Below are 72,089 nucleotides of genomic sequence, written 5' to 3' on the forward strand. Positions count from 1 at the left end.
CAACAACAGCCCTTCCTATTGAGGCTCAGGGAATAGAAGACACATTAAACTTTTCTACTTGCCAGAAACCAGCCCACACCCTAAAGACATCAGGATAGCAGGGAGGGAGAACTCAGCCCTGTCACAAACCAAGGATGAAGCTCAGAGGATCTCACCTAATCTCAAAATGTACTGAGACCCCTTAAAGGTCCAACTCCATCCAGAAGGTGTCCATAGTCCTCCAAAAAGATCAAGCTGTGATGCCTAGCTTTAAAGCTCAAACTCCGCACCCAGTGTTAGCCCTATTGAATGACATACAAGCCAAGTAGGGCTCTCTGATAAATTTCCTAAAACCATTGGATTTCATGCCAGGATCCAGTCATTTTTCTTCTGGTGACAAATCCTTGAGGACATTCAAGGCAAAAGCAGCCATGACCTCAACTCCACCAACCACGGGCAGTTAAGCAAGCCTTACTCTTTTGCTTGATCAACAGTTGGTTTAATTTTGAGATAATCTCAACAATACAGTCTCCTAATATCACTGCCGCCAAGGGGAGACCCCCCAACCCAATCAAACATTCAAACAAACTGGAGGTGTTCTCTTTGAGCAGGACAGACCAGCCTTTCCATGAGTCCACTTCCAGGGGCATCCCTTTCCCAAGATGCCTTGGAAGGGACATCTGTTTCCCCCAGCAGGAGGCCTGCCACTCCTCCAGACTGGCCCTGACCACATCAGCCTCTAGAAAGCTGGACACTGCATGTCCAATTTGGAAGAACTGCTGCCTCCAAGTTCTACAGTTGAGGAGATCCTAGGCAGGAAATTGTGCTGGCAGGTGGGCCAGGTTGAGGACTCTGCAAAGCCATCCAGCAAAGTTTCACCTACCAACCTGCCCAGTGCCCAGCTGGCAAACCCTGGTGTCTGCTTGGGCTCTGGCTTCCCTGGATCTGCAGTGTTAAGGAACCTTAAGATCCCTCCAGCCAGAGCCAGCATTGAATTGCCCACAGAGAACACCAAGTGCTCCTGGTCCATCTACTGCAGTCTTTAGCAGTTTCCCCCGACCAGCATGGGACTCTCTGGTGCAACCATTATTAGAGGGATATTTCTGTGTAGCAAGCAAGTCTAGCTTTTCATTTGGAAGCCAGCAGACTACTAATATAGGCTCATCATCTGACCCCTGCCAACCTGGACTGCCCTGCCCCTCCCAGCTCCATTGCCCAACCTGTGTTTAGGGGTTCCCTGAACGCATCTTCTGCTCTTGAACCTGCCCATATATTCTTAAAAAAGCCCAGAAAAATCCTTGGCATCTGTTGTACCCCAAATGTGAGGCCAAAGTGAGGCTTCTGCAGCGCCCAGCCGTGCTCCAAACATAGTTTCCAACAGAGGAACACCCCCAGGTTCCACCGTAGACCTCTGATAGGTAAAAAAGAGGCTGTGCTTGTGCCTTCCACAGTCACCAATCTGCAATCCTGGCACACGCACATCTGCTAAGGTCACCCCAGTATCTGCGGGGACTCTGACACCAAGACAGAGGCAGTCAGGTACACCCATGCAGGCTGACTTTGGAGCAGCATCTCTTCCAGGTGCAGACCTGTTGGCCTTTGAAGCAGCACATGACATTGCAAAAGATCACCCCACACACTAGAAGAACCCGATAAGTAATGGTGCTGTGCTCAGAGACCTGACAGAGGCAAGAAATTAGAGAGATATGGAGACGAGGGGCTAGCTGTGCTTTTTATGTGTTTCAATATCTTTGCCAAGAAATGCATATTTTTATCAAGAAATAAAGAGGAAAACTTCTAACTCTTTGATGGAGTAGCTAGGATCAATCTAACCTTCCTACCATAAACAACCACAAAAGTGGAAGCTATGTGAAAATAAATATATTTATATAAAGGCATATATAATACAAATATGGAGGTATATATATGTATATTCACATATACAATTTGAATATGTATGTATAATGTATATATGTATAACGTACAGAGGAAAAAAAGAAATACATAGTATTTGAAGAAGTAATAACCAATAGCTTCCCAGTTTTGATTGAAAGCATGAACCCTTCTATGCAGGGATCTAGCAGGTCAAAAAATTAACATAATTACCTAAAACCACACTAAGACACATTCGAATTAAACAGACAGAAATCCTCCCAAAACGCAGAGATACAATTCATCACACCCAAGTGATCTTCAATGATATTATGACTAATTTCTCATCATAAACTAAATTATCTATTAGACAGCAAGGGCAAGAAATTTAAAGTGCTAAAAGGACATATCGAAATCTACCGTTCTAACAAATATACTGTCTCCAAATGTAAGAGACGAGCTAAATACCTACCAATGCCTCAGAACTAAAATCCTAACTACTCAGGAAGGTGAATTGTGAGGATTGTGGCTCAAAGCCAGCTTGTCCTCTCAAGAGGAAGTTGTAGGACATAACTCTCCTTGAGAAGGAGGGAGGCCTTTGTGCAGTGCCATTGTTGGAACCAGACAATAAGTTGACCATCAACAATGGAGGCTATTAGGTAGAGAAGCAATTTATAAGATGCAGTGGTCCTCTAGAAAAACAGAGGATATTGACCACTGTCCTAGTGGTTTCAAAAATGCCATGATAATGACCAGAGCAACCTCAAGCCCACCTGGAGTCCTTAGTAACAGTCGTTGAGGCCTCTGAGCTAGAATGTCAATGCTGGCAGGCTGTGATTGGTCCACTTTTTCTTTGACTTCACTGGCCCAGACTCTCATTGGTCCATTTCCTCCATGAGATTACTATGCCTGGTTGTGATTGCTCCATTGTGTGAGGCCATGCAGGATATATAGGAAGCCACTGTGCTCCAAACTATATCAGTTAACAGAGCTGGGAGCTCTTGCCTGATGACCCGCTGGACTGATTCAAGGCTAAGTGAATTTTTGGTTGTGGGGACTGGTTGTTGTTTGGATTTTGGTATTTCTTTTCACTATTTCTGGTTTTCCATTATTTTATTAAGTTTATTTTAGGTAAACTTGCTACCTGCCATCATAGTGGAAGAATGGAAGAACACAAAGATTCATCCTCAATCTTCTTGAAGGAGGAGATCATCAAAAAATACCAGGTGAATGAGCTCATCGACAAAGTAACCTATGGACAAGTGAAGGTGGCCCATCCCCATGTCACAGAAAAGGACGTGGCATTTAAAATAGCCTGGAAGTGAGAGTCATCATCATTAGATAAAGAATGAGGTGGACATTTTTAAGATGGTATGGCACAAACACATCATCAGGTTGTACCAGGTGTTGGAGAAGGAAGAGTATGTATGTCTCATTGTGGAACTGGCCACTAGGGGATACCTCCTGGGGTGGATCTGAATATCATGCCGCCTTTATAAGGATGAAGCCAGGAGGCTCATCACACAAATTCTAAGTGCTGCTCACTACCTACACTAAAACAGAATCACACACGACGACCTTAAGTCCAACAACATCCTGTTGGACACCAAAGGCAATTTCAAGGTCAGTGGTTTTGGTCTGAGCATCTGGCTCATCCTGGGGCAGTTGCTAACAAATGTATGTGGTTGCTGTGCTATTCCATCCCCCTGAAATGTTCCTGGAAGAAAGAAATGATGTCCAGGTGCAGGTGGCTCACGCCTGTTATCCCAGCTATTCAGGAGACTTAGTTCTGGGGATCATGGTTCAAAGCCATCCCAGGCTGGCTCTACCCTCTGAGCAGACTCATACTGACACCAAATACTAATTTGATGAGGAGATGGCAGAGAATATATTTGGCTAGCAAAATAGCTACTACTCTTCTCAAAACAAGCTGCTGAATGTGGGCCCTGGAACAGAGCTCTTCTAGACAAAGGTGTGGAGAGCTCTAAGAGATATGAAAGATAACCTCACTTGACAGCCAGAAGGCTGTTACTGGGATGAGAGAGATTTGTAGGGAGTCTACTAAAAAAAGTTGTAAGTGGAATCCAGGAATGGATATCAAAATACTGTTTGCCCAGTAAGGCTCTCAGTCCAGCCCAGAAGACAGGTGCACCAACTATCTTAGGTTTCCTCAGGAGGGATTCCAGCCAAGGAGCACCTAATACTGCACTGATAAACTGGCATTGTAGTTATTAAAGCATGTAATTTTTGTGCATTGTATCAATTCCTAGCACATGCAAAACGACTTGAGCTCTATGATTTCTCTCATTTGAAATTATTAACATTAGCCTGTTACTCCTGAAAGTGGATCATTATAGCTCAGGAGGTATGAATGTATATGTGACCATACAAAATGATGCTAACTGAAATGAAGACAAAGAAACAGCAGGTCTTCTTTTGTTTAGTTGTCAAGCTTGATGTAGCCAATATACTGTAGCTAGTTCTTTCTTCTTACTTTATATCATTTTTCTTTTCCTATTGGTTTTATCCATGGCAATTCCCGTCTTTGATTCTGGACTCTGCATCCTGTATATGCATTTATCTGATTGGGGGAAGGGAAGCGAAATAACAAAATACTGAAAGAAGTACAAAAGGTGACCCATTGCAACAATGATACTCACAGGACACTATGGCAGAAATTAACTTTACATGTAATGTGTGTGGGAGAAATGGAGGGAAGAGTCAGAGGGAGAAAAAAAACTGCAGTACGTAACAATGTTCAATTAGAACTGTAACTTACTCATGTAAATGTAACTGCTCTGTATAGCATCTTTATAATGAAATAGATTTTTAAAAATATAAAAATTGGATGGGTGAGCAAGATGGCAAGGGGCAGTAGGGAAATGCCACAGCTCTCCCCAACCAAAAAGAGAGTCGTGTTCCAACGCTTAATCTCCCCAAGAAACCGACAAGAACAAAAAGATGAACACCGAGAGAAAAACAGGAGGCAGAAAAAAAAAGAGAGAAAAAGAATTTCAGAACAGAGAAGACCCCTTCCCCAATCTCTACTGGCCATGCAGCAATGCGCCAAACCACAGCCAGCCAGCCCGACAGGGGCTGCCAGACTCCCCGAGACACAGGGGGTTGTCTGCAGATCACCCGCGCAGAAGCAGCCTGAGGTACCGGTGTCAGACCAGCTGATCACGACGAACGGAGAAACCTCCAAGCCCAGAGCTTGCCCAAAGATTCCAACCCCACCCCTCACTCTCTATCCTAGAAGAGAGGCTCCATCCTGCCAAAGCGACTCTGCCCCACTGAAAGAATTCCAGAGCTACACAGAGCCACAGAACACCAGAGCAGAATCCTACAAGGAAATGGTGGTGATCCAGAGAACGCAACTGGAGACAAACCGCAGTGCTCAGTACCTGCAGATCACCTGCGCAGGTCTGAGGTACTGGTGTCAGACCCGCCGACCGCAATGAACAGAGAAACCTCTGAGCCAGGAACTCAGCCTCATGGCGGGAGCCCCAGAGCTACATGGGATGCCCACAGAAAACCAGGCAGAAGACCTGCAAAGAACTGATGCTGATCCAGAGAACACAAACAGAGACAAACCCCAGCACTCAGAACCTGCATGGAGGCCCTTCCCCCATCCCTCGGGTTGAGGACGGAGTCCCATCCTGCAGCTTGGACCCTAACAGCATCAATGGAGGCAGAGACAAAAAAGAAACTCACAGAGCCACCACTGCCCAGCCCAGCCCACAACCACCTCAACTGAACTCTTGATTTCAATGGCAACCAATGACGTACATCACACAGAAAGAACAATTAGCACATGGGTGAGTATCCCACAGGAGACAGTGTATGCCTTAAGAGAGAACAGAGCTGGTGGGAATCCTGAGACCCTGACTCAGACACCCTATCCCAACACCTGGACCACAGGACCCACTAAAACTGGGAAATGTTCTAGAGCTCCACCAGACCATGGAGCACACTCAGCTCGCCAGGCTAGAGCAAGAGCACCCCTGGAAGGTAGCTTAAATGCCCAAGCCAGGAACAGCACCCCTGGGTCAAGAAACCCAACAGTGGAAGAAATTTGAGTACCCCAGGCTGCATAAACTAGGCAGGATACACAGCAGCATAGGTCCAACGGGTATGTCCCAGGCCGGGGGCTGGCACCAGGCCTGGGGATCCGGTGCCTGGGCAATACAACCAACTCCTCTCAACTGAAGTAAGAAGCTGCATACGCCTAAGTACAGGGGAGAAATACAGGGAACTGCATCCCCTGGGAAGCACATCTGTGACAGCAAAGACCTGGGGGTTCAGGACAGGAGAAGCCTAAACCCTACCAGAACCCGACCCATATATTCTAGGCTGGAAATTGGACAACACAAGCCACCAGCACCTGATAATAGTCAGGAGCTCTGCTGGTAAGGTGGCTCAGCAGTATAGTAGTTGTCTTGGGTGCATGAGGCCCTGGATCTGATTCTTCAGCACCACATAAGCAGAAAGGGCCAGAAGTGCTTTGGCTCAAATGGTAGGGTATCAGCCTTGAGCTGAAGAGCTGAGAGACAGTGCCCAAGCCCAGAGTTCAAGCCCACAAGCCGCCAAAACAAAATATCAGGAGCCCATACAAACTCCAGCATCTGGGACAGTGCATCCAGCACATCCAAACTCGCCAAGAGCACCTGTAGGAGCAAACGGGAGCAATCTGGGCTGCTCAACTCTTCCAAAGGCAGGAATTGCCAGTGATCTAGAACAGAGAACTGAGAACCCTATATGGGTCAGACCAGCAGCTGGAGGCCGGCCCCCAACAGAACCGAGATCAGGTACAGATCCTCTCCACCAGCAGAGAAACAGCAACCAAGCAAAGACAGACAGCTATTGACCAAAACAAATTTTCAGATTAGTCTCCAATACTCCCTGAATCCCCATGCGAAAATCAGAGAAAAATTACAAGGATTATCAACACCCAGGATAACAAGCTATCCCCAAAAGCCAGCAGCCACCCAGGGGAGAGCCCCAGTGGGAGCAAAGCAGGAATGGAAGACAAAAGCTACATCCAAAATATTCTGGAGGCAATGACTCAGGAAATAAAGTGAGAAATAGACCAGAAAAATAAAGATCACAGGGATGAACTATCAAAAGAGATGCAGGGGGGAAGATGGCGGAGGTGAAGCTGGAATTTGAACAAGCTCTCGCATAGAAAGCAGTTTTAGAGTTCCAGTGAACAGTCCTAAGCCAGAGAATCACACCAAGTGTGCCATCACAGGACAGAGAGTTAGACAAGAGAGGGAAAGCCAAGACAAGGAGACACATCTGAGCGCCTGCCAGCAGCCACAGCGGCGGCGGCAGGGTCGCAGCGGCGACCGCAGCCGTGGCCATACCTGAGCGCTCACACAGAGAGTCCGGGACGAAGGAGCCAGAGCAGCGGGTGAGAGGATTCTACTCAACACCAGCAAGAACCGACAAGGAGCGGACATCTCCATCCTGCAGTTTGCAGACCAGAGACGACCCAGGATCCAAGACTCGGCGTGAGTAGAAGCCCGATATTCTCACTCCTTCTCAGGGAGCAGAGGAGGGAAGGCCACCCCTCCCCCCCCAGCACCGGTGATCTCCATCTTGGATACCGACAAAGCTTGGAGGAGCTGCTAGCTCCAATTCAGGCCTTGGAATAAAACGAGTCATTTAACAGGTCACAAGAACTTAACGGCAAAGTGACCTCACAGACTCAGCTCCATCCAGGGAAAAGTCACCCAGCTCAGGCACCAGCCATTGGAGTGGCTTTCCTCACTGGGTAACCAGAGCCAGAGGCTGCCCCTCACTCTAACAGCCTCCACAATCAATTGAAAAACAGAAACCCTGAGAATGGCTCCAGGGTGGGCTCTGTGAATTTTTCACAAAATAGCCCCAGGGAAAAGCTACTGTGTGTTGAAAGGCCTCAACTCTACCAGAACCTAGCGTCATCACCCCTCTTTTGTGATTCTCAAAGCAGATCACCCTCCCAGTAAACTAACCTGGGAGGGGGATCTCAAAATCTTGGGTAAAGCAGAGCATTTTTCTGCCTGTTCGAACAAACTGACTTAAGAAACCAATCAAGCCACAGGACCTCAAGCTGACCAGAGACTCCAACCAGAGGCTGGTTACAGACAAAAGGGAAATACAGGATTCTTCCCATCCCTCCCAAAAAAATCAAAAAAAAAATTCAAAGAACTTTTTTTTCTTCTTTTCTTTTTTCTTTCTTTTTTTTTTTTTGATACCTTATATATATAAAAATTTTTTTTCCTTTTCTAAAACTTTTATTAATCTTTAATTTTTGCCTTTTTTGAAAAAATAATTGTTTTCCAGTAACTTTTTTTTCCCTCTTATAATTTTTATTTTAGGAATACGTGAATGTAGGTTTTCCTTTCTTTTCTTGTCTTCTCTCTCTTTTTCTTTCTTTCTTAATTATCTTTTTGTTTTTTGTCTAGCTCTACTGAACTTCTGATCTTTTTTTTCTCCCTTTCTTATCCTTTTCACCTTTTCCTTTCTTTTGTTCTTCTGTATGTGACTTAACTCTCGTCCTGCACATCCTCAGATAAACCCATAGTTAACTAGTAGACCCTATCCCCCATTGTGTACACACTTAATCCACAAATTTATTACTCAATCCAAAACCTCTGAGATTTAAATTCCTTAATAGCAGTACTACCTCTTTACACCTATATAATATTTTAAGCATTTTTTAAGTTTTTCACATCTCCTCTATCTCCCTCCTGTTTTCTAATTATATTCACATTCCTCTCTAAATAAATGGTCTTTCAATCTCCATAACTATATTAATTTTTACGTTTCTATTTTTTTTAATGGTCTCTTTTCATTTCCCTTTCCTTTTCTTCTTTTTCTCTCCCTCTCTACTTGCATCCTACCCAACCTATTTCCTGCATTGAGATTAGGACATAGTTGACTCTCCCTGTGCCTCAACACACCAATCTATTCCTAATTTTTACCCACATCTCTCCCTAACCCTAAAAATTTCTGGTTTTCCAAATTCTTCTCTGCGGTTCTAAGCCCATTAACATATAGTTGTTTGATGTTGAATAGATGTACCTATTGAACTAGATTGTATCTGTAGACTATTGACTGTATAAATGCAAACGTTGGTTGATGGTTGCCTTAAGATAGTGTTCTAGCACAAAACTGGTGCTATTTTCATCTCAAATGGGCAGAGTAAGCCGGAAAAACACAAGAAAAATGGCAAATCCGGGTATCTCAATTCCCAATCTTGATAATCAGGGGTCAGATCAGATAATGAACAATCCAGAGGAGAGTTCCCAAATAGCTCTACAAACACTGGTGGCAAACATGATAAATGAGAAGGTTGACAACTTACAAAGGACTCTGTATGAGCGTGATAGGGAGAGAGAGGAGGCATCCCAAAAGTTTGTACAGGAATATCATAAACGTGAGGAAGCTACTCAAAAACTGATACAGGATTTGCGTGAACAACTTGAGAATACTCAAAGAGAAAGGGAGGAATGGCGTGAGCAGGCTGAGAACACTCAAAGAGAACTGCAGGAATCCCACGAACGGGAGGAAAGAGAACTGCAGGAATCCCACAAAAGGGAGGAAGCTAATCAAAGAGTAATACAGGAATTGAGAGACCAGGTAGAGAACACACAAAGATCACTAAAGGCATTCATGGAATCCATTAACAAAGAGCTGAAGGAAGTCAGGGAGACCACAAAGGGAGTGCTGAATGGAACCCAACAGAAGGAATGGGAGTCCAAAGAAACCATAACCAATCAACTAAGTGATTTGAGAACAAACACTGAACACCAAATTAAGGAAGTAAAGAAATTCATACAAGACCTAAAACAGAGTTTCAACAAAGAACTTGAAGCCATCAAAGCTGACCAATTAGAAGGAAAAGAGATAAAAAACAAAGTAGAGCGTCTTGACAGCAGGTTAGACCATGCAGAACATCGAATCTCAGGGATTGAAGACAGCCTAGATATTATAGAGAAAGAACATACAATCATCCAAGACAAGTCCAAGAAGTATGATAGATCTATCCAACACCTGGAAGACACCATCAGAAGGCCTAATCTAAGCATAATGGGTGTAGAGGAGCACCTAGAAACAGAAGTTAATGGTCTAGGAAATTTGTTTAACAGGATCCTAGCAGAGAACTTCCCAAACATGCAAAAAGATAGGCCTATTCAGATACAAGAAGCCTTTAGAACCTCAAATAGACCAGACCAGAATAGGACATCCCACCGTCACATTATAATCCACACAGGATCAACTCAGACCAAGTAAAAGATCCTTAAAGCTGTCAAGGAGAAAAGGTTAATCACCTACAAAGGGAAACCAATTAGAATCACCTCAGATTTCTCAGCATGGACAATCAAAGCAAGAAGAACCTGGAACGATGTATGCCATGCCCTAAAAACAAACAACTATCAACCAAGAATACTGTACCCAGCTAAACTCTCCTTCATAACTGAAGGCCAAATAAAAACCTTCCATAGAAAAGAAAAATTGAAACAATACATCTCCACCAAAAAAGCCCTACAAAAGATTCTTAAAGATGTCCTACACATAGAAAACCAACAAGACCGCAACAAAGGCCAAGAAACTGCACCCAAACTGAGAATTCAAAAACCATAGGAAGAACCCAGTTTTCGCAGCCCCCAAGAAGGTGGATAGCATGGCCGGAACTCTCAAATACCTCTCAGTCCTACCTCTTAACGTTAACGGACTGAACTCTCCAATTAAGTAACATAGACTGTCTAGTTGGATTAAAAAACAAGACCCTTCTATCTGCTGCCTGCAGGAGTCACATCTTGCCCGTAAAAACAAACACATTTTCAATGTTAAAGGCTGGAACAAAATCTACCAAGCAAACGGCCCCCATAAACAGGCGGGAGTTGCAATCCTAATATCAGATAAAATAGACTTCAAATTAAAATTCGTGAGAAGAGATAAAGAAGGTCGCTACATACTAATTAAAGGATCTCTCCTTCAGGAGGATAGTACAATTCTAAATATCTATTCGCCAAACAATGGAGCACCCAAATTTATCAAAGAAACACTACTTTCCCTCAAATCCCATATAGATCCAAAGACATTAATTGTTGGGGATTTTAACACACCACTCTCCCCACTAGATAGATCAACTTGGCAAAAACTCAACAGAGAAACCGCAGATCTAAACAGTTGCATAGATCAACTAGACTTAACAGAATACACGTTTTTCTCAGCAGCACATGGAACGTTTTCTAAAATAGACCACATTTTAGGCCACAAAGCAAACTTGTCTAAATTCAGAAACATTGAAGTTATACCTTCCATTCTCTCTGACCACAAGGGAATAAAATTAGAACTCAAAACCAAAAGCCACCAAAGAAAGTCCGGTATCACATGGAGGCTGAACAACACACTGCTGAATCATGAGTGGTTCATGGAAGAGATTAGAAAGCAAATTCAAATGTTCATGCTATTCAACAAAAATGAACACACAAATTACCAGCTCCTCTGGGACACAGCACAGGCAGTACTCAGAGGCAAGTTTATAGCTCTGAGCTCCTACATCAACAAATTGGAGAGATCAGAAACTAGCAATTTAATGACACATCTAAACCTCTTTGAAAAAGAGCAGCAAGATAAACCCCAATCCAGTAGACGGAAAGAAATAATCAAAATTAAATCAGAATTAAATGAATTATAATCCAAAAAACTATAGAAAGAATCATCAAAACAAAGGGTTGGTTCTTCGAAAAAATTAACAAAATTGACAGACCCTTAGCAAATCTTATCAGAAAAAGAAGAGAACACACCCAAATTAATAAACTCAGAGGTGAGAATGGAAACATCACGACGGAAACAACCAAGATTCAGAACATTATAAGGGAATACTTCTCAAAACTTTATGCTAATAAGTTTGAGAACTTCACAGAAATGGACCTTTTCCTAGCAAATATTGACATGCCAAAACTAAAGAAAGATGAGTTAAACCCGCTTAACAGGCCCATATCCAGCATTGAAATAGAAACAGCAATAAGAGACCTCCCAGCTAAGAAAAGTCCAGGACCAGATGATTTTACAGCGGAATTTTACAAGGCCTTCAAAGCAGAGCTCACACCAGTACTCCTCCAACTCTTCAATGAAATTGAAAGAGAAAGCTCACTACCGAACACATTCTATGAAGCCATCATAACCCTCATCCCAAAACCAGGCAGGGACTCATCAAAGAAAGAGAACTATAGACCCATTTCTTTGATGAACATTGATGCAAAACTTCTCAACAAAATTTTGGCCAACCGACTTCAACAACTCATCCAAAAAATCATACACCACGATCAAACAGGATTCATTTCAGGGATGCAAAGCTGGTTCAATATACGCAAATCAATTAATATTATTCATCACATCAACAGGAGCAAGAATAAGAACCACATGGTTATCTCAATAGATGCAGAAAAAGCATTCGACAAGATCCAACACCATTTTATGATGAAGGTTTTGGAAAATTTAGGAATCCATGGAACATTCCTCAATACAATAAAGGCTGTATATGACAAACCTACAGCCAGCATTATACTCAATGGTGAAAAACTAAAGCCATTTCCTCTTAACTCAGGAACAAGACAAGGATGCCCACTCTCTCCACTTCTCTTCAATCTAGTATTAGAATGCCTAGCTACAGCAATAAGACAAGATGCAGACATAAAGGGGATCCAAATAGGGAAAGAAGGAATAAAACTCTCCCTCTTTGCAGATGACATGATCTTGTATTTAAAGAATCCCATAGACTCCACTCCCAAATTACACAAGCTGATTCAAAACTTTGGCAAAGTAGCAGGTTATAAAATTAACCCCAAAAAATCAATGGCTTTTCTGTATGCCAACAATGAGAAAAGTGTGGCTGAAATTAGGAAAGCAACTCCATTTGTAATAGCCCCACAAAAAATAAAATACTTAGGAATTAACTTACCTAAAGAAGTGAAGGACCTCTATGATGAAAACTTTAAAATCTTGAAAAACTAAATCAACACAGAACTTAAAAAATGACAAAACCTCCCATGCTCCTGGATTGGAAAGATTAACATCGTGAAAATGGCCATACTTCCCAAGGCTATCTACAAATTCAACGCAATACCTATCAAAATTCCACCCTCATTGTTCAAGGAAATAGAAGAGGCAATCCAAAAATTCATATGGAACAATAAAAGACCCCGAATAGCAAAAACGCTCCTCAATGGAAAGAACACTGCTGGAGGAATATCAATACCAAACTTCAAAGTCTAGTATAAAGACATAGTAATCAAAACAGCTTGGTATTGGCATAAGAACAGACCTCAGGACCAATGGAATAGAATTGAAAACCCAGAAATGAACCTACAGACCTATAGCCATCTAATCTTCGATAAGGGAGCTAAAACAATAGAGTGGATGAAAGACAACCTCTTCAGTAAATGGTGCTGGCAAAATTGGTTAACTACATGTAGAAAATTAAGCTAGATCCTTATATATCACCCTACACCAGAATCAACTCCAAATGGATCAAAGACCTTGAACTCAAAGCAGACACTCTGAAAACATTACAGGATGGAATAGGAGAAACCCTAGGTCTCCTTGGCTCAGGCCGAAATTTTCTGAATAGAGACCCGGAAACACAACAAATCAAAGAAAGGTTGGACAAATGGGATTGCATAAAGTTGCAGAGCTTCTGCATGGCAAATGACATAGCTAGCAAGATCAATAGAAAGCCCACGGATTGTGAGAAGATCTTTACTAGCCATACAACGGACAAGGGTCTCATATCGAAAATATACTTGGAACTCAAAAAATTAAACCCCCCAACAACAAATCCTCAAAGAAACAACTGCCCAATAAAAAGTGGGCTAAAGACTTAAAGAGAAACTTCTCTGAAGAAGAAAGAAGGATGGCCAATAGACACATGAAGAAATGTTCAACATCCCTAGCCATAAAAGAAATGCAAATCAAAACAACATTGAGATATCACCTCACTCCAGTTAGAACGGTAAAAATCAAGAACTCTAACAACAACAGATGCTGGAGGGGATGTGGACAGAAGGGAACCTTACTTCATTGTTGGTGGGAATGTAAACTTGTTCAACCACTTTGGAAAGCAGTATGGAGGTTCCTCAAAAGACTTCACATAGAGCTCCCCTATGACCCAGCAATCCCACTTTTGGGCATTTACCCTAATGTTTACAAACAAGACCACACTAAAGCTACCAGCACAACTATGTTTATTGCAGCATTATTTACTATAGCTAAGATATGGAACCAACCCAGATGCCCCTCAGTAGATGAATGGATCAAGAAAATGTGGTATATATATATATATACAATGGAATTCTATGCCTCCATCAGAAAGAATGACATTGCCCCATTTGTTAGGAAATGGAAAAACTTGGAAAAAATTATATTAAGTGAAGTAAGCCAAGCCCAAAGAAACGTAGGTCCCATGGTTTCCCTTATTTGTAGTATGAGTCAAGCGGAAAAGGTCAGATAATGTGATGTCAGGAAAGTGAGCCCTTAGATGTGTATTTTAATGTTTTTTTCTTTCATGCATGTGTTTCTAACACATTTATAAGATTATCTCTTTGTTGCTTTGTATGTCCCTCCCCCACAGTATAACCCCTGCTTTCACTATATTTGATGTCAGTATAACTTGTTTAGCAGTTGGGGAAAAACCAGTTGTTTAAGGATACAGGTGGACCTGTTGCAACAATGAGAAGTACAAGTTGTCATGTCCAAAACGAGCTTTACAACGTTGGTGCCGGGGATGGGGGGGCAAGGGGGGGAAGGGGGGGAAGGAGAAGGATTGGGATTAGGGGGGGAGGGGGGAGGCTGGGAAGGGATGTGAAGGGTAAACAAAGGAGGAGGCTGCAATGCTTGGTAACAAATGTACGCATTATCCTTCCCATGTAACTGTAACTCCTCTGTACAGTATGTTCACAAATAAAATTAAATTAAATTTAAAAAAAAAAAGAGATGCAGGATCTAAAACAGGAGGTACACCCAAAAATAGAGGCAGCACACACCTCACTAAGAAGTGATATAAGTGCAAAAATAGAGGCAGTATACACTTCATTAAAAGGTGAGATCAGTAGTTTGAGAGCGAACATAGAATTCATAAATGGGTCCATTTCTTCCATGCAAACCACAATGGAAGCCACAGTTAACAGAATGAACGAAATGGAATGTAGAGTGTCAGATACAGAAGACAGGATACACCAACTGAACCAAAAAATTACAGATGTGGAAAAATCACTTAAATTATGCCAAAGGGAAATTCAAGAGCAAGCAGATAGTGTCAAGAAATTTAACCTTTGTATAATTGGAATGGACAAAGGTGAGGAATATCAAAGCAAGGGAATGTTACACCTATTCAACAAAATAATCAGTGAAAGTTTTCCCCATCTCAAAAAAGAACATCTTACCTACATAACAGAAGCCTATAGAACACCTAGCAAGCAAGATCCCAGGAGAAACACTTCTAGACACATTATAGTAAAAATGGTAGATCTGAATAATAAGGAAACAATCTTGCATGCAACAAAAATGAAAAAGGAGCTATACTACAATGGGAAAAAAGTTAGAATCACTGCAGATCTCTCCACAGAAACACTGAATGCAAGAAAGGCCTGGGAAAGTAACATACGAGCCCTGACACCCAATAACTGCCAACCCAGACTGATATACCCAGCAAAGCTAGCATTCACATTCGATGGAGAACTGAAAATTTTAATAGCAAAGAAAAACTAAATGAATACATAAACATTAAGCCAGCATTACAAAGAATTCTAAGAGGGGGGACACAACCTGAAGAAAGCAACCAGGAACAGGGACCTGGACCCAGACAGGCATCAATAGAAGTCTAACTGAGGAAGCACAGGAGGAAAGGAAAGAAGAAAACCTTAGGAAAATAGGGAATCACAGGGACCACAATGCATCTCTCTATACTATCTCTTAATAATAACGGGCTTAATTCACCAATCAAAAGAAAAAGAACTGCAGATTGGCTCAGAAAACATGATCCATCCATCTGTTGCCTTCAGGAGACACACCTCTCAGCCAGACATACAAACTGTTACCTTCAGGAGACCCACCTCTCAGCCAAACGTACAAACAAATTCAGAGTGAACGGTTGGAAACTGATCTACCAGTCAAATTCCCCCAGGAAGAAAGCAGGTGTAGCAATCCTGATATCTAACAAAATAAACTTTTCATTATAATCAATACAAAAAGACAAGGACAGACTTTACATATTAATACAATGAACAATCAAAGATGTGGATATTACCACCATCAACTTTCATTAGTGCACCCAGACATGTTAGGCAAATACTCTCAAACTTACAGTATAAAATAGATCCCAATACGATAATGCTAGGACACATTAACACCTCACTCTCTCCAAAGGACAGGTCTGCCAACGAGAGGATTGGCAAAGAAGCTACTGAATTAAATGACGCCATACTTCAAGTGCAACTAACTGACATCTACTGAGTATTTCACCCTAAAAAAACACAGTACACATTCTTCTCAGCAGCTCAAGGAACTTTCTCCAAAATAGACCATATCATAGTTCATGCAAGGAATTTAAGCAAATACAAGTGGATTGACATAATCCACTGTATCCTATCTAACCACAGTGGAATCAAGCTAGTTCTCAATAAGAAAGTATATTGCAAAAATTATTCAAAAACATGGAAATTGAACAATACAGTTCTAAACAATGCCTGGGTAATGGAAGAGTTTAAAGAAGAAATTAAAAAATTCCTACAACTCAATGAAAATGAAAACACTTCTAAAAGAAACTTTTGGGACACAGCAAAAGCAGTCCTGAGGGGCAAACTTATTGCCCTCAGTGCCCACATCAAGAAAATAGAGACAGACCACTTAAATAATCTCATGTTGCAATTAAAACAGCTAGAAAACATGCAAAAATGGAACCTAAAGTTAGTAGATGGAGCCAGATAACCAAACTAAGAGCAGAGATTAATGAATTAGAGAATCAGAGAATCATAGCCAAAATTAACCAAAAAAGCTGGTTCTTTGAAAAAAATAAATAAAATTGATGGACCATTGGCAAGTTTAATTTAAAAAAGAAGACAAGAAACCCATATTAACAGGATTAAGGATGCCATGGGAAAAATCAAAACACGTACCCAACACATCAACAGAGCCAAGGTCAAGAATCACATGATTATCTCCACAGATGCAGAAAAGGCCTTTGATAAAATTCAACATAAATTCATGGTAAAAGTTCCAGAGAAAATAGAAATAGAAGGAACATTTCTTAAAACAATAAAATCCACTTATGACAAGACCAATAGCCAATATTATATTTAATGGGGAAAAGCTACAACCAATTCTCTTAAAATCCGGAAAAAGTCAAGGATTCCCACTGTCTCCACTCCTCTTCAACATAGTTCTGGAATCTTTATCCAGGACAACAAGACAAGAAAAAGACATTAAAGGGATCCGCATAGGGAAAGAAGAAGTTCAACTATCCCTTTTTGCAGATGACAAGATACTATACTTTCAATATCCCAAAAACTCCATTCCCAAACTCTTAGAAATCATATATCACTTCGACAAAGTAGCAGGAGACAAAATCAACCCACAAAAATCAGTTGCCTTCCTGTCCACTTACAATGTACAAGCAGAAAAGGAAATAAAGGAAGCAACCCCATTCACCATAACCTCCCGAAAAATTAAATATTTTGGAATTAACCTAACCAAAGATGTAAAAGAACTATTTAATGAAAAGTATAAAAAGTTAAAGAAAAAAATTACAGAAGACACTAGGAAATGGAAAGACTTCCTATGCTCTTGGATAGACAGACTTAATATAGTGAAAATGGCAATACTGCAAAAATTTATATACAAATTCAATGCAATTCCTATTAAAATCCCAAAGATGTATTCTCTGAAATACAGAAAACAGTCCAAAATTTCATATGGAATAACAAAAGAACTAGAATAGCCAAAACAGTTCTAGGAAATAAAGACAACATGGGAGAGATATCCATGACGAACTTCAAACTCTACTATAGAACTATAATAACAAAGACTGCATGGTACTGGCACAAAAACAGACCTGAAGACAAGTAGAATAGAATACAAGATCCAGAAATAAATCTACATGCGTACAGTCAGCTGATATTTGACAAAGGAACCAAAGACATACAATGGAAGAAACACAGCCTCTTCAACCACTTGTGCTGGGAAAAATGGGCGGCCACATGCAGAAGACTAAAATTGGGCCCCAGCCTATCACCATGCACCAACATCAACTCAAAATGTATTAAAGACCTTACCATCAAACCTGAATCTGTGAAACTACTGCAGGACAGAGTAAGAGGGAGACTTGAACTTATAGGCACAGGAAGGAACTTCCTGCACAGAGTTCCAGGGTCAAAGCAAATTGGAGAGACTCTTCAAATGGGACTACCTTAAAATAAAAAGCTTCTAAACAGCTAAAGCTATCACAACCGTGCTAGAAAGACAACCAACTAATTGGGATAAAATATTTACCAGCAATATATCAGACAAGGGGTTAATATCCAGTATATACAGGGAACTCAAGAAACTGATCTCTCCCAAGACTAACAAACAAATTACTAGATGGGCAAGGGAACTAAAGAGAGACTTCTCAGATGAAGAGATAAAAATGACAAAGAAACCCATGAGGAAATGTTCACCATCCCTGGTTGTGAAGGAAATGCAAATAAAGACAACCCTGAGATACTACCTTACCCCAGTCAGAATGGCCCACAAGTCAGCCAACGACAAATGTTGGAGGAGATACGGAGAAAGAGGAACCCTATTACACTGCTGGTGGGAATGTACACTTATACAACCTCTTTGGAAAGCAGTCTGGAGGGTTCTCAGAAAGCTAATTATTGACCTCCTATAGGACCCAGTCATACCACTTCTAGGCATCTATCCTGAACAACAGGAACCAGTATAAAAGGACACATGCACCTCCATGTTTATTGCAGCATTGTTCACAATAGCCAGGATATGGAAACAACCCAGATGCCCCACCACAGATGAATGGATCCAAAAATTGTGGTATCTATACACAATGGAATATTATGCAGACATTAGAAAGGACAAAATAATAATGGTATTTTCATGGAAATGGATGGAGCTAGAAGAAATCATGTTGAGCGAGGTAAGCCAAGATCAAAGAGACAAATGGTACATGGTCTCCCTGATAAGTGGATGTTAAATCCAAAATGTTAGGTGATACGACAAAATTAACAGGACTTAAGAAACAAAGAGCTTCCACTCATCTGGTTGAATCACAACTAAATAACTCCATGCTGCTGATCATATGTATGGTATATATGTGTACACTGGAGGGGATCCAGGAAGACGACACAGAACTAGAGGGAATCAGGTAAAAACATACAACAACGGGACCAATTAGCTGCACAGGACATTGACCAAAATGAGCTAAGCAACTTAATGGCAGCAATGGGAGGGAGGGAACAAATGAGAAAGAGGGAACAGCTGATGCTATGCAAAACAAAAGAAATGTACATACCACCCAATGTGGAAGAAATAACTGTATCGCAAAGCTCATAGAAATCATAAATGTTATAGACCATGATAGACAATTTGCTCCAGGAATGATAGAATGTGTTTGTGAGTTTAACTGAGCATCACGATCCCACAATAGTGTGAAATTTGGGAAATTATGTAATCACTTAATCACAATAAAAAGAAAAACAACAAAAAACAAAGGCTGAGCATCAGTTGTTCATGCCTATAATCTTAGCTACTCAGAAGCCTGAGATCTGAGGCTCATAGTTTGAAGCCAGCTGGGGCAGGAAAATTCAGGAAACTTATTTCTGATTAACCACCAGAAAGCATAAGTGGAGGTGTAACTCCAGTGTTAGAATTATAGTCTTGAGTGAAGAAGCAAAGGGAGAATGCCCTGGTCCTTGGTTCAAGCCCCATTTTAAAAAGTAAGAAAATAAAAGCATGCTAAACTTCTCAGGCATTTGGAAATATCATTCATTCTGTAATGATGAGGTGGGGGCTGGATGACTTATGTAGAACTTGCCTAGGCCAAGGACAAAAATAGGCTTGGTAATTATAAAAGGCTATTCATAACCTAGTTGTTAGGATTCTTAAAAAGAATTGAATCTGAAAACTCTTGTAACTAAATAAAAAAGAATATTTCTAGTTTAAAAAAGCCTAGGGGAAGACAGGCTTCCTGCAGCCTAAGAGGGTAAATTTTCTGGAACTACTGCCAGACACTTTTCCTTCTGTTTGTTCTAAATGTGTGTTTTCTGAACATAATATACATATGATCATGAAGCCTGAAAAAAATTAACATGGCAAAAACTGCAATACTGACCCCCCCAAAATTGAAAATGCAATACTCATATCCCAACAATATTCTTCAATTCTGTAGAGAAAACAATTCAACTTTAGTATGGAACTACTAAATTACAGATGAAACAGAAGTCTTAGAAATGAACTCATGGGCCTATATTCATCTTACACACACACACACACACACACACACACACACACACACACATAATGGAATTCTATTCATCCATCAGAAAGGATGACTTTTCACTAGTCTTAAGGAAAATGAAAGGTTGGGGAAAATGATACTAAGAGAAAAGAGAAAGGAATGCAGACTCTGAGCAATATAGGTTTCATGGATTCATTCATAGTAGCTAGAAGGTGCCCACAAATCTACAAGTAAACAAGACAGATTATTCCTCATCCCAGTTAGAATGGCCTTTATCAAGAAGCTATCAATAGTAAATGCTGGCATGGATGTAGCCAATTGGGAACTCTATTACACTGTTGGTGTAGAACGCTGTGGAATGCAGTACTGAGTTTCCTGAAAAGACTAAACATAGATCTCCTTTAAGACCCAGTAATTCCCCTCATGGGCAGTAATCCAACAAGCTCACATAAAAGCTACCAGCATAACCGTGTTCAGGGCCCAGGCCCAGAGTTTAAGGACTGGAAAAAATGTTACCACAGTTGTTTTTTTCCCCCCAAATATGAACCATTTGCCATAAGATACCAAAACATGCCGGGTGCTGGTGACTCAGGCCAGTAATCATAGCTACTCAGGGGACTAAGATCTGAGAATCACTGTTCAAAGCCAGAGTTTTCAGGAATGTCTGTGAGCCTCTAATCTCCAATAAACTGCTAGAAAACCGGACGTGGCACTGTGGCCCAAGCGGGAGAATACTCGCCTTGTCTTGTAGATGACAACGACAGAGCCCAAGCCCAGAGTTCAAGTCGCAGGATGGACAAAAAAAGAAACAAACAACAAAAAAAAACGATACCAAATCATTCTATTAGCAGTAGCTAGGATATTAGTGGGTGATAAAATGGCTTCTTTGTTGAATGATAGGAAAAGATGTAGGCAGTCCAAGAAAAGGGAGATTTTTTGTTGTTGTTGGTCGATGGGTTTGAAGTCTGGGCTTGGGCACAGTCCCTGAGCTCTTCAACTCAAGGTGAGTGCTCTACCTCTTGAGGGACAGTGACACTTCTGGTTTTCTGGTGGTTAAATGGACATAAGAGTCTCACAGACTTTCCTGCCCAGGCTGGCTTTGAATAGCAGTCCTCAGATCTCAGCTTCCTGAGTAGCTAGGATTACAGATGTGAGCCACTGGCACCAGGCTAAAAATGGGGAATTTTTAGAAAAGAAAATCCACCTCTTCACCTGTGTCAAAACCTCAGATATCACTATTAGAACATTTCATCCTCAAGTCATTTCTTCAGATATCTGTTAATTTTCTCTTTTCCTTCATGTGGGAATACTGCGGTCAATATCATTTCAGCTGTGGTACTGGATCAATTGTATGGTAATTGCTAGCATCTAAATCAAGAACTGTTACAGGAAAAGAAATGAAACCTTCATTTGGAATAATTGTTTTCTCTTTTTATTACAAATCAGTGATTGATTACTTCCTAGTGTGATATTGGACGTCCTAACAGAGTGATGGCATTTTATTTCTCTTCAGCCTTCTCCCACATGTGGTCAAGTATTTAAGAATACAAATATTTCCATTGATAATTCAATAGCTGATCTCTAAGAAAATGTGCATTTCTGGACTTTGCTCTCTTGTCCTTACATGTGCAGGCTTTCAATGATTTATATGTTGTACAAGGAATTCTATTTTCCAATCTTTGTGTGACCAATTTTAGTCTCTCTGATCAGTCTTTCTGACTCTTTCTCTGGAGTCTCATTTCAGTCTGCCTCATAATATTAGTTAATAGCTAAATAATGTACAGAGGAGTCACATTTGCGTGAGCAAGGTAATGAGTACATTTCCTAAAAATCATTGTTACCTCCTCCTTTATTTTTCCCCTACCATCCTTTCCCTCCCACCTCCACAAGTACACAACCCTCCTCTCTTCCCCCACCTAAGTTGTAAAGTTCATTTTTCAACATAGTGTCTTGTGTATCTCATTGTTACAATGTGTCAACCTGTACCCCTATTTAAGCATTTTGTTTTTTTCTTTCCCCTCCACGAATTAGAGGAGTGTATATACAAGATGTAGGTGTACCAACTTCAAATACAGTGAAAACAGGAGTTATAGCAGGAGGGAGGAACATATAAAGAAACAAAAAAATCACATCGCACATTATATGTACGTTAGAAACAATAGCAAGAAAGAAAAAAACCACTTGTGTCCCTATCTTGGGGTTCATGTCCCTTAACATCATCCTATCTGGTCTTCTTAACCCAGACAAATATTAGTTATTGAAAATTAGGGAAACCATGGGACCAATGTTAATTTGGACGTGGCTTACTTCACGTAATATAATTTTTACCAAGACTTTCCAGTTACTAACAAATTTGGCAACGTTATTCTTTCTGATGGAGGCATAGAATTCCATTGTGTATATATACCACAGTTGTGTTGGTAGCTTTAGTATGGTCTTGTTTGTGATCATTTGGGTAAATGTCCCAAAGTGGGATTGCTGGGTCATAGGGGAGCTCTATGTGGAGTGTTTTGAGGAACCTCCATACTATTTTCCAAAGTGGTTGAACAAGTTTTATACTCCCACCAAGAATGCAGTACGGTTCCCTGGTGGCCACATCCCCTCCAGCATCTGTTGTAAAAGTATGGAATGCTTCAGGAATTTGCCTGTCATCCTTGTGCATGAGCCATGCTAATCTTCTCTGAAATGTTCCAATGTTTCTGCTACGCATTTCATTTTGTGCTCCTGCACTTGGCGAGTGATTTTAGGTGCGTCTACACCAGTAGAATCAGCATAAATCAAGCCAGCATTTCTTCATTTAAAATACAAGGAAAGGATACAGGTTGCCACATTGTAACAATGAAATGTACAAGACACTCTATGGGGGGGGGGGCGTGGAGTGACATGTTGGGGAGGTATGAAGGGGCGGAATGGTAGGGGAAAGACAAAGGAGGGGGTAACAATGCTCAATAAGAAATGGACTCATTACCTTACTTATGTAACTGTAACCCATCTGCACAGGAACTTTAAAATAAAAATATAAATTGAAAAGATACAAGGAAAACTTCTGTACTTATAGGAATTTGTATTTGTCACTCAATATCAGCAAGGTATTGGTTTTAGGACCACAAGCATATTAAAATTTTGGATGCTCAAATTCTCTACGTAAACACAGTATATTATTTCCAATAGAATCTGCCCACATCCTAGTGCACGGTAATTGCTACGAAAATTTTTACTACATTCTATGTTTGTAGTGAAAAATAAAATTATATGCACTATCGACTGATACCATTTTTTTCAGATAATTTATTTATTGTGAAAATATCGTACAGAGGGGATAATGGGCAAGGTAATGAATATATATACATATATATATATATATATGTATATTCATATATATACATATATACATACATATATATACATATACAAATATATAATGTTTTAAAATCAAAATATTTTATATCCTTTTTAAAAATTTTTTTGAAAATACCATACAGAGTTGTTACAATTACAGAGGAAAGGTAATGAGTATATATTTTATCAAGCATTATTACTTCCTCCTTGGTTTCCCCTTCCCTTCATATCTTCCACCACACCCCACCCGCTCCCCGAACTGCCCGAAGTTGTAAAGTTCGAATTTCAGCATAATGACTTGTACATCTCATTGCTGCAATGGGTCCACCTGTATCCCTATTTAAAAGGTTTGCTTTTGCCCTTCCCATCCACAAACTATATCAATATCAAATACAATGAAAGCCGGGGTTATACCGTGGGGAGGGACATAGAACACAAAAAAGCAATCATCTTATGAATATGTTTGAAACAAATGCAAGAAGGAAAAAAATATATGAATATTTATATTGGGGTTCATTTCACGTAAAATCAACTTATCTGACCTTTTCTGCTTGTGTCAGACATACACTAGTTATTGTAAATAAGGGAAACCATGGGACCTATGTTTCTTTGGGCCTGGGTTTCTTCACTTAATATACTTTTATCCAAGTATTTCCAGTTCTTAACAAATGGGTCAATGTCATCCTTTCTGATGGAGGCATAGAATTCCATTGTGTATATATACCACATTTTCTGGATCCATTCATCTGCGGAGGGGCATCTGGATTGGTTCCATATCATAGCTCTCTTAAAGAATGCTGCAATAAACAGTTGTGTTGGTAGCTTTAGTATGGTCTTGTTTGTTACCATTTGGGTAAATGCCAAAAATTGGGATTGCTGGGTCATAGGGGAGCTCTATGTGAAGTCTTTTGAGGAACCTCCATACTTCAACAGATACAATCTATTCAACATTAAACAACTATGTACTAATGGGCTAAGAACAGAAAAGAAGAATTTGGCAAACGAGAAGTTATTAGGTTTAGGGAGAAATGTGGGGAAAAGTAGGATTAGAGGGATGAGGTAGGTAAAAAGAGAGTGTATTTGGCCAAGTCCTAATTTCAGAGAGGGAAATAGCTTGGGAAGAATTATTGGAGAGACTTAAAAAAACAAGAGAAAATGGAAAAAACAAAACTTTACATATAAAAAGTGAAACACAAAAATTATGAAAGGGTAAAGAAGTGATATTGAGAGAAGAAAAGCTAAAAAATAAAAGTTCTTAAAATTATATAGGTAGGAGGAGATAATACTACTATTAAAGAATTTAAGCCTTAGAGGTTTTGAATTGAGTAATAAATTTCTGGGTTAAATATGTACACAAGGGAGATAAGGTCTAATAATCGATGACAGGTATGTATCTGAGGATGAGCAAAACAGCAATTAAGTCACCCAAAAAGAAGAAAGGGAAGAAAAAAATGAAAAAGAAAAAAAAGAGAAAAAGAAAAAAGAAAAAAAGGACCAAAAACTCAGTAGAGATTAAAACACACACAGACACACACACACAGACACACACACACACACACACACACACACCTAAAATAAAAATTATGCGAGGACAAAAAAGACTAATAGAAAACAATTTTAAAATATAATTTAAAAATTTTTTAAAAATTAAAAAAAGGTATAAAAAAGAGTTCTTTGATTGGGAAAGGGGGTGCGTGCGAAAGGGAGATCTTTTATCTCCCTTGTGTCCTAACCAATCTCTTGGTGGAGTCTCAGGTCTGCTTGTGGTTACTGTCTGGTCTGTCTTGATTGGTTACTTAAGTCAGTTTGTTTGAGCAGGCAGAAAAATGCTCTGCTTTACCCAGGATTTTGTGATCCTCCTCCTCGCTAGTTCAGTGGGAGGGAGATCTGCTTTGATTATCACAAAAGAAGGAGATGGCAAAGAAGGAGATGGCTGTTTCCTCTAGTTTGGAGATGGTGTGATGAGGCTAGGTTCTGGGTAGAGTTGAGGCCTTTCACCAAACAGTAGCTTTTCCCCGAGGGGATAGCTTCTGATATACTCACAAAGCCCAGCCTAGAGCCATTCTCAGGGTTTATGTATACTGAATTTCAATTGTTTTTCTAGGCTGCTGTAGGGAGGGGCAGCCTCTGGCTCTGTTTACCCAGAAGAAAGCCACACCTGTGGGGGCCAGGGATCCTCTGCTTGTGCTTGGTGACTTTCCCTTGGGTGGAGCTAAGACTGGAATGTCAGGTCAGCTTCCTGTGACCTGCTAAATGACTCCAGTTTTCATCCAAGGCCTGAGTTGTTGCTAGCTCCTCAGCCGGGCCTTTTTCAGTATCAAAAATGGAGATCTCTGGTGCTGGGGGTGGGGAGAGGTGGACTTCCCCCCTCTGCTTCCTGAGAAGGAGTGAGGATGTCAGGGTTCTACTCACGCTGGATTGTTGGTTCCCTGGCCATCTTTAGTCTGTGATCTGCAGGATGAAGATATTTGCTCCTTGCCAGTTCTTGCTGGTGTTGAATAGAATCCACTAGCCCCTGGGTCTGGCTCCTTTGTCCCGGATTCTCTGTGTTTAGGTAGGGTGGCTATGGCCGCCACCACCAAAGCCTTGCCACAGCTGCAAGCAAGTGCTCAGGTCTGCCTGGATTTTTCCTCTCTGGCCAAACTCTCTGTACAGTGATCGCACACTTGGTGTGATTCTCTAGGCTAGGACTGTTCACTGGAACACTAAACTGCTATCTATGCAAAAAATTGATAGCCTCCAGCTTCATTTCCGCAGTCTTCATTCAACATTCATGAGTATATTTCTTATCAAGCATTGTTGCCTGCTCCTTTGTTTCCCCTTTGAATCCCTTCAAATCACCCCCCCCCCTTCCTAATCCACCTCCCAGCCAAATTGTAAAGTTGATTTTTTGACGTAACATCTTGTACATCTTATTATTGCAATGGGTCCAGCTGTATCCCTATATAAACAGTTTGTTTTTGCCCTACCCCTCCACAAATTATATCAACCTCAAATACAATGAAATCAGGGGTTATACCGTGGGGGAGGGACATACAAAGCAACAAAGAAATCATATCATAAGTATGTTAGAAACAATTGCAAGAAAGAAAAACCATTTGAATCCTTATCTTGGAGTTCATTTCACCTACCATCAACTTATCTGACCTTTTCTGCTTGTGTCAGGCATACTAGTTTATGCAAATAAAGGAAACCATGGTACCTATGTTTGTTTGGGCACTGCTTACTTCACTTAATATAATTTTTCCAAGTCTTTCCATTTCTTAACAAATGGGGCAATGCCATTCTTTCTGATGGAGACATAGAATTCCATTGTGTATATATACCACATTTTCTTGATCCATTCATTTACGGTGGGACATGTGGGTTGGTTCCAAATCTTGGCTATGGTAAACAATGCTGCAATAAACATAGCTTTGCTAGTACCATTAGTGTGCTCTTGTTTGTGATCATTTGGGTAAATGCCCAAAAGTGGGATTGGTGGGTCATAGGGGAGCACTATGTGGAGTCTTTTGAGGACCCTCCATACTACTATCCAAAGTGACTGAACAAGTTTACACTCCCACCAACAATGCAGTAGGGTTCCCTTCTGTGCACATCCCCTCTAGCATCTGTTGTTATTAGAGTTCTTCGTTATAGCCATTCTAATTGGAGTGAGGTGGTATCACAATGTTGTTTGGCATTTCTCTTATGGTTAGGGAAGTTGAGCATTTCTTCATGTGTCTATTGGCCATACTTCTTTCTTCTTTAGCGAAGTTCCTCTGTAAGTCTATAGCCCACTTATTTATTGGGCAGTTGTTTCTTTGAGGATTTGTTGTTGGGGCATTTAATTTTGTGAGTTCCAGTTATATTGTAGATATGAGACCCTTGTCGGTTGTATGTTTAGTGAAGATCTTCTCCCAATCAGTGGGCTTTCTGGTGATCTTGCTAGCTATGTCCTTTGCCATGCAGAAGCTCTGCAATTCCATGCAATCCCATTTGTCCAACCTTTGTTTAATTTGTTGTGTTTCTGGGTCTCTTTTAAGAAAATTTTGGCCTGTGACAAGGAGACCTAGGGTTTCACTTATTTCATCCTTTGAAGTTTTTAGTGTGTCAGATTTGACTCCGAGGTCTTTGATTGTGGAGCACATGGGCAGCAAAGATGGCTCTGAGGGGGAGTTGTGTGGGCAGAGCCCAATTTGCTTTACGTTCCGTGACTAACCATCCCGTGGAAGCTTAGGTGCATGATAAGGTTCTTCTTCCTCCCCTCCCATGCACACCTGGTCTTTTTTCCTTTAAAAAAGAGCTTGCTCTGAGTTAATAAATGAATTTCCTGCTTCACTTGACTCCCTGCTGTGTCTGATTATCTCCCTGGCTAAGGGAGGCCTGGGAACGGGGGAGCAGCCGCACTTACCTTCCCTTGGACCCCATTCATCTTTTGTGGGATGGACGAAGACCCAACATCTGGCGCCCAACGTGGGGCTTGAAAGGAAAAGATACCAGCGGCGGCTAAGCAGTCTCACAGGGTAAGTGAAACCCTTAGTATGGGTAATGCTATTTCACAGAAGTAGGAGGAGGAGGCAGCATTAGGCCTAGAGTGAATAAAGGAGGACTTGAAAAGTGAGAAGGAAAAGGAATGTGTCAAATTCATCCAAGAATGCACTGAAACATGCACAGTGGAAATGAAAATGAGGGTGAAAGTTACCCCCTCTGACTCAGGTGCCCCGGATGGATCCTAGGTCCCCACCCTATTTCCCCGATTGAGGGAGAGGTATGGCGCCCTACGCAACCTGTGAGAGGGACCTGCAAGACCCGGACCCCTACCAACCTTCCATGGAGGGGCCCAGGGGTGGGGAAATAACCTAATTGGAGGCCTACCCTGGAAAGGAAGGGCCACCCAGGACCCCGGACCCTGGGCCACAGGATTTGCTTCCCCAAGTGTATCTGGTAAATCTGGCCCTTGGAATGGTATCCATGGGAAGCTAAAGATCTTAAAGAGCTCCACAAGGCAGTGGAGGAGGATGGTCCAAACTCTCCTTGGGCCCAGACCTTATTACAGGACATTGCTTATCACCCATGTGTCCCTAAGGACTGTCTGGATATGGCCAAAGCCTTCCTCACTTGTTCTCAGTTTATTAAATGGTGCCTTTCTTTAAGGAGGAATGCAGAGTGCGAGTGGAGAATAACTGGCAGGCTCAATCTGTGATACCTATTACTTATGCCATGTTAAAAGGGATGGGGAATGGTACTCCACTAGGGTCCAACATGCCGCAATACCTGGCTCATACCATGACCAGGTGATTCAGGCAGGACTTGCCACGTGGTACAAACTGGATGATGAGCCCACTGAGTCCCTCATAGCAGGAGTTACACAAAAACCTGGTGAGCCTCTAGTTGAGTTTGTAGATGGAGTCCAACAGAGTATTAACCACAAGCTGCCAGCAGAGAACCTCCAAGATCAGTTTGTAAAGTTGCTGCTCTGGGAAGAGATGAATGCAGACCACCACATGGCCTGCATGGGATTGAGAGAGTTTTTTCTGAGAAGATGGGCGATGGCCTCACAGGATGTGGGAATGCAACAGCACCAGTCCCAATCATTAGCTTTAGCTTTACATGTTCAGACATCTGCATTGACTGTGGCTATTACTCAAGCACTGACAGCCCAGGGCCAAGGAACCCCAAGACCATCGGGGAAAGGGACTTGTTTTAAATGTGGGCAGGAGGGGCACTTTAAGAGGGATTGTTCACAAAAATCCCCTGCCAACTGGCCCTAGGGGGCCTAACCTCCCCCTACACCCTGACCCAGGGGCAGAAAGGGATACCATTGGAAAAAGAATTGTGGATCCAAGTTTGATTTAGATAGGAAGCCCTACCTGGGTGGAGTGGTGGCCATTGATAAAACCTGAACTTGTATTTCTCCACCTTCTGGTGGAGATAAACCTTGGGTACATATGCCCTTCTATGAGTCCTTGGAACACACCCATATTTGTTATTCAAAAGGCCTCTGGGGCTAGGTGTAAGCTCCAAGATCTATGAAAGGTAAATGAAAGGATGGAGCTAGTAGGAACATCCCTAAGAGGTATGCCCTGGACTCCTGCTATACTTTCAGAATATACCTTGGTGTGATTGATATTAAAGATTGTTTTTTTCTATCCTCCTGCATCCAGACGACTGTAAAAAGTTTGCTTTCTCCATCCCTTCTCTTAATTTTTCCCTGCCTGATTGGAGGTTTGAATGGACGGTGCTGCCACAGGGAATGGCAAATAACCTGGCCTTTTGCCAACAATACTTGGCCACACTTTTAGGGCCTGTGCTGGGTTCAGATACCTCTCTTGTGTTTGCCTACCCGGATGATATAATTGTGGGGCACCAAGACCTAGGACACCTGGAGGGCCTTCTGGCCCAGGTTCGCATCATATTAAGAAAGGGGGGCTTCACCATAGCACTCAATATAATTCAAAAGTACCTTCTTTTAAGGTGCTCTGGTTCCACCTTACCTTGACTCAGGCCAGTCTCCTTAAGCCTTTGCTGGATATTCCAACCTCTCTGACCTTATCCCAACTTCAGAGCCTTTTAGGGGAAACCAATTGGCTGTTTCCATGGGTTCCTGTCCCTAAAGATAGTGTGTGCCTTATTTGCCGTACTAAAAGGCAGGACGCCCCAAGAAGTTATTACAATTACAGACAGCCATTGGGCAATATTTTTGCAGTTCCAAAAAGCCCTGGATGAAGTTTTCCTGAAGAGGTATTCTATGTTTGACCCCATTTCCCTTTGGTGGTTTGGAGGTGTTACATTGATTTCTGCAGTTTTAATTCAAAGGAGGGAGCCATTAGAGTGGGTTCACACTCCCCTGGGGGCACACCTCAGGTATAATCTCAGGCAGACCAACTTGCAGATGCTATAATCAAGGGAAGGACCCAAGCCCAAAGGCATATGGCTTTGAGCCTCACTCCACTGTTTTTCCTTTTTGGATGGCAGATATTGAGCGGCTCACTTAAGCCAATGCCTCATCTTGCTCTCTCCTTAGAGGGGTTTCTAGACCAAATTGACTGCCACCACAACTGGTTCCTTTGATTTTTTTTTTAATAAGAATTGTAATAGTTATGAAAGAGTATCATATTAATTTTGAATTGCATTTCTCTAATGACTTCTGTTCCCAAAGCTTAAGCCAGCATAGAAGTAGCATTAAACACAACTTTGTAAACCCACTGGCGATTTTCATGGATTTTGGAATACATGTCTATTCAGAATTTATGCCCAGTTTTAACCAAGCTTCTTGTTAATCTCATCTTTAATCTCTCTATACAAAATCAATAATTAATTCAATGTAGTAGAAAGGAAAAAATTAAGTATCGCCTAAAAATTTTCGTTTTTCAATTACATGACATTGCTTAAATCATTTTCTGTTTACACTTGAGATTATATAAATTAATTTATTTAGACCTTTTACAAGGTTATACGTATTTTATTTATTTTACAATGATTGATCTTTCCAAAGCCTGTGTGTTTAATTTTCCTTGGTGTATTTCAGTATCATGTAGCTCATATTTCAGAGTGAAGAATAAATGGAAGGAAGCAAACAAAAAATACAGTTCCTCTCATCTGATGAAGCCTCTACAAGAATGAGGAAAGAGTTCATCCATCCTTCTAAGGACCTACGATAGGATATCAAAAAGATAATTCATTCTAATAGGTCTTCATTATCTTTGCAATGTAACACAAATGATTTAAACACAATATACTGCTCAGATACTTATATGTTTTATCAGGTTTGTATATTTTCATATGATTTCACCTCAGTCTACAACATTCCTTCATTATTCTGTCCCTGATATTTTTTGTTGTTGTTGTTGTTTTTAATTTTTTTTATTGTAAAAATACTGTACAGAGGGGTTACAATTACATAGGCAAGATAATGAGTACATTTCTTATCAAGCATTGTAGCCTCCTCCTTTGTTTACTCTTCCCATCCCATCCTCCCCCCGTCACCCCACTTAACCCTCATCCCCCCTTCCACCAAAGCTGTAAAGTTCGTTTTCGACATAACAAATTGTATGTCTCATTGTTGCAATGGTCCACCTGTATCCCTATTTAAACGATTTGTTTTTTCCCTTCCACTCCACAAATTATAACAACATCAACCCTTGCTTTCACTGTATTTGATGATGTTATAATTTGTGTGTCCCTGATATTTTTACACTATCAAGACATAAGATCAACAGTTTGATTTACAACATGAGAAATTATCCATCTGGCTTCCTTGGAAGCAGTGCATAGTCAATTGATAACATTATTTCTGGTTGCTCATTACATGTAATGGTTTCTGTAATACATATCACATTCTACTTAGTATTTAAAAATCTGCTTTGTTAACGATATTATATGGATAAAATTGGGGGAATAAACTCTTCCATCTCAGAACATTTTTATAGGTTTTTAATTGTAAAAATACTGTACAGAGGGGTCACAGTTACACACACACACACACACACACACACACACACACACACATTTTCTTGATCCATTCATGTACTGAGGGGCATCGGGTTGGTTCCATATCTTACCTATGGTAAATAATGCTGCAATAAACATAGTTGTGATTGTAGTTTTAGTATGGTCTTGTTTCTGATCATTTGGGTGAATGCCCAAAAAAAGGATTGCTGCGTCATAGAGGAGCTCTATGTGGAATCTTTTGAAGAACCTCCATTCTGCTTTTCAAAGGGGTTGAACAAGTTTACACTCTCACCAAGAATTCAGTAGTGTTTACTTCTGGCCACATTCACTCCAGCATCTATCCTTGTAAAAATATTGAACGCTTCAGGAATTTGTGTGTCATCCTTCGAAGGAGCTATGCTCATCTTCTCTGTATCATTCCAGTTTTAGGGTATGTGCTGCCAAATTGAGCACAGAACATTTTTTTATATATAAAGTGTAATTGATTTTCTTAAACTAGACAATTCAACAAAAAGTAAATACAAAAGAATGGTCATGAAATATGTATTTCTTACATAAGCACAGATTTAAGAAGAAACTAAAAATTGATATGTCAAAAACAAAGTAATTCCAAATATTTGTGGTTCCAGAGATGTGTAGAAGGAGGAGTTCAATTATTCTCTACAAAGCACCTGTCATAATGAACATTGCAGCAAGGGTTAAGGTTTGTTAAAGTTTTAATGCTTTAAATGTATTTAATTCTGGGAATTTGCTTAAATATGCCAAAATAGTGACTGTTTCACAGGTCATAAAAATTTTCCATGAAGTAGTTAAGATTTATGGTAGCAGACATATATTACTAAGTATTTACATTTCAGAGTTTATAGAAACTTTACTAATGAGAAGTTGCAAAGCCTTTGTGTAAAGAAGCAGAGTAAAGAGTTAAGAATTTGTTAACTACAATTTAGAGCTTCCTTACTTTATATGTTAGCGAGGAACAAGTGATGATATAAGCCATATACAAATGACGAGATGAGCCATAAATAGTAATCTTACTGGGTAACTTTAAAGACTACTCATAGCCTATAAAACTCTTGTTGAACATCATAATCTTAGCCAGTTTTAAATGTACAGGAATATGAGAATATAGTAAAATCTAATATGTAGTATACTTCAAATACTGGAAACACGTAACTGATTTATTTTTCATTTTATTAATTATGAATATTTAATTGTTGGTTTTATTTATTTGTAGCATTGTTTTCCTTGTAGTAATATAGTACAGTTTTGTAAGTTGTCTTTTGGAGGTACTTTGAGAAGGTTACTGGGATGGTCAACCATTTTTATAGGTGCATGTGAGTTTACAAATAGCAAATTTAAGAACAAAATATTGATTAAAAATTTTATCAAGTAGAATCTGAATCAGGAGTGTTGATAAATTTCCACACCTAAAATCTTAGCCCTAGGGTGAAGCTGACATATTACAGAGTTGAGGCCACAAAAATGAGAGACTGTGTTTTGTTCTCTTTCTGTTTTTGTTGGTCATGAGGCTTGAAATCTGGAGCATGTGTGCTGTCCCTCAGCTATTCATCTCAAGGCTAGCGTTACCACTTTTGTCACAGCACCACTTCCATCTTTTTCTGTTTATGTGGTGCAGAGGAATCAAACTCAGGGCCTCATGCATGCAAGGCAAGCACTATATACCATTGAGCCACTTTCCCAGTTCTTGAGAAACTGTGTTTTAAAAAAATCATCTAAAGAACATTTGTTTTAGCTTTGGGTTATATATTGAAATATATGAATATCTTTTTATATTTTTGTGAATTATCATACTACTTAATTTATATTAACTTCAGCTACTTTATTATTCTCAAAGTCATGAAATATCTCTGAGAGATTGCTTCTGTGAAAATTGTTTTTGCAATTCTAATTTCTTGAGTCATTTTTAGTTTTTTATCAAAAGCACTTTATATTTTATGTTGGTGGGTTATTGTACATTAAATACCTTCAAATGTACATGTAGAATCTAAAAATAGCTGCATGAATATTCTCATATAGCTCTTATTTATCTGTTATGCACTTTCAGTATTATGATATTTCTCTCTATCTTTCACTCTATCTCTTTCACTTGCTTTCTCGTTCATGCTCCATGACTGCTACTTAGCATTTCTGCTGGTGTACTATTATCTTTCAGGATCCACTGGTTTTGTGAGAACATGATAGGGACCATCTGTTACAATGGCATTCTTTAAGAGTTATAGCAGTCATGTGATATTATTCTTTGCAATGCTAAATGGCAAAACAACAGATCTAAAAATTCCTTTTCACTTTTACTATTATTATAAATTTTATCTCATAAGAATCATTGGGATGGATAAGATACTTTATCCTGTTACCTAAAAGATCTTTTTCTTTTATAAATAACCTGTTTCTTTTATTATCAGTAAGTAAATACATGTAATGAAAATAAAGCTATCCTATGGATAGATTTTCATCCCTGTAGCAGGGATGAAAAACAAAGTAGTGGCAGAAGTGAGTACAAAGGATAACCATCATAGAGCAAAGATCCTCAGAGCAGTTTATCATGTATACTTTGTGTGAATGACAATGTGCGGGAACTATAGCTTAAATCACTTAACAGCTGATATATACACACATATATTATGTATGTATAATTTTATATTTGCATATATATGTGTATATGCCCTTATATATGTACACATGTATGCTCCTATACACATGAATACACACATACATACACACATGTATACATGGAGAAAGACACATAGTTACAGCCAACACAAGTTTCACTACTTGTTGAATATGCCTTAGACGGAATGCTTGGAACCAAATATGTTGAAGATGCAATTTTCTCTAGAAGTACTTTTACCACTCCTCTTATCTCTTAAAACTGATAGGTTTTGACAGATTCAACTTGCAAAATGCAGTACAAGTGATAGCAAGCCACTCGGAAATCTCATTAAGTAATGGTCATAGGGTGTCTCCCTGTTTCCAACAGAATGCTTGCTTTTGTAGACATTCTCAACAACCAAAGTAGCTGGAGAATACTCTGGTAAAGAATAACGTTATAAGGCTTTAAATGGCATCCTTCCTTGAGCTCTTTTCCAAGAGCCAGCATCAATTCCTAAGCAGATGAGTGAGTCCTCAGAAGACTGGAGCTCAGGTCAGTATTTAACCAACCCATTTGAAAAGTCCTATGTGAGAAATGCTGACTGAGGTCTTGTGGATTTATTGGCCAAGAAAATAAGAAAGAAAACTGCCACACGTACTCCGGTGGAGTCTGCTTAGCATGGGAAACCTGCTTTCAGATCTGAGAATGGGGCTTCAAAGAGGCCTACCTCCTGGAAAGGCTGGCAAGCCCCTGGGAAAGATGTGTTCCTGTTTTTCTTTTCTTTGCTGTATAGGAGTGCCTACTAATCTTTTACTGTTCCTGCTGCTTGTTCTACTTACTCATGCTCAACGTTCCCTTATTCAAGGCTCTTTCTTAGAAGTGTTGATGACTCCAACATCTGATGAGTGTCCTGAGAACATGACTAACTCACCAGAGTTAAGTACTACCCTAAAAGCCCCTCTTATGGAGGCTATTAGACAAGTCATATGTAAATATAAACGTATTGGGGGTTTCATGACGTCAGTTCAGCAGAAGGAATTGTTTGTAAGAGATTTACAAGAAGCTGTAGGCACGGCTAGAGCAGAAAGAGTGTATGGCTATTGGAGACTTCCCTTTAATCCTAAAGCATATACAATAGACTCATATAGATATCCTGTAGATAAAAAAGATGTAGAGGGATATATAGATCAAAAGCTAAATAAGATTCCTAAAATGTTGGTAGATGGAAGGTGGCAATGACTTATCAGAGGAAAATAGTGGGATCCTCCATTATCTAGAGGACCCCAAAGACTTCCCCCAGATCCATAGCCTTTTACAGGTGTGTATGATAAGGATGGCAAACGTTGGGAAAACTACTTAGGAGAAAGAACTTCCTATTACTCTTTTATTTACTGAGAGACTTGCTAGATCTAGGCCTCCTTGGTGCTTACTATCAAAGAAGGAAGAAGAAAGCTCTTATGAGACAGTTAAGGCCTCTATGGAGAAGAGTAAACGATTATGTGAAAGGGTTACAGAAAAGACACTATGAGCTTGAATTTGATATATGGCCAGATTTAACTAAATATACTGACTATCATGATTTTTGGCCACAAATTGGGGACCCTCTAAAGAATGGCAAAGAAGCAAAATTGCTTAGAAAAGATTTGAAATGCATAAAGTACAAAACTAAGCAAAAGTAACTATGAAGTACTAGAGTTTATGCCTTTCTGTTCAGCACCTTACCCATATGCTCTGGTTAATGGTTAATAGGTGATAAACATCGAAACCAATTGTATTTCTTAAAAATAGAGGTAAAGCCGAAAACAAGTGCCTATCTTCATAGCTCATCATCCAAAAAACAAGATCAGGCAACCAGCTGGTGACCACCCCAGAACAAAGCCTTGCAGCAAGATTGTATAACCTTTTGCCCTTTCTCATGGAGAGTTTTTCTATAAAAGCTTGTTGTCCTCTGCAATAAATCACACTCAGCATTCACTCCTCTTATGTGTGAGTTGTCTGTTTGCCATCTCCCCACCTATTCCAGTTACCTCCATTAGGTGTCCTCCGTCGTCCCGACAGAGCCGTTCCATGGCAGAAAACATTTTAATGCATTAAAGTTTGAAATAATTTGCAACCTGTCAATAAATGTGTAGAACACAATTATACCAACTGACAAAAGATGATATGCATTTCATTTATGTGCTTTTGGGCTTGGTGGGTGACTTTAGGTCTGTCTACACAAGTAGAATCAGCATGAAAGAAGCCAGCATTTCTTCATTGTTACAATGAGTAACAATGAGATGTACAAAACACTCTATCAGAGGAGGGGTGGAGGGAAGAGGTGGGGAGGTGTGAGTGGAAGGGTTGATAAGGGAAAAACAAAGGAGGGGGTAACAGTGCTCAATAAGAAATGTACTCATTAACTTACTTAACTGTAACCCCTCTGTATAGTATCTTCACAGTAAAGACATATATATTAAAAAGATACAAGGAAAACTTCTGTACTTATAAGAAGTTGTATTTGTCACTCAATATCAATAAAGTATTGTTATTAGGACCACAGGCATATTAAAATTTTGGGTGCTCAAAATCTCTGCATAAACACAGTATATTATTTACATTAGAATATGCCCAGCACCTAGTGCAGTGTAATTGCTATGAAAAATTTTACTACATTCTATGTTTGTAATGGAAAATAAAAGTATATGCACTCCCACCAACAATTCTGGAGGGTTCCCTTCTGTCTACATAGAAATGGAAAAACTTGGAAAAAATTATATTAAGTGAAGTAAGCCAGGTCCAAAGAAATATAGGTCCCATGGTTTCCCTTATTTGCAATAACTTGTATGTGTTTGAGATAAGCAGAAACGGTCAGATAAGTTGATGTTAGGCAAAATGAACCACAAGATAAAGATTCAAATGTTTTTTCTTTCTTGCAATCGTTTCTAACATATTTATAAGATGATTTATTTGTTGCTTTGTATGTCCCTCCCCATGGTATAACCCGTTTTCACTGTATTTGATGTTGGTATAATTTGTGGAGGTGAAGGGAAAAACAAATAGTTTAAATAGGGATAGAGGTGAACCCATTGCAGTAATGAAATGTACAAGTCATTATGATGAAAAATGAACTTTACAAATTTGGTGGGGGTAGGAGAGGGCGTGGGGGAGAGATGGATAGGGATGGGAAGGTCAAACAAAGGAGGAGACAACAATACTTGATAAGAAATATACTCAGTACCTTGCCCATATAATTGTAACCCCTCTGTATGGTATTTTCACAATTAAAAATTTAACAAAATAAAATAATACTTTTAAAAATTATATGCACTATCAACAGATACAAATTTTTTCAGATAATTTTTGTCTGCATTTTGTGGATGGAATTGGGAGAGCAATTTTGAAAAGCACAAATTTCATCACCAAGATTTGTCTGCAAAATACAACAGGGATCTAATACAGCATTATTGAAAGGTATGGAACTCTGAGGAGAAATACTTGAATTGAGATATTATCAGAAAGTATAAGCACGCAAGGACTTTTTAGAAATGCTGCTAGATTTCTCATGGAGAGCTTTCATAACACTTTGTGAAACACAAGTCAGAACCTCACTGAAGTGTAGGCAGTTTCCCTCACCTTTATGTCAGGCTCAGTCATTATAAATCAACATATAGCTAATCTGGAATAATCCTCTAATAAGAAAATGATGATGGAGTGTTTATATGCAGAAAAGCTGGGAAGACTATCTTTTTCCAATTAAGACTGAAAGATTGACCCCCATCCTATTTTCCCAGGCCCATACAGACTCCAGGCAAAATCCCCGGTATGTGTGAACTCCATTGAAGTACAGGCAGGACAATCCACCTAAGCCCAGCTGTAAATATCCCATTGAGGGCCCATGTGAAAGTCCCCCACCTTCCTTGACCTAGGAGCTTTTCATTAAACTCTACCTTCTTGTTCAGACCTCCTATAAAAAACCAGATCCTGTCCCAGCTCCTCACACAACCTCAATCCTGCAGGAAGGGCTGTGCCCCTCGATGTCTGTCAATGAACCGTTCTCTCCTGTTGATGATCGAGTCTGGCCTATTCCTTTTCCATTCTACTCCATTTTCCTAACATATGGTTCCTACATCCAGGAATGGAAAAGTGCGAGGAATAAACTGGATGCCCTCTACAGAGGGGCAACCCAACTCTTTGCCACCTCTAATGGAGATTCTCTGCTATTTTCCTCCTCCTTCCAAGGCCTTTCTGAGTTGGGAGTTCACAGCCCTATGAGCTTACTTTTTGCTAAACAGCCTCATGAAAGACCTCTTGGCCTTGGCCTTTGGAAGTGGTGCAAGCAGGGGAGGGCCATTCTGCTGTGGCTTGCAGTATTATTGACCCTTGCATAAACCCCCTATTCTCTCTCCATTACCCTGTCACTGGACTCTGATCTCTAGGCAGGAGGCTTTTTGCCACTTGACCGACTTCACCCACCACCTGAAAGCCTTCAGGACAAGGTAACCAGCCTAGTCTGTGGAAGAGGGGCCCCGACAAGGACTCCAGGACTCCAGGAGTCCCTCCCTTCCTTCCTGTCTGTGGGGATCTCAGTAACTCCAGGAGTCTCCACTTTCCTGACCCCCTGACTGACCACCATTAATTAGGACCTTTGGGCATGCACTCTATTAATTATTGGGTTCTGTCCGTCTGCCTTCTCAAAACACCAAGGATGCCTGGAGAAGTGGGATAGGCTCCAAAATCCTACCAAATTTTCCAAATTGTCTCCCAGAGACACCTCATTAGCATGCCTGCAGTTTAATCTTAAGACTCTGGGCTGACTAATTTACAGTAAAAAAAATGCTTCATATATCCCTCCCCCATGGTATAACCACTGTTTTCACTGCATTTGATGTTGGTATAATTTGGGGAGGGAAGGGAAAAAAATTTAAATAAGAATACATGTGTACCCATTGCACAATGACAGGTACAAAATGCTATGTCAAAAAATGAACTTTACAACTTTGAGGAGGGGGGAGAAACATGGATTTGGGAGGTCAGGGATTGTAGGGGGAACAAAAGGAAGAGGCAACAATGCTAGGTAAGACATATACTCATTACCTTTCTCATTTAATTTTAACGCCTCTGTATGTTAATTTCACAATAAAAATTATTTTGTTTAAAAAAATGACTTGTTTTTCTACCAAAATCTGGTCTTCTTACCATGGCCAACACTGGCCTAAATTTGTAACTTTAGGTTTTAATTTTAATGATTTAAACAATTCTCAAACGAAATGATGAGGAATCCAAGGTACCCTAAACATAAGCCCTCCTCTACCTCTGCTCCAGAAAACTTGCCCTCTGCTTGTTCTGTTCTGTCCACCAAGTCCTTCTCTGACCTCTACTCCAGAGGTCCCCCTCCCTGCTCTCCTGCCTTACTAATCTAGCACTTCTCTGCCATGAGCCTCCCAATAATCTCCTCTAAAAATGTAACTCCTTATCTTATCGCAGCTCAGTCTGTCTCTCACCCACTTCTCTTACACCCTCCTTTTCTATCTCTTTTCTTTGATAACCTCGAGCAACAAAGATCTTTATCTCCTTCCTTGCTCTTCTAACTACACTCTTGCTATTTGCAGTTGGTCCAGATTTTCTAGGCTAAAACTATCTGTTTCAAGCAAGCTCCTTCTGTTAATCCCTGTCCCTGTGCCCGCCTGTCTGCCTGCCTGTGTAGCTGACACAAGGTAGGGGTGGGCTTAGGCCTCCAAAGGTAAAAAAACAAGCTAACAGCCCTGTTAAATATCACTGTAAACAAACTACTCCATACGTATACATTTCTCAACCCTTTTCTATAGCTAATACGCATTTTTCCCTTACAGACCCTAATTAAATGGGTCCTCTACTCTGGACCTTTTGCTAATTGTCACTGACAGTGGCTAGCTGGCAAACACACTGAGGACAGCCTCTCTATTTTACTCCTCTCTCCCTTTACCACTCTAAATCCCATAATCGGAACAAACCAGTCCTTTTACTTTTGGGGACTTAAACAATAATCGAATCCTTTTCTCTTTCCTGAGACAACTCAGTTCAAAATCTAGATTCTTGGTTTCTCCTCAAGGAGACTTCAGAAGAGAAATCCCACCCTCTCACTTCTTCCAATAACTCTCTCTATTCAATTACTCAAACACACATTTCAATATCTTCATGATGATGCCACATATTCCTTTAAATGTCTTCAGGTTAAAAGTTCTACATATTCTCCTTAAAAACCTGTTCAGTCACCCCCTCCCCCAATTCTGTCTACAAGCCCTGGAAGCTGACACCTAGGAAGAGACAAAGGCCAAATGATGGGTGTTTCTACAACCCCCACTCTTCCATCAGCCTTATTGCTCTCTCCTCTTCACTCTTTTAAGGGTTAATATATTCAATTCATATACTAATCTGCCTCATCACCAAAACTGATTTAAAGATTTTCTGCTTTTTTCAATGTTTATTTAAGGGTGGAAATTATTTGTTAAAATTTGCCCTGCATTTTTTGGTATTGTCTACTTTTCTGACATTGACCACGTGGTTTTTTCATATTGGGCAAAACAATATCACTTTGCCTCTGGAATTCCATAAAACTTATGGCCGATTTTTATTTTTTTTAAACGAAAACATTGGTTTAAGTGTGTGTGTGTGTGTGTGTGTGTGTGTGTGTGTGTGTGTGTGAGCATGTTCAGTATAATCTCATAGTACATAAAAACTGTGTAAAAAGTTATCTTCTTCTATTTCTTAGTACTGATATTTCCTATCAAATGTACCATTTGTTAAAAGAAAACATTTTTATCAAGGTAGTAGTAAAAGGAACGAGACCCAGCTCAGCTCCTAGCCAGCTGTGAGGAAAAACACCAGTAAGGAGGTAAGAATTGTCTTAAAATATTTGTTCCACATATTTGTTTCTGTCTTCAGAAAGTTCGAATATGTAGCAGATGATATGAGTATGCCTTAAAAGACAGCTTTTGAGTAAGTCATTATGTAATAGTTTGCTGTGATTTACATTAAAACTAACATGTAATTCTATATGTCCATATAAATTTAAGTGTCTTTAACCAGTCTGTGTATAAACTTGTAAGCAACTAAGCAGGAGATTTGACAATTCATCTGAGGAATGTAGTCTAGCCCTGATCCTGCCTGGGAGCATCCTACCTCCACCATGGTACACTGGACTCCTGTTTGACTCCATCACACACAGCTGATTCTTGGTAAAAGACTTCTTCAGATTTACAAAAACTAAGACTCTTGAGGGACACTCTCTGTCAACCTTACCCAGCTAGACCTGAATAAGTCAGCTATGTTGTTATGCTATTGAAACATGTGTAGGCCAGGAGTGCTCCTGCAAATTTTGGTTATCAGGTTTTCCAGGCAGCCAAGCTGTGCTCAAACTCTCATCCCATCTATTGAGTTTTGTCATAAGTTCTGGAATGTATTTTTGATCAATTCTTGATAGGGTGCATGTAAGCTCTCTTGATCCCATAGATCTCCTTGTTGATTTAATTGGATGTAATAAAGGGTTTTTGTGGCAAAGATTGCAGTTCAAAGCCAGGCAGGGAAGAAAAATTGCTCTGAGACTCTATCTCCCAACTAACCACCACCGAAGAGCCACGCTGGAAGTTGGCTCAAAAATTAACCAGCCAAATGCTAAAAGTGGCCCCGTGATTCAAAGTGGTAGGGCGCTAGCCTCGAGCAGAAGTGCTCAGGGAAAGTGCTCAGGCCTTGAGTTCAAAGCCCATATGCCATGCACAAGCACCTAGACCCCCAGGAAAAGGTGGAAAAGAGTAAGAGGAGATGATGTCACATCAGCCACACTTTGCCTACCCTTTCAAATTTAACCAGAGCCAGGAGGTCAATAGAAATAAGTTGAGAAGCTTGTCCATCTAATATCGATATCTGTCTAACTTCTAACTGGACAGGTATTTATATTCTTGCCTTTGTTACCTGCTATTTATAGGAAATGATCAAGGTCTCTCACCAGGCCCTTAACTATTGCAATCTAGCCCTAGCTTTTGACTAGTTATGGGCTCATGGCATAATTGGAAATTTTCTGGATTGTGCTCAGGTTGCGTTTTCCTGTGTCACTCATATCAACAACTCCTGCCACCTTGCAGCCTTTTGCCTGATCTCAGCATTTACAAGTTTTTCTCTAACAGGATAAAAGCCCTCAATCAGGACCTGTGACCAAGCCAAGGCCATCCTATTCCTACAGGCAACCAGAGGGTTCGCATACACTGCCCTGGACCCAGCACAGACCGGGAACTGAAAACCCAAACCCCATTGACTTCTCCACATCCCAATGCCAGCAGGAAGTAACCAGAAAAGACCACGAGGCCCCTCCTCCTTTATACTCCTTCAAGGTTCCAAATGATGGGAATCTGCTTTGTTCTCTTAACACCATGCTACTTCCGTCTCAGCCCAATTATTTTTATGTACCCAAAGATCCTATAAGAACTTCCCTCTCGCTTCTTGGCCCTCTCATTTTATGTATCTAAGGGTGGAATATGAAGGGTTCACCCCCACTCTGTTGTCCCAGGCCCATACAGACTGCAGGCAAAATCCCAGTTATGTGTAAACTCTTTTGAAGTGCAGGCAAGGCAATCCACCTAAGCCCAGCTGTAAACATCCCATTTGGGGCCCAACTGAAAGGCCCTCACCTTCCTTGACCTAGGGGCTTTTCATTAACCTCTACCTCCTTGTTCAGACTTCCTAAAAAACCCAGATACTGTCCCAGCTCCAAGCTCCAAACCCACTGGAAGGGTTCTGCCCCTCGCTGTTCCTCAATAAACAGTCCTCACCTGTTGATGATCCACTCCAGCCTATTCCTTTTCCATTCTCCTCCATTTTCCTAACAAGGGCAATCTGTATTCCATGATCCAGAAGAGAGAAAATTAGGTAAACATCCATTTACAGCCTTCTGAATAATTCTGATTCTGCTAACATCAGTTATCTAGCCATACCTGTGTCCCATTAAAAGGATTTTAAAATTTAAACTTAAATTTAGAATGAAATTAGTTCCAATGAATTACATTAAGATATTTAGAAACAACTGAGAAACCTAAAGGTTTATAATATTTTTTATTGGAATTGATGTGATTGATAGTGGAATATGGTTCTGTATATTTTAAGCAATTTGCAAAAAGAATTTGCAAAATGAAATTTACACTTGCAGCAGACTTGACACATTAAATTTTGTATATTGAAAGGAACAAAATCCTCAAAAATGTGTCAATGCTGTCCTCTTATTTATCTGTAAAGGTTTGTGCTTCTGGTCTCTTACTATTTAAACTTCAAAAAATGTAGTCTTTAGATAGTTGTGCAAAGGGGTTTCACTTCATCACGTCAGTTTTGAATAGAGTGTATGTAGATTTCAAACTACTATACATCTGGATCATTGTCCAGCACTCCATTTTTCTTCCTTCCTATCCTTTCAAGTTTCCTATTTATACTCTGGCATATGTACTTTGAGTGTTATGACTGTATTAATCCACCATCTCCCTCTCTATTCTTCTGTCCTACTCCCCTTAAGCCCAGATCTCCCTTTTAAGATTTGTTTCAACTTCATGGTATTTTGTTCAATATCTCTGCCTTTGGCACTTGGCTTTGGTATTGCCACATTTTCTCTTCTATGTTTGACCTACATTAATGCGTATATTTTTCCACATTTTTAATCTCTAAGTGGCTGAGATAGGTGTTTTTTACTATTCACCTTCTGTCCTAAATTCAGAATTGGACCTTCAGGACCATCCAATACAGCTTTTCTCTTCTCTACACACTGAAGATGGAAGGAAAATCTTTTCTATGCTCTCAGCATGATGCTATCCTTCATGAATTTCCATCACTTACTATTTCAGCAGTCTGAATTTAAAGTCATGTTTTCTGCATCATATTCACAGAGTTTAAGTGAATATCGAGGGTAATTTATCTAGTATTGGAATTTTAGGAATGGTCTTAATTTCAGATGATAGAAGCAGGATTCAGTTTAATTATGCAGATTCCATTATATAGTAAGCTTTGTAGTCTTCTAAATTTTTAATAAATTTAGTTACTTTTTATTAATAATTTAAAAAGTTTTATTTCAGTATTTGAAATCTTGCCCCAATTATTTTAAAATTTTCATGTTTAGCTAGACTGAATTTTCCCCCTCGTTCCCCCACTAGTTCAGGTTATGTCTCCTTTGGATTTATGGTTTTAGAGTCCAAGGGAAGAGGGTAAACAGAGACATGATCATTACTCAGATATCTCCTTCCTCTTCTGTTTCTCCTATTCTTGTTGAGAGGAAGACTGGAGCAGGGAACAAGAGTGATGCTTGACTTCATCATACAAGGGAGCATTCCTGGCATGTCAATTGTTGTTTCTTAGAATCATTTAAACTGATTACTCTTGTCTTCCCTGTAACAGTAACCTAACTGTGGTGCCCTGGGTGCAGGAGGAAGCACACTAATAGGTTATTACTTGGAAATTGGTATTTTATATCTCAACTTACTACTACAAAAAATATAAAGCTTTGGCTACATAAATGCAAAGGCACTGACTGTCCAACAATACCTTAGTGAGGAATAGGCAATTCCACTCAGCTCACCCCACCTTTCTTCTCCTCCCTTTCCCTTCTCGCATATGTCCTCCCATACCTCCTTCTTTTTTTGTGTCTCTCCTCAATATTTATCTCTAACTTCTCTCTTTTTATCTTTCAGTAGCAAGTGATTTGGATTATCAGACAATACATAAATAATTGAACAATTTTTTCTCTTTTTTTGAGATTATTCTTAAGAAGTGAGTTCTAGAAGAGCACCAGTTACTTACACCTACCTACTAGTTAGGTTCAGATTTGACAACTGCAATTCGAAGCTATTTGAAGCAGATAAACCTAAGAGATTCTTTTCTACACTTGTAGTAAAAAGGAAGAAGTGAAGGTGTGGCTCTGGTGGTATAGTGCAAACATTGAGAATTAAAGCCCAGATAGACCTCAAGGCCTGGAGTTAAAACCTCAGTACTAGCCCAATAAAAAAAATGATTCGTTCATCTTTGAATAGGGAGATTTCTCCAAAAATTCATACCCAGGACAATTTTCAAGGTTCAAGACTATTTCAAAGGCTTTTTTTTTACATATTAATCCATTCCTCTGCTTGATTCACCTTATGAAAAATAGGAGTCACACTTCACATTATAAAGTATGAGCAATGCTAAACAGTTCTTACCATTTTTCAATGTAAAGGAAACATGGGAGAGGAATTCACCTCACTTGGGTGAGCTAGGTTTGACTCACTGACAGACTTTTGCAAGTAAATAAGGGTTTGTTGACATGTAAAGAAGTCTGTTCAGATGGGAGAGAACAAGTTAGCTTGAATCAGAGTAAGTTTATTCCTATGATATGATAAAGAGAAGCTCATCTCAGAGAATACTCTGCAAAAAGTAATTTCAAAAGGATTAAAAACCCATGCCTATGTTGTGAACAACCAAGTTTTCACAAACAAAAACACTTTCCTGAGCCATGAAAAGATAAGTTAGAGCAAAAGGAACTATATTAAATTTATATCTGAGTTAATATCTAAGTTATATCTAAGTTAATATCTGAGTGATAGATGTAAAAGAGTCCTGTAATCAAAACTAAACTATACATGTCCCTTACAAGAATCTCCAAGAGAGGCCTTGCTAAATCTGTCACAGAAGACTGGGTTCCTGCAATTTTCAGTTATGCTTAGGGTTCACTTTCTTCTACAGTTGCTTAGTTTGCAAACCTCTCATACTACATACAGTGTCTTGAAAAAGGTGCTGTCTTGCTAGGCACCTAAGGGATTTTTGTGCCACTGTGAATATTCATCATATGTCTTCTTGTAATAACACCTGCCAATATGAAGTCCTTTCGTGATAAGAATAATAGTTTCTGTACCCTTTGTTCCACTGACAAATCTTAGATATAAATATAGCCAGGTGCTGGTGGCTCACGCCTGTAATCCCAGCAACTCAGAAGGCTGAGATCTGAGGATCACGGTTCAGTGCCAGCCCTGGCTGGAAAGTCCATGAGATTCTTATGTCCAATACACCATCAGAAAACCAGAAGTGGGGCTATGTCTCAAGCGGTAGAGCCCTCACCTTGATCTGAAGAGCACAGGGACAGCACCCAAGCTCAGAGTTTAAGGCCCAAAACTGACAAAAAAAATAACAAAACAAGAAAACAATGTGTGTGTGTGTGTGTGTGTGTGTGTGTGTGTGTGTGTGTGTGTGTGTGTATGACGAGAGGAATTACATTTAAATATAAATAGATATATATGATTCACCTTCAAAATATAACCAAATATAAAATATATTTACATTATGTACATATATTTACATATATAATATGTTCACATTGTATCTGTATGTTTCAAAATATAATTGTAATTTATATCCAAAGAGTACATCTGAAGATTTTGGGGAAAAATGTAGAGTTTCTAAAGACTTACCACTGACCCATCATATTTCAATAATTTTTTACACTTATTACATTGTCTTGAGTACTAAGACTAAATGATTATGAAACAGAGTAGTTGTTTTATTCCTTATAATTTTGGATTAGAAACATCTACTTACTTGGTATGAAACCTACCAAGATGTGATCTTGAAATCACACTCCACGAACAGGACATGTACAAAAATTTAGCAATGTATAGGTCTGAAACTATTATTGGAATCCTGTATCGTACATACACTCAGTTTTCTTAGAGTCAGCTACATATACAAACATGCATACATAGTCATGCTCACATCATTTCCATACTCACATGACATACTAAATGTAACACTGTAATAAAAATATTATAGATACTGAAAAAGAAAACATTTGCAAATATAATTTATATTTTAAATATAATGTATTATTGAAATACTAATGAAAGAGCTACTGAGAAGAAATACTAATGTGCCCTCCTAAAGAGCATGTTTCTCTTTCCAAGCATCATTATTTACATCCTTCTTTCTCCCCATAAAAATTTAAATAACTACAGAATTCACCTACATGTTCCTTAATCATCAACTGAATAAATTGTTATATATATATATATATATATATACATATATATATATATATAAATACATATACACACAATGATGTATTATTTAGCCACACATAATAATGAAATCATACCATATTCAACAAAAGAGAAGGAACTGAAAAACTTCACATTAAAGCAATAAGCCATACCCGGAAAAACAAATACTAGATTTCTCATGTGCAGGCTCTAGACCCAGAAAATAAAATGCCTGAGCCAGGTGTAAAAGATGGAACTATTTAAGTTTGGGAAAAAATGAGTGAGGACATGAAGAGAAATAGTGTGGACTAAATATGTTCAAATACTGTATAAGTTAGTATGATGACATAATAAAACATATAAAAACAGGATAATAAAATTAATAAAAAGAATAAAATTTAGCAAGCTATATTATGTAGACATATGTGTATAATACAATAAAAATACTTTGAGAAATTAATATTTGCTAATAAAAACACAAAAATTCATTCTAGTTGTTATAAGTTCATTTGTTCAAATATTTCCCTGATGAATTAAAAGGAGAAACTGGTTTTGCTAATTTAGAAAGACAATCTTGTCCAAGTAGCATTAAAGTATTCTAGTTAAATACTGTCAATATTTAATTGTTCAATCAAATTAATTATTATATTAGAATATTTCCATTTTAATCTTCAAAATATTATCTCTATAGGCATATACGTTTTGATACTTATTGAATATATTTTCTTTACTTAATTTCTATATACCATTTTCTGAATGTACTTTGGTGTATGCAATTAGGATATATTATACCTGACCAGGAAATCGATTATACAAAATTTTTATCAAAAATGCCTATAACAAAATAAAGAGGTAAATCCAAATTATGTATATTTGAAGACAATGCTTTTTTAGTCCTCTTCTCACATTCCCCATTCCCTTCTTGAGAATAAAACATATAGTAAGGAAATGCTGAAAATGTTTTGGAGAAATAGGTTGACTTTAAACCAATGCATTTTTGTATATATCCAGAAAAGCTAAATTTTTACCTTATCATTTTCCTTAGGCTTTATACTCAGGTTTAATATCTGATGGTGACAGACATATCTATATCTATCTATCTATCTATATATATATGTATATATAGATAAATAGATATAAACATATTTAACAGTGGCTAAATTTAGGCTGAGGAATCTAGGTACAATACTCATGCAGATAGACCTCATCAGTCATGAGACCATGATATCACAAAGTTAACCCATGCTTACTGGTACCATGCTTATGAGAGTTTGTGCATTATAAACATTGGTTATTACCATTTGTTTTGTAATCAACATCATTTCATGGGTTAGGAACTAAAGTGATACATTATATTCAGAACAAAATTTAAGGAGCCATCTAAATTTACCAAGGTACACATCATTTAATACAATGTTTTTAAAATGCAAGCTAATGGAAATAATTTATGAAAAAATCAACATTTAAAATAAATACAGAATCTGTATGACTGATTTTTCTTTTACCCCAGTTGCACTATGGCTTTTATGATGACTTTTCTGGTTATACGTTTAGTTAGGTCTTGATATTTACTTGGAGAAGTTATGTTCTTTCATATATTCATTTGTCAGATCAAAGAGGAAATAAATTCCATGCCAGAGTCAATATCCATAATAATGATTCAGTTGTATCCTGCTACGTTGCCAAAGGTTCAAATCAGCTCATGTAACTTGGGTCTTTTTTGTATCTAACTAAATAGGTATGCAATATTGTCAGTACTAGAAAGATTTTGACCACCATTTTTTCAAATATTATTTTCTAGAAACTACTTCTCTCCTTTCATGAAATTTTAATTTCATTTATATAATGTGCTGATGTTTTCCTTTACATAACCCACATCCAGTCTTCTACAATCATGTAATTTGGAGTAGTTTAAATTATGTACAGTCATATACACTGCTCAGATTCTATTATTTGGACATTTTGTTCTTAAATCAGTAGTATTTAGTTCTCAATATGGATACTATTGGACTTATTCATTGAATTTCTGAATTTTTAAGTATGTCATGATTTTTGTGATTTGATATTGTTACATTTTATTCTTCTAAATATGTGCAGATCATACTTCACATAGTTACATTTGTTTTAAACAATTCGATCCATTCAAGGGATTTGATATATTAGGTTCATCTAGATGAATTTAATTACAAATTAACAGAACCTTATTTCTGAGACAGAGTTATATTTATGGCTCTACTCAAATTAACATGTATTTGAGGTTTTAGTATTTACAAAAAAGGGGGGCACAACATAGGTTTGTTGCTGCTGGAGTTCTACTTTGTTGGTTGTTTTTCAACACATATGTGCATTTTATTTTAATTGTTTTGTGTCTTTATTTTTTTTCATATAACATAAAGCACAAAAAGTATCAGTGATTCAGATCTTTTCCAAATAGAATTCTAAGACATTTGAAGTTTTGTGACAACTGAGAATGAGCAGGTCTTCTTAATGGAGGGAGTAGCAGAATAACAGAGCCAATGTTTGACATGATTTGAATTCTTCTTCCTCTTGCCTCACTGTTTCCAATGGTATTACTTCAAAGTCTTTAGTGGAAAGAAAATAATTTTGTCTGTGTGAACTCAGAATTTTTGGTTCAATTGAGACACACTACACATTCATATTTGATTTTAACTCTAAATTCTTCTTTCCTCAGTTTTAAAAGACAGATGTGAATTTATAATGCTAAAATTAAATAAAATGAAATCTACACATTTATATGAAATGGGCCAAACTATTTTCACTTCACACTATATGTAATATACAGTGTAATAATGATAGGGTGTAAAATAATATGTAATAATTGACTTTTTGGAAAGTCAATTACAGTGTATTTTGTGAGAAAATGAGAAATAGTAAAAATTATATTTGGTTATATTAAAAAAATGAAAGTTACACCTCAAAATAACTCATAGCTATAAACTAATGCTGAAAATAACATTGTTTATTGGAAAAAAGCCTGAAATTTCAATAAGCTTGCTTTTTTAAAATGGACTTGGTTCTGGGCTTGGATCTAGCTACTCAGGAGTCTGAGATCTGAGGCTAATGATTCAAAGCCAGCCTGGGCAGAAAAGGCCATGGGACTTATCTCCCATAAACCATCTGTAAACCAGAATTGGCATTGTGGCTGAGTGATACAGTAGTAGTCTTGAGCAGAAGAACTGAGAGACAGTACCCAGGCCAACAGTTCAAGCCCCACAACTGACAAAAAAAATTTACATGGATTTTTAGTTTATTATTTCATGATTATTTATGAGTGGTTGTTCAGTGAAAAATGTCATTGGTGTTTATATTTTGTGTTAGCATAAAATGAGCCTATTATTATCTTAATTTAATTTTAAAAATTATTCTCTGATTCTAGGACAGCATAAATTTTGTGTGTAGTGGTTAAGACCAGATTGTCTTTCTGAAAAAAAAAATTTTATATCACCTCCAAAAAGGAGGGACAAAAGGAAAATAAATGACAGGAAACTTACTATATAATAATCTTAATGGACTATTAGTCTTTCAGTTTGTTTTAACTTTTAAGAAAAAAATAAAGAAATTCTTGATAATATTTTATTAAACATCTAAATTTCTTCATTCTTTTCATTTAAGATTCACTTTAAAAAGAAATTCAACAGGTCCATCTCATTGTTGCAATGGATACACCTGTATCCCTATTTAAACGATTTGTTTTTCCCTTCCCCTCCACAAATTATATTAACATCAAATACAGTGAAAGCAGGGGTTATACTGTGGGGGAGGGACATACAAAGCAACAAAGATAAATATGTTAGAAACAATTGCATAAAAGCAAAAATATTTGAATACTTATATGTTGAAAAATGAACTTTACAATTTTGGCGGAGGGAGGGGAGAGAGGAAGGGGAGGGGAGAGAGATGAGAAGAGATGGGAATGGGAAGCACAGGAGGAGGCAACAATGCTTGATAAGAAGATATGGAACCAACCCAGATGCCCCTCAGTAGATGAATGGATCAAGAAAATTTGGTATATATACACAATGGAATTCTATGCCTCTATCAGAAAGAATGACATTGCCCCATTTGTTAGGGAATGGAAAGGCTTGGAAAAAAACTATATTAAGTGAAGTAAGCCAGGTCCAAAGAAACATAAGTCCCATGGTTTCCCTTATTTGCAATATCTAGTATATGTCTGAGTCAAGCAAAAAATGTGATTAGTTGATGTTAGGGAAATGAACCCTAAGATATGTATTCAAATGTTTTTTTTTCTTTCATATGATTGTTTCTAACACATTTATGAGTATTTCTTTGTTGCTTTGTATGTCCCTCCCCCACCGTATAACCCCTGCTTTCACTGTATTTGATGTCGCTATAATTTGTGGAGGGGAAGGGGAAAAAGAAATCGTTTAAATAGGGATACAGGTGCATTCATTGCAACAATGAGATGTGCAAGTCTTTATGTCGAAAATGAACTTTGCAACTTTTGTGCGGGGGGAGGTATAAGTTGGGGAGGGCAAGGAGAGGATGGGCAGGGATCGGAAGGGGAAACAAAGGAGGAGTCTACAGTGCTTGATAAGAAATGTACTCATTATCTTGCCCATGTAATTGTAAACCCTCTGTATGGTATTTTCCCAATAAAAACATTAAATTAAATTAAATTAAAAAAAAGAAATTCAACAGGTGACAGTAATTTTTCCTTTCTTTTTTAAAGAAATGTTCATTTCATTATTATAGTGTATCGCTCAATATACCCTGAAAACATTTGATAAGGAAAAATTTATTCCCATTCTTTGCCTTGCTTCAGTCTGTATTTAAAGCTGCATCCCACATCTTAGCCACTCTATTGTCTGTATTCTCATTTCAAACATTTCAATGAGTTTTCTTTCCCAGCAAAGTTTTACAAACGGCATGCTTTCATTCATTGTGCTTTCCAAAATATATCTCACAAATGCCAATAATGAAACCCAACCTGAAACATCTGTGGATTTTTCCACTAATGATGCAATGTATTCCCTTTCCGTACACCTTAGAACCAGCTTTTCACAGGCATTAATTGTTCTGTCAGTTCCATGCTTAAGAACTGCAGCATTTGACAATGGCATACGTGTAAATTTTTTTACCACATTTGGATTGTTTTCAGCAAGGACTGTCTTCATACAAGATGGTAATAGGTGAGTTTTGCAATTATGTAGTTCAAAAGGGCTCTGAGTAGTGCATATAGAATATCAATTTAAGTGACTAAATATTTAAATGAAATCCCATAATATATATTCCTTCAATTTTCTGGCTAAAGTGTTCTAAAATCTAGCTATTTTTAAAAGAAATATTATACGTTGTTTCTTTGTTGACAATGTAATTGGAAGACTTAAAATTTTCATATAGCATGGCTGTTTTAAATGAGGTGGATGTACCAGAACTTTTGGGACAGCATTAATGCTTGAATGTTGGATGGGAATTTTTTGGGAATTATGGCAGGTTTTCATGATATGAGAAGTAAAACAAAAGGCCATACTAATACTTTTATCTCTACGTTGTTATATTAGTTTATTCAAACACAAATTTACACACAAACACACAGATATACAATCATGAAGAAAGAAGACCCAGTCAGTGTGCAAGAAAATATTTTAATAGAAATTCCATAAAATATTTAGTCTGCTGAGATCTGATTAGAATTTATAGAAATATCTATTTGCTTCCACTCCTGGACAAGTCATTATCATTGGTGAAGATGTTGCCATTTGATTTTAGAATGCCCCAGAAAGAGCTATGTGTAAAAGAAAAATGACTTTTGATTTCCTCCCAGACTGAAGAGAATACCTGAATAGTTCTTCTGGAGATTAAGTTTTTCAGAGTGAAACCCATGAGAACATAGACGCTCATCTTCTTACTTCTTTTATCTTTTAATCATTCTAGGTCAAAATCATTTCTCTTTGACATATCCCCCACATTGACATTGTCATGTCGTAGGCCCCCAAAGCAACATAACCAACTGAATGAACATACACTGAAACCTTCAAACTTGTAAATCTGAAAAAGCCTTTCTGCTTAATAAATGGACAATATCACTTAGTATGGTAGGTTATAACTCTAACTCAGAAGTCTAGTCTTTCTAACAATGTAGAGTATATTAAAATGTGCTTCCTTTTAAAATATCTAATTCCATGTTGCTTTTTGTGTTTTTGTTTCTGTTGATCCTAGAGCTTAAACTCAGGGCCTGGTTGGTGTTTTGTGGTCAAGGCCAGTGCTTTACATACAATTTGAAGTGGTCGTTAACTGGAGATAAGAATCTAACGAACTTTCTTACTCAGGCTGGCTTTGAACTGTGATCTTCAGATCTCAATCTCTTTTTTTCCCGTTTCTCTCATTTTTTAAATTGTCAATATACCATTCAGAGGGGTTACAATTACATGGGGAAGGTAATGAGTACATTTCTTATCAAGCATTGTTCCCTCCTCCTTTGTTTCCCCTTCCCAGCCCTTCCCATCCTCCCGCTCTTCCCAGCCCCCACCTCCCAACATAATTGTGAAGCTTGTTTTGCGACATAACCTCTTGTACATCTCATTGTTGCAATGAGTCCACCTGTATCCCTCTTTAAACAATTTGTTTTTTTCCCTTCCCCTCCACAAATTATACCAACATCAAATACAGTGAAAACAGGGCTTATACCATGGGGGAGGGACATACAAAGCAACAAATAAATCATCTTATAAATATGTTAGAAACAATCGCAAGAAAGAAAAACAAATTGAATTCTTATATTGGGGTTCATTTCGCCTAACATCAACTTATCTGACTATTTCTTAACTAGCTAAGATTACATCCTTAAACCAACATGTTGCATATTTCGTGTAATTCCCATTCTCACTATTGTATAGATGCTCCTAGTACAATGTAAAAAAACGTAAAACTATGGATATTTGTAAAGTATAAAATGAAAGAAGAATTTTCATCCTTTACATAATCTATGCAAAATCTATACTAAACAATTGATATTTTACTGTACCTTTCATGCAACTAGTTTGATATAATTTAATACTTGTCAGGCCAAGATTCTCTGTATTCTACCAGATATTTACTTTTTCAAGTATGTATGTATATGTATATGCATATGTATATATATGTGTATGTATATGTACATGTACATGTATATGTATATATATGTTTATCTATATATCTTCCAATGTGGATTATCAGACTTGAACCTTTGCTTGTTTTGCTGTTCAGCAGTTGAACCTGGTTGGCTCATTCTGTGACAATATCTGTGCTCATTCTGATCATTCCATTATTTACCACACCATCAACCTTCTAAAATAAGCTTAATTTCCTGGAGAAGGTTACCAGTCAGTCCAACCATTATCAACCCAGAAGGTTCTAATAAAGCAAGCTTTAAGAAAGGAAGATAACATAAAGTGAAAACTACAGAATTTCTACAGACGCCCAGTAGGTTATCCAAATTATACCTTATATATTTCACATTTCTACCTTCTTTCTCTTCTAATATTTAAGAAAGCATTGACTAACACAATAAATATATTGCATTTATAACTTAAGGATCAGTGTTTTGTTTCCATCTGAAGTCTTCCTTTCCATGAATTTTGACATAGACTTTTGGGAGATTTTTTTATTGTTATAGGATTCCATCCAAAACAAAGCCATGCATACCAAGAAAATGTTTTCAATTCAGAGTACTAAACAAAAATTAAGGTTAACTATATACCTTAAGCACAAATATAGGCAATATCAAGGTTTTTTAAAATGGTATACTTTTCTTTTTTTGGGGTGGGTCCTGTGGTGGGGCCTGAACACTGGGCCTGGACACTATCCCTCAGCTCTTCAGCTCAAGGCTAGTGCTCTACCACTTGAGCCACAGTGCCACTTTTGGCTTTTTTCGTTTTGCTTATGTGGTGCTGAGTTATTGAACCGAGGGCCTCATGCATGCAAGGCAAGGGTTCTACCACTGAGTCACCTTCCCAGCCCTAAATTGTATACTTTTACTGTATAAAGTGGCTCAAACCTGTAATCTTATCTACTTGGGAAACAGAGATTACAGAATTTCAGTTCCAGGCAAGCCCAGACAAAAAAAGAAGTTTCAGAAATTCTAACCATTTGCTGGATGCAATGAATTATGTTTGTGTTAGGAGTACTGCAGTCTAAACAGGCCCGGGCATAGTGATACTACTTGAAAATAAACAATCCAATTACAATATGCAGGTATGGCAGTACTAGAGATGCTGTTTTACAAGTATAGGGTTTTGGGGTCAATCCCCCAGTACCACTAAGAATTTAAGTGTGCCAGGGTAAGAATTTGGCTTTTCTAAGGTAAAGACTTCATACTGGTTTTATAAGCTCTAATAAAACCTTTATCTCTTTTCCTATTTTTTAAAGTATAACCATAACTTCCATGCCGAATCCAAATAATTTCTAACTCTAGATTTTCTTCTATCCATTAAGTAATATGTTATCTGTTCGATACTGTCCCACTGAAATCATACTAAACTTCAATAACCCATTGCCTTAGAAAATGAATGCATTTGGAAACAGAATCTCAAAGGTAGCATTTAAGTTGATGTCTCCTGCAAGAAAAGCAGAAGGCCATGGGTATGCCAAGGAAAGAGGATTCAGAAGAAGCCAACTCTGATCTTGGAGTTCTAGTTCCACAAACTTAGAGGCAATGTATCTACAGTGTTAATGCTACCCAATCTGTGGTAGTTTATTATTACAATTACTAGCAAACGTGGAATCTATAAGACATGAAAAGTCATTGACTCTTGGGGTCCATGACTCATCTATATGATTCTAGTGAATAAGAAGGATGGCACTTGTGAGATAATGGTTCTCAGGCTGGTAGGGAATTTCATGAGGTTCTACCTCCATTTAACTACAAAAATTTCTTTGCTGGAGGCATGGTTCTAATGGTACACTGACTACTGTTACCAAAAACTGAGAGCATGAGGTATATTCAAGCCTCAAATGTAGAGGAAGAAAAAGTCCTTAAAAACAGAATTATAAATAGGAAAACTGAAACAAAAGAAATAAACTTATTGATACAGAGAAAGCTTCCTAATGTGAACTATGGCACAAATTGTAATATTTAACATTTTCCTTCCTATACAGTAGAAATAAATGGTATTTCGACTTGACGAAACTAAAGTGTTAAACTGTATGCAGTAAATAATGACATTACATTATGTTTCCATAATTGAACTTGTTTTCCTACAAATTTATAGAATAATGTAGCTATGGAAAAATGAATAAATATTGCATTTTCAAATAGGATTATATATCCTTGCAAGTGTTGTCTAAACTTGATCTACACTGGAATGATTGCCATTGATATCCTTCTCAAGATTCCAAAAGTTTATGCTTTCAGTTGACCTTCCACAAAACTCAATCCCCAAACATAACTTTTTAGATTGTTCATGCAATCATATGAACAAAAACATATGGCATGAAATGTTAATTACTTTTATCTGCTGTCATTAATGTAGTATACCTAATATAATTAATTGTATACCCTGAGGGAAATAAGATGCTTCCTTCTAAATACAGACTTGCAGGCACACCCATACACACACACACACACACACACACACACACACACACACGTATTTACCACTCTGGCTCAGGTTAAGTTCCAGACATTGTGTACCAGCAATGATCAAACTTTCCTGCCCAGACATAAATACATTCATAATTCCACACATACATAAACACCAGATTATTCAAAATAATGAGAATATTTTACAGAATCACCTAGCTCCTGAACCATCTACTCCCTAATTTCATTCATTCACGACTATGCATTTTTCCTATTATATTCAAAAAACTCTTTGAGTCTCACTGATTAGCAGACAAAAATATGTTATGTTATCATATAATACAAAAGGTAGGCAAAATTACTTCTCCCTAGGTAATCTTTAATATATCTTATCAAAGACTTCTTTTTCCTTCTTCCAGAGTCTCTTTCTGGAATTTTGCCCTAATTTCTAATATTAATTACAATGGACATGCCATATTCCTTAATTCATTTTTCCTAAAGGTAATACTATGGAGTTGAATCTCGTTTGCTTGCTTATTCTAAATTAAATTTTGTCAATAAAATTATTTTTTATGTTACTCCTAAGCCATTTAAATACCAAAAAGAACTAAAAATTTACCTTGGCAATGATTTGTGAATGGCATTAATGGATGGGGGAGATGAAAGACTTTAATCATCTATATTGCCTTAAAAGGGCACTGTTATTTAAAGGGCTAATGCTATAGTAAGCTTTGAAGGTGTGTTCTTCTTATTTCATCTAGGAATATAAAAGTATGCTTTTCATCACATTCTTACCTGTAGAGCACTAGAATTATTTCATTTTAGAGTTTATGCCCAGCTACTACTATAGTGAAACCCACAAATAACTGCACAGCTGTGTTAACTGCTCTAGATTTTGAAATTTTCATCTAGTAGCCCTAGTGATTGGAGCCCAGATTAATGGGATAGTCACATAATAAACAATTACAAACCACCACAATATACAATGACCACGTGCAAAATGACATTCTATTTGTTTCTTTATCATTTCTTTTTTTTCTTATTAATTGTCTTTTAAGGAATTATGGGCTGTGTATTTCTCATTATTGTTGATGTAACTTAAATAAATTTACCATATTTTTCAAATAAAATAAAATAGATATAAAAAAGACATATTTAGCCACAAAATGAAGCTAAACATTTGAGTGATTTTTTTTCTAGTTCTTTTCTCAGTTATCCTCAAATAACATTGAGATGAGCCAAGCATATGTGTAAATTGACATGTATCAAGCACACAGAACTTCTATATCAACTTCACCGATTAAAGAAAATTATCAATTGCTTCATGTCTTAAGTAATCTACTTAAAACAAGTATAGTATTTTGATCAATACACCTCATAATCTATGGAGTTGATGCATTATGTAAGTATATGATTTCTTATTTCCACTGAATTACACTGAATTAATATTATATTTATTTAACTTTTTGCACATGAAATAATGACATTCTTGAGGATAAAACATGCCTGTTTTCCATATTGGTTGCCAAAATGCAATATTTGGGAATTTTGAAAATTTAACTTTAAATCTGTACCTTCAAATTTCACTAGGACTTCAAATGTGTTACTTACAACTTTAATGTTAAAATAAAAGGCATTATTAGGGCATTCCGAAGAAGATGGCAGAGAAGAAACTGCATGCTAAACAACCTCTCGCAGAGAAAGCAGTTTTAGTTTTCTGGTGCACATTCCTAGGCTAGAGAATTGCACCAAGTGTCCCATCACAGTACAGAGAGTTTCTTTAGCCAGAGATGGAAAATCCAGGCAAGGAGACAGATCTGAGCACTTGCAGGTAGCCGCGGCTGTGGCAGGAAGAGCACCAGTGGCCATAGCAGCCATACCTACAACATAGAGATTCAGGGACTAAGGCACCAGACAAGGCTGGCAAGCGTATTCTACTCAACACCAGCAAGAACTGACAAGGAGCAAATATCTTCATCCTGTAGATCGCAGGCCAGTGACGACCCAGGAACGAAGACACTGGCATGAGTAGAACCGTGACATCCTCACTGCTTCTCAAAGAGCAGAGGAGGGAAAGCCCCCCTTTCCTTCCCCCCTCCAGAGATCTCCATCTTTGATACTGACAAGCCTGGCTGAGCAGCTAGCTCTAACTCAGGCCTTGGAAGAAAACAAAAGAGTCATTTAACAGGTCACAGGAACCTGACCTGACCTGCCAGGCTCAGCTTCACCCAGAGGAAAGTCACCCAGCCCAGGCAGTGAAAGCTCTGCCCCCAGAGGAGTGACTTTCTACACTGGGTAAACAGAGCCAGAGCTACCCCTCCCTAAAGCAACCTAGAAAAACAATTGAAATTTAGTAAACATAAACCCTGAGAATGGCTACAGGCTGGGCTCTGTGAGTTTCTCACAAACTAGCCCCTTAGGGCAAAGCTACTGTTTTCTGAAAGGCCTCAACTCTACCAAGAACTTAGCCTCATCACAGCATCTCCAAACTAGAAGAAACAGCCATCTCCCTCTTTTGTAATACTCAAAGCAGATCTCCCTCCCACTGAACTAGCCTGGGAGGAGGATCACAAAATCCTGGGTAAAGCAGCGAATTTTTCTGCTTGATCAAACTGATTTAAGAAACCAATCAAACCACAGGAAAACCAAACAGCACAATCAGACCAGAGACTCTACCAAGAGTCTGGTGATGGACACAAGGGAGATACAGGATCTTCTCATCAACTCCCTCCCCCCCGAAAAAAAATCAAAGAACTATTTTTTGTACCTTTTAAAATTTTTGTTGAAAACTGTTTTCTATTTATCTTTTTTACATCATAATTTTTATTTTAGATGTATATGTGTGTAAGTGGGCGTGTGATTTTTTAAAATCTGTACTGATCTTTTGGGTTTGTTTCTTTTCTTTTTTATCCTTTTCATTCTTTTCATTTTTTTCTCTTTCATTCTTTTTTGTGTGACTTAATTGCTGTTCTGATCCTCCTCAGGTATATACGTGTTGTCAATAATTAGACCTTATCCCCCATTGTGTACACACTTAATACAGAAATGTATTACTCAGTTCAAAAACTCTTAGTTATAAATTCTTTAATAGCATTATTATTTTTATACACATATAAAGCCTATGTACAAACGTGAAAAAGGAAATCAAACAAAACCTAGAAAGTGCCAAAACCTCCCCTGCTCCAGAATTGGAAGGATCAACATCATGAAAATGCCAATATTTCCAAATGCTATCTAAAAACTCAGTCCGATACCTATCAATATTCCAATCCCAAAATTCATAGAGAACAACAAAATACCGCAAATAGCAAAAACGACCTTTAACAGAAAGAACAGTGCTGGAGGAATATCAATACCAAATTTCAAACTATATTACAAAACAATAGTCATCAAATCAGCTTGGGACTGGCACAAGAACAAACCTCAGGATCAATGGATTAGAAGTGAAAAACCAGAAATGAACCTACAGACATATAGCCAACTAATCTTTGATAAGGAAGCTAAAAAAAATATAGGATAGAAAAAAGACAACCTCTTCAGAAAATGGTGCTGGCAAAGTTGGTTAACTACTTGTAGAAAAATAAAGACAGAACCTTATATATCACCCTGCTCCAGAACCAACATCAAATGGATCAAAGACCTCGGAGTCAAAGCAAACACTCTGAAAACATTACAGGACAGAATAGGGGAAACCCTAGTACTACTTAGCACAGGCCAAATTTTCTTAATCGAGACCAAGAAACACAACAAATCAAAGAAAGGTTGGACAAATGGGATTGCATGAAATTGCAGAACTTCTGCATGGCAAAGGACATAATTGGAAGATCAATAGAAAGCCCACGGATTGGGAGAAGATCTTCAGTGGCCATACAATGGACAAGGGTCTCATATTTAAAATATACCCGGAACTCAAAAAAATAAATCCCCCAACAACAAGTCCTCAAAAAAAAAAAAACTGCCCAATAAATATATGGGCTAAAGACTCAAAGAGAAACTTCTCTGAAGGAGAAAGAAGCATGGCCAATAGACACATGAAAAATTGCTCAACCTCCCTAGTCATAAAAGAAATACAAATAAAAACAACATTGAGATACCACCTCACTCACAGAATGGCTATGATTAAGAACTCTAATAACAACACAGGCTGGAAGGGATTTCTACAGTAGGGAACATTACTGCATTGTTGGTGAGAGAAAAACTTGTTCAACCACTGTGGAAAGTAGTATGAAGATTCCACAAAAGACTCCACATAGATCTCTCTTATGACCCAACAATCCCAATTTTGGGCATTTACGCAAATGATCACAAATAAGACATTACTAAAGCTACCAGCACAACTATTTTTATTGCAGCATTATTTGCCTTAGCTAAGATATGGAAGCAACCAGATACCCCTCAGTAGATGAATGGATCAAGAAAATGTATACATTCCCAATGGAATTCTATGGCTAAATCATAAAGAATGACATTGCACCATTTGTTCAGAAATGGAAAGATGGAAAAAATTATATTAAGTGAAGTAAGCCAGGCCCAAAGAAACATAGGTCCCATGGTTTCCTTTATTTGCAATAACTAGTATATGTTTGAAACAAGCAGAAAAGGTCAGATAATTTGATGTTAGGGACACTGAACCACAAGATAAATATTCAAATATACTTTCTTACATGTGATTGTTACTATTTCTTTGTTGCTTTGAATGTCCCTCCCCTATGTTATAACCATGCTTTCACTGTATTTGATGTTGGTATAATTTATGGAGGGGAAGGGAAAAAACAAATCGTTTAAATAGGGATACTGGTGGACCCATTGCAGCAATGAGATGTACAAGTCGTTATGTAGAAAAACGAACTTTACAAATTTTGCCGGAGCAGGGTTGGTGGGGGTGGGAGTTGGAAAGGGATGAAAAGGAGAAAAAAAAGAGGAGATATCAATGCTTGATTAGAAATGTACTGATATCCTTGCCCATGTAATTGTAAACACTATGTACGGTATTTTCACAATAAAAAATATCAATACTAAACACTTTAGAGAAATACAGATGAATGAAATGAAAGGTTTATATTACAGAAAGAGTTACAACTCTCTGGCCATGTCCTTTTCAGAAACATTTCCAGAAGTAATAACTCTGCTACTTGAATCACAGACTACGTTTCCAGAGAATTATATATTTTACTATAATTTTGTGTCAGTTTAAAGAATAATATTCCGTGTAGGAATTGCTCACACTTGTAATCCTTCCTACGTTCAAACAAGCTGACAGTTCAAACAAGCTCAGCCAGAATTGTCTGTGACACTTTTATCTCCACTGAAACACCGAAAGACCAGAAGTAGAGCTGTGGCTCAAGTGTGGTAGAGTTCTTACCTTGACCCAAATAAAGCTCAGGGAGAGAAGGGTTGACATGATCCTAAAAGAAATATACCTATTACCTGACTTGTGAATGATAACCTCTCCTTACATCACCTCTACAATCACATTAAAAATTGAGTGATTATAAAAAATTAAAAATATTACCCAGATCCTGATATCAACCCCAGAACAAGTACATAAAGAAACAAAATGAAGTATAAATCTCATTAATATCTTAATGAGTTTAGCTATGTAGATTTACTCCTTAAAGTTGGTGATTTATCAACAAAACTGTGTACAAAAAGGGAAATATTCCATCTTTTGTAGCTTACTTTTCTCTGTTATAAAATAATCATTTACCTATAGTTCTAGGCAAGATCCTGTACAAGAATTAAATATTGTCTATCCCTCAGAGAAAATGCTATAATGACTTCATCTCTCTCTCTCTCTCTTTCTCTCTCTCTCTCTCTCTCTCTCTCTCTCTCTCTCTCTCTCTCTCTTTCTCTCTTCCTTGAGAGATGGAGGGTAATATTATCAATAAATGTAGTAGCACCACTCAGAATTTAGTTAGACTCTCAAAAACTCACTGTTCTGGAAAATAAATCAATAATCAACAAAATTCATTTTAAACATGAGAAACCTCCTGAGATATCTTTCTTAGAGTATGTGATATCATTAATTGGTTCTAGACATCCATAAGATTCTAAAATTTTATTTGATACGTTTATAGCTTAGACAGAATGTATTTTATATATAGAGTAACACATGTGCCATTATAAACAAATATCCCTTATCAAAATACAATATCTAAATGTCTTACCTACATTATTCCAATTTAGTTCATTAAATCATGTGCTATATATCGGGGCAAAGTTTTTCATGATCCTTCCTATTATATTCTTTCTCCATTCAGGAAGACACATTACAATACTTGAGCTCATGGTCAAAGCTAATATGTGGCTCATTAGGACTTACTGGGATGTCGATTTCCCTCAACCACTGGTATCAAATTTTGAATTCATTGGAAAGGAAAGCTCCACTGCAAACCTCCAAGACCTTGGCCTGAGGTAAACCTGTCCTTGTTGGCTTAGTGCTTCCTCTCTTTTCCCTCTTGCCTTTCTTCTCCCTCTTTTTCTCCTTCTTTCTGCACTTCTTAATGGCTTTGCATCCTCTCTCAGGGGTCTCCATCAGCAAAATACATGTGAGAGAGGAGATGAATTGTCCTGTTAATTGTGGGATCAACTCTCTATATTTCATGTCTGTCAAGAAATAGGTAGGATAATAGTAATCTTTGGAGGATATGATCAGTTAAATTGTGCCTTCATTGTTGATGTCATAAAGAATAATGCATTATTCATGTACAGATTATTTACTAATTGATTACAATATACTAGAAGGAAATCGTGGCTATTCAGAGAAAGGAAATAAAAATAGATTCTGAACACAGATTTTAATTCGATTTGGATAGGGTATCTAGAAAATAAAAATCGGAAGTGTTTTCATAAGGAATACAATATTAAGTAAACACAAGACAAGCATAAACATAGAGTCGAATCTCTACTATTACTCATACATACATACAAAACAATGTAATAGAATTCTTGGAAAACTTCGACGTGTGTCTGATCTTTGGCTTTTGTTTATTGGGAAGATTATTGTTGTCTCAATCTCATTCTATGTTGTTGATATAATTTTTATTTCTTTCTCATTAAATTAAATTTTGTAGTGATATCATAAATTTTCCTAATTGTTCTAGATTATATATGACTGATATGAAAACTTTGTGTGTAGATGTATGTGGGTATACATGTGTGTGTGTGTGTGTGTGTGTGTGTGTGTGTGTGTGTTTATGCCAGTGAAGGAGCTTGAAATTCAGGTAACTTGTTTTCTCACTTGGCTTTTCCACTCAAGTCTCATGCTTCCAACATTTTCTTAGTTAACCAAAAAGTCTCTCAGGTTTGTGTGTGTTGTGACTCTCTTTGAACCAGTTTGTTTATGTTTGTGTGTATGTGGATATATGTGTGATATTAATATTACCTAGGGATCTTCTTCATTATAATGGTATTAAAGAGTTAACAAAGCAGCTTATGAATACAATATATCGGCCTGTGTCACTCCTTTCAACATTCTCACCCATCTCTCTCCTACATACCCCTTCCCTTACTCTACTTAATTTTGCAGAATATACATTGGATTTTAACTGCACTTCCTATCACTTCTCTTCGTCAGTAATTACCATTGTGTCCTAGAACTCACTCAACCCCAAGACTTTCTTCTAAATACTTAAAAGAAAATTTGAATTCTAAGCTGGGCACTGGTATCTGATGTTTGTAACCTTAGGGACTCAGTAGCCCAAGGACTAAGGATTGAGGTTCAAATCCAGCCAGGGCAAGAAATTCCTTCATATTCTCATCTCTAATTAACCACCAAACAAGCCAGAAGTGGAGCTGTGGCTCAAGTGGTAGAGTAGAGTACCATCGTTGAGTAAGAAGAGCTCAAAGACAGAACCCAAGCTTTGAGTTCAAGCCTCATTACTGTAATACACACAAGAGATTCTAATTCTAGTTATATTATCACCTTTTGGATTGAGTTAAAACATTCATTTTTTCCCTTTTGAGTAGTGCTTACTTGTTTTTTAAAAAAAGTTGTAATACGTTCTAGTTGCACTAGCTAAAATAAACTTATATCTCAAAAGTAACTATCAAGAATAGACCAGCTTGGTGAAGGAGTCTTGGTGCTCTGAGGTCTGTGGGAAAAGGTAAATTGGGCCAGGGGTGGTGATCCCGAGGGGGCTGAAGATCTTTGGTATTAGTTTGGGTTGAGAGAAGAGTGGGAGAAATAGTCGAGTTGAGTCATTTATAAACTGCTTCCAACAGGACCCCAAGCCTGTTCCAGGAGGTTGAGCAAGTGCCCTGCTTTTATGGGCCTTTCTTTATGAACAAAGTGTGCTAAAGTTGGCATAAAGGACAAGGAAGGTATATTGCTTTGTGCATTAATGTGGTTGAAGTAAGAATTTGGATGAGTGGCTTCCAGACGGAAGGGTACTTGTGTACATGGACACAATCTGCAGAAACCATGAGAACTTCAATCAGGAGCAGTATGTGGAGGGCAAGATGAGATGGGTGGCAAAAAAGAATTGTAGCATGCAGCAGAAGAGTATTGAAGTGAAAAGTAGTAAGCAGAGATTTTCACTAAAGAGACCACTCTGACACACCTATGCCCCATGAGTGGTGAGTGCTCCACCTCCTGCAACTGCTGATTGACATTGGCGCCATACTGGCCAACATACTGCTGGATCAGAAGGGCCTGGCCCTGTTACTGAATTCTCTTCACAATTTCCTCAAGGTTCTGGCCATGAATTCTGTGATCTCCTTTAGTGCCAGCGATTACAAGAACCACCAGAAGGTCGTGTGGACACTCACATGGGATCTGTGGAAATAATCCTTGGAAGTATGAGCACGAGTGGGATGTGTGTGACATGTTGTTCCTTCTCCACCTATTGTACAGATGATGCGCTCTGAAGATTGTGGCTTTGTACAGAACTGTTCATTGTGTGGTTGCATTTTAAGCAGAGAAAATAGAAGGGGTCACTACTGCTTTGCCTCTTCTTCTTTCCTTAATTTCCAAGTGGCTACCAGTGGACCCAGTGACAGAAAAGGGACAGCTGTCCTGTTGTCATCTAGGTGACAAATCAAGATTTCTCTAACCTTAGTAGATGAAATGCCTGCTACTGAATCTCTCTCTTCCCTCTTTTGCCTTTTGTTTTTATTTTTAGCCTCAAAGCTGCTATTAGTTTTACTAGATGCCTTTTTTGTTGCTGGAAGCTAACTAAAAATAGTAAAAAGGAAAGAGACTGGTTGTATCTAAGTTGAAGCGGGTAGTTCTGTTAATTATTCCAGCAAGAATTTGTAATGGATTAGATTCTGCCCTAGTGTGGGAGGACAAATTTGAAAAGTTACTAGCTTGTCAGGTTTCAAAATTTGTAGCTGCATGTCAGAAGTGAACTCCTACATTTTCTGAGCCTACCTCACTTTCCCAAGTTTTATGTTGACATAGACACTTAAGCATCCCCACATAATATGAATAGGTTTCGATAATATTTAAGCTCTTTTAGCTTCATTTGGGAGTACCATGCATTTTTTTTTATTTTTAAGAATGATGTTCTGTAGTTAGAGTTTGTGCACCAATGTTTATTTTTTCAATTGGTGATCAATAATGCATCACTCCTTCCCTGATGTATCTTAGGAAATGTTTTACTCCCTACAACGTCATTCTCAATTTAATTCAAAATGAATTAGTTTCTCCCCACTCTTCACTACGAAGTTAGAATAGTGTGGAAATTATTATTTTCTATTTTAGCCTATTTAATTTTCTTTCTATTTCACTCTTCAAAGGAAAAAATTAAATCACGCAAATAATTTCATATGGCCTAATAACCATTTTCTTTAAAAGTTAGAACTCTATGTCCAAGTTACAGAGGACATTGAATTCCACAAGAGAATCAAAGCCAGGAGAAAATCCTTGAGACTCAATTTCCCAGATAACCAGGAAAAAGTACGGTTAGTACTACCAAGAGGTCATAATTGTTGCGACATCAACTGTGACTGTCTTCCAGCGAAATTATAAGATATGTGCACTTGAGAAGAATAAATGTTTTCTCACATATCTCTTTACAAATTTAGGAGGAAATTGTACAGAGTACTGTTAGAAACAGCCAGCCTTAGCACAACCAAATTCTTTAGCACCACTGAGAATTTAGTTGTACTCTCAAAAATCTAGTGTCTGCTTTGAGTTTCAAGTCTTTGATACATTTGGAGTTGATTCTGTTGCAGGGTGATATATAGGGATCTAACTTTAGTTTTCTACACGCATTTAACGAATTTTGTCAGCACTATTTACTGAAGAGGCTGTCTGTCTTCAATTCTTTTTTATACGCTCCCTTATCAAAGATTAGCTGGCTATAGGTCGGTGGGTTCATTTCTGGGTTTTCAATTTTATTCCATTGGTCGACAGGTCTGTTCTTGTGCCAGTACCAAGATGTTTTGATTACTATGGCTTTGTAGTAGAGATGGAAATTTGGAATTGATATTTCTCCAACACTATTCTTTCTGTTAAGGACCGTTTTTGCTATTCAGGGTCTTTTATTGTTCCATATGAATGTTTCGATTACTTCTAGTTCCTTGAAGAATGCGGTTGGAATATTAATAGGTATGACATTGAATTTTTTTGCATGTTCCCCCCCCCCATCATATAAACTGTTTTCACTGTATTTGATGTTAGTTCCCTGCATCTTTTATATACACTTCTCTAGCTTGGGGAGTGGAAGGGAAAAAACAAAATGCTTAAATAGGAATGCAAGTTGACTCATTGTAATAATTAGATGTACAAGACACTATGTTGAAAAATGAACTTTATAATTCAGGCAGGGAGGGGGTGAAGAGGGAGGGGGAGTGTATTTGTGCAAGTCGGAGGAGGGTAGGGGGAATACAAAGGTGGAGGTAAAATGCTTGATGGGAAATGTGATTATTACCTGGATCATGTAACTGTAAACCCTCTGTACAGTATTTTTACAATAAAAAGCATTTTAAAAGTGTTTTGGAAATTCAAGGATTTTTTTAAAATGTAGAAACCTCCTGAGATAGGTTTCTAAGAGTATGTGATTTTATCCATTGAGTCTGTAGATCATAATTTTTCTGAATTTTTATTTGATACTTATATAGATTTCAAAGAATATTTTATATACAGAATAATATGTGTCAGTTTAAATAAATACCCTTGATCGAAACACAGTATCTAAATGTCTTGCCTACATTATTCCAACTTAGTTCAGAAAGTCACATGATTTGTTTCAGATCAAATTTCTTCATGATCCTTCCTATTACGTTCTTTCCTCCATTCAGGAAGACCCACTACTATGTTTGAGTTCATGGCCAAAGCTGATATATGGCTCATTACCTAGGACCTACTGGGATATTGACTTCCTTCACCCACTGTTACAAAATTTTGAATTCATGGGAGGACTCCACTGCAAACCTGCCAAATCTCTGCTTGAGGTAGACCTGTCCATGTTGGATTGGTGCTCCCTCTCCCTTTCAATTTTCACTTTCCTCTCCAACAATGCTTGATAAAAATGCACTTATTACCTTGCCCATGTAATTGTAACAACTCTGTTATTTTCTCAGTAAAAAAATCTGAAATATATTACTCATACTCTGGAATGGTTTATATTGATTATGAAATTGGCTCTTCAAAGCAATTCCTTGTATTATTGGGGGCCCATTTTCTGGTTCAATATAATCTATTTGCTGGACGATCATATGGAAGAGTACTTATATTGGGCTTCTTTTATCAGGATCATTATTTCAGGGTCAATTTTGAAAGGTTGATTCTAATGTCACCAGACAGGGAAATGGAATGGCCAGGGGTTGGAATAAGGGTGGGCAGGAGAGAGAATATTTGATGGGATAGGTAGGGGAAACAAAGGAGGATAAAACAATGCTTGATAAGAAATGTTACTCATTATCTTGCCCATGTAATTGTAACTCCTCTGTATGGTATTTTCATAATAATAATAAAAAAAAGATTTCAGCATTAAAAAAAGAATTTCAACATGTGTATCTGAAAGGACTTACATAGCCCAATACACTTTGCAACTTTTGCTTTAACTCTTAGTGTAGTGAATCATTTGGGTATTATTTCATAGAAGATAATAACTTAAGGACAAACTTATATCGTGTAAATTATGTGAATGATTTTTCTTACAATTGGAATAAATATAGTGATGGTAAAGTGAAGTAGGATTGTTTAGTGGCTCTTGAATCACATAATAGGTAACCATGTAAACGTGGTGCAGCTTTTCTAAGGCCCTTTTGATGTATTTGAACAATCTCTGATGAGTTAACTGCTTTTAGAAATATTGAGAAATACTCATTTGAGCAAACAAATAGAGTTCTCCTTTGTTCTTAGTTATGGTCTGCTATTAGGACTTCCACAGACACCAAAATCTGAGGATGTTAATTTCTCTGATAAAATACATAATATAATTATAATTAAAATAACATTAAGACTATAATATTAATAGCATTATCAATACAAGTATTCACATATCTAACTATATTGACATCATTTGGTTACATCAACTTTTAGAATATTTATAACTCAATTTAAATTGTTTGAAAATAGTTATTTGATGATGTATAGGAAATGAGAAAAAGATTTGTGTACATATTGACTACAGATGCAAACAGATTCACCTGGTTATTTCTGATCTTTCATTTGCTGGTTTCATTCCTGCATGGAGAACATGCAGAAAAGTGACAATTGCAAACTTGCCTTTACAAAAGGGTGAACTTACATGAAGTTTATGTTTGGCTAAATAGCTATTTTATGACTTAAGTTGTTTTTGTCCCTTCCCTCCTTCCTTCATTTTTCCTTCCTTCGTTCCTTCGTTTTTTTCATTCCTTGCTTCCTTCCTTTTTTCCTTCCTCCCTGTATTCCTCCATCCCTACTTCTCTCTCTATCTTCTTTCTTTCTCTCTTCTTTTGTTTCTTTCTTTCTTTCTTCCTTTTTTCTTCCATTCTCTCTTTCTTTCACTCAGAATAATTCTTATGGCCATAGAAAAAATACCAACTGTTGGACTCCAAGATATTATGAGTAATTATAAAATTAACTAGATTAATATTAATTTTAATAATCTAGCTATATCTTAAGACAAATTATACTAAAAAACACTTCACAAAAGTTGCAGAATATGTAAAAATATTACTTTTACGATGTTGTTTATTTCTCCAAACGAAAATAAGAATTTAGATATAATATTTTGCTTGTGTGTGTGTATGTGTGTTGTTCTTGTGATTTTAACTCACGGCCTATCCATTATTTTCGTTAACTCAAGGATAGTGCCCTAACATTTGATTTGATCCCAACTCCACTTCTGGCTTTCTCTCTCTCTCTCTCTCTCTCTCTGTTTGTGTGTGTGTGTATGTGTGTGGTTGTGTATGTATGATTAAATGAGATATGTCCTACAAACTTTCTTGCCAAGGCTGGCTTTGAACCCCAGCTTACTGAGTAGCAACTATTACAAGTTTGAGACATTCATATTCAGCACAGATATATCTAATAATAAAATAAATTTCTTATTTGAATTCTAAATTCTCAATTTAACAAATTAACATTTAGATATTTAGTTATTAAATCTGAACCTGCACTGTGGAAAAAATATTTTTCATTTTTATGTAAAAATATACACGCGTAGGTTTAAATGACAGAATATTTGGACAAATTTAAATACTCTATTATTCAAAAGCGACAAAGGGATTATTAAATTTCTCCTGTAAGCTAAAATAAATATGTTCTGTCAGGCTGAATGAAGCATTTTGTCATTAATTTTAAATAATATCTACTGTGGTTACTTTTTTTCCATTCTTTATAACCTAAATTTTTTAACATAAAATTTTTCTACATAAAAATGTACATTCATACATTTTGTGAGTATACAGAAATCTTAGTTACTGGTCATGTATTTCTGAGGTTTGAGTAGCAATTCATTTTAGAGAAAAACAGAATTTCAACACTGATTTTTAGAATTTGAATCAAACTAACTAAAGCAGGATATCCCATGACTTATCCAATTATTCCTGTAGACTTGACTATAACTTATTTTTGTTTTTTAGTTTTTTGTTTTGTTTTTGTTTTTGGTCCAGTTGTGGGGCATGAACTCTGGGCCTGGGCGCTGTCCCTCAGCTCTTCAGCTCAAGGCTAGCACTCTACCACTTGAGCCACAGCACCACTTCTGGCTTTTTTGTTTTTGCTTATGTGGTGCTGAGGAATCAAACCCAGGGCCTCATGTGTGCAAGGCAAGCGCTCTACCACTGAGCCACCTTCCCAGCCCCTATAACGTATTTTTGAATGGCAGTAATTCATATTATATCTATTATACTCTATATACCTATATACCTATTATACTCTGCATAATAACTAACAAATAAATGATCGTGATAATATTCATTTTTCCTTCAACTAGAAAGAAAGTAATTCAATAGAGATGACAAAACACTTGAATGGAAGTGCCATAAAATTATGAAAAATTAAAGTCATTGTGAGTTAGATGAAATAGTCATTTTTGAAGGTCACAAAATGAAATACCTTGAAGCTCCATTATCTGTTAAGTAAAATGTGTTTGCATTCAAAATATTTCATTCATCTCTGCAGCAATGGTATAACCAAACCAACTCCATGCCAAATAGCTTCTCTGATTAATTCAAGTAAATATTTAGGGACAGAAGTTATTATAATTTTATAGAAATATCTATTCAATACTTTGAATTTAAATCTGAAATCATAAAGGATTGAGATTAATAATTAGCTTTCACTATGTTGCCCTAAAGAGGTGGTGAACCTTTTCAAGTGGGCTCAATTGTAGAGATTTGCTCACTGAGAACTTGTGATCAAATAGGATGTTAAAAGTCTTTTCC

General features: G+C 37.9%; 2 non-coding genes across 2 annotated transcripts; both read right to left on the bottom strand.

Moving 5' to 3' along the window:
- Window positions 1-22,970: 22,970 nt before the first annotated feature.
- LOC122127511 lies at window positions 22,971-23,074 on the bottom strand. The gene has a single exon (XR_006151186.1). It is a non-coding gene; the product is annotated as a U6 spliceosomal RNA (small nuclear RNA).
- Window positions 23,075-32,472: 9,398 nt separating this feature from the next.
- On the bottom strand, window positions 32,473-32,578 carry LOC122127502. The gene has a single exon (XR_006151177.1). It is a non-coding gene; the product is annotated as a U6 spliceosomal RNA (small nuclear RNA).
- Window positions 32,579-72,089: the final 39,511 nt, after the last annotated feature.

The sequence above is a fragment of the Dipodomys spectabilis genome, unplaced genomic scaffold (genome assembly GCF_019054845.1).
Source record: "Dipodomys spectabilis isolate Male_0828 unplaced genomic scaffold, ASM1905484v1 ptg000301l, whole genome shotgun sequence".
Taxonomy (NCBI): domain Eukaryota; kingdom Metazoa; phylum Chordata; class Mammalia; order Rodentia; family Heteromyidae; genus Dipodomys; species Dipodomys spectabilis.